Source organism: Zingiber officinale, chromosome 7B (genome assembly GCF_018446385.1).
Source record: "Zingiber officinale cultivar Zhangliang chromosome 7B, Zo_v1.1, whole genome shotgun sequence".
Taxonomy (NCBI): domain Eukaryota; kingdom Viridiplantae; phylum Streptophyta; class Magnoliopsida; order Zingiberales; family Zingiberaceae; genus Zingiber; species Zingiber officinale.
In genome coordinates this window covers 111,277,171-111,349,259 of record NC_055999.1, presented here as the reverse complement: position 1 = coordinate 111,349,259, position 72,089 = coordinate 111,277,171, and the positions used below count along the sequence as shown (strand labels likewise).

The window sequence follows — 72,089 nt, the reverse complement described above, 5'->3', positions numbered from 1 at the left end:
TGACGTGAGGCATAAGAAACTACCCGTCCATGCTGCATAAGTACTGCGCCTAACCCCTGCAATGATGCATCCGTATAAAGCACGAAACCATCATCTCCGGAAGGAAGCACTAGTATAGGCGCAGAAATGAGTCTTCGCTTAAGTTCCTGAAAACTCGTCTCGCAAGACCCTGTCCAGCAAAACTTCACCCCTTTCCTGGTCAACTGAGTCAACGGCAGCGCTATGCTAGAGAAACCCTCTACAAATCTGCGGTAATACCCTGCCAGACCAAGAAAGCTACGAACCTCCTGTACAGACTTTGGCTGCTCCCAACTGGTAACCGCCTCTATCTTTTGTGGGTCCACGGAAATACCACTGCTAGAAACAATATGTCCCAGAAAACCCACAGAAGATAACCAGAATGCACATTTGCTGAATTTTGCATAGAGACGTTCTCGCCGGAGCGTCTCCAATACTATACGAAGGTGTCGTCCATGCTCTTCTTCGGATCGAGAATATATCAAAATATCATCGATGAACACAATCACGAACTGATCCAGGAACTCCAGAAATACCCTGTTCATCAGGTCCATGAAAACTGCTGGAGCATTGGTAAGCCCAAATGGCATTACCAAGAACTCATAGTGTCCGTATCGAGTACGGAAGGCTGTCTTCTGTATATCTGAATCTCTCACACTGAGCTGATGATAGCCAGAGCGCAGATCAATCTTTGAATACACACAGGTATTCTTGAGCTGATCGAATAGATCCTCTATACGTGGCGGTGGATATTTATTCTTAACGGTCACTGCGTTCAGTTGTCGATAGTCGATGCATAATCTCATCGATCCGTCCTTTTTCTTCACAAAGAGTACTGGAGCTCCCCATGGAGACACACTAGGACGGATAAACCCTCTATCCAGCAGCTCCTGTAGCTGTACCTTTAGCTCCTCCAACTCCTTAGGCGCCATGCGATATGGGGCCTTGGACACCGGTGCTGTCCCCGGAATCAACTCAATCGTGAACTCCACCTGTCTTTTCGGGGGCAAGCCGGGTAATTCTTCTGGAAATACATCAGGGTACTCCTGTACTATAGGGATGTCAGATAACTGTGTGGTAGTATCCTGATCAATCTTAATCATAGATAACAAATACCCCCGACATCCTTGAGACAATAATCGCTGAGCTTGCATCGCTGAGATGATAGAAATCCCCTCATCCTTGGTACCCATGAATACCCAGGATGGTAGACCCGGAGGTCTAAATGTAACCACTCTAGCGCTGCAGTCAACGGTAGCATAATGTCTGGCCAACCAGTCCATACCCAAAATGATGTCAAATTCTAGCATATCCAGAACCTGCAAATCCACCGTAAGGGTCTGACTCTCGAAATCCAACGGACATTCTTTAATCTCTTGACTGATATCCAGTATCTCTCCCGAGGGTAAGGATACCGCCAATGAGTGAGTCCGACGAACAGGTAGTCTACAAATCTTACTCAGAAATGCCCGGGAAATAAAAGAGTGGGAACTACCAGTATCAATCAACAATTCAGCAGGAAATGAATAAACAGTAATCATACCCCGAAAGACCGATCCCTCGGCCCGCTGTGCCTCCTCGCGAGTAATAGCATACACTCGTCCCACATCAGGGCATGACGGCGATACTCCAGTAGCAGTCTGAAACGGTGCCGGTGGAGTAGTGGTGAACTGCTGAGGCTGATGAGTGGTAGTATACTGCTGAGGCTGATGAGTGGTAGTATACTGCTGAGGCTGATGAGTAGGAGCATACTGCTGAGGCTGTACCACTGGAAAAGAGCTAGGCGGCGTCATAAGAGTCTGCGGTGTGGGATATGTCGATGTGAAGAACCCGTAGAGGCATAATGTATAGCAACTGGTACCGCTGAGTGCTCGTGGCCCTGGATGTGATATACCTGTGCCTGAGGAGGTGGCACACGCTGCTGGTACGGAGCACTCTGTGTCCTCTGTGCGCTCTTCGACCGTCGCGTCTGAGTAGTACTGCTCCCCTGTGGAGTACTCTTAGCTGCCTCCATCTGTGCCTTCAGTGTGCAGTCTCGACTCACATGACCCGGAAGCTTACAATAGTAGCATACGTCCTGACCCATTGGACAATTAGGTTTAATATGCCCCTCAGTGCCACACCTGTAACATCTATACTCCCTGGAAGAATCCTTCTGAGAGGATTTAGATGAACCAGCTGATGACCGTCCTGTCTTCGCTGATCGATAAGACTCCCCCGGAGCAGTCTGGGATCCCTGCCATTTCTTCCGCTTTTTCTGACCCTTATTCTGTTGCCTTTGATTTGGAGTTGTATCCTGAGCCTTCTGTTTATCCTTTCCCCGCTCCTGAGAAACTTGCTGCTGTGTCATCTCGATCATCAATGCTCTGTCCAATGCCTCTCGGTAAGTGCTGGGAGTAAAACCCGACATCCTGATACGAATATACGCCGCAAGGCCCTGGGTAAACTGGTCTAACCGATCGCTGTCCTGAGCGACAAGCTGCGGGCAGTACTCAGCTAATCGGTTAAACTCTGCCTCATACTCCATCACCGATCTATCCCCTTGCTTAAGACTTAAGAATTCCTGTCGGCGGGCTATACGGTACGGAGCAGGAAAATACTGTCTCTCGAAGGCATCTCTGAATAAAGCCCAGGTAATACTCTGATCCCCGAAGAGTGACTTCTGCATCTTCCACCAAGTAACAGCCTGATCTCGGAGGTGATATGCAGCTAGTTCAGCTTTTTCTTCCTCTGTACACGATAAGTATCCGAAGGTATCCTCCACATTTCCCAACCAGTAACGAGCAACACTGGTGTCTGGAGCACCAGAGTATAGGGTAAAACGATCTTTCACCGATCGGGCCAGTAACGGAATCCGAGCCCTGTCCTTCGCCCAAGAAGTAGAAGTAGGAATAGGGGCTACCGGTGGTAAGGTGGGAGGAACCACCTGAGGCTGAAAACCCGGATCTCTCGTGGGAATCTGAGGAGTCTGTGCACGGCTGTCAATCTCAACCTCTGTAGGATCCCTAACAGAATCCTCCTCGTACTCCACTGGCTCAGCCTCTACCGACTCAATATGTGGTTTCCGGGGTCGACCCGGACCACGACGCGGACGAGGGGTCGTATCTCCGCGCTTCATCCCTGATATGAGCAACAAGGTAAGTCTACAAAAATTTAATACGACAGTAATTTAACTTACTTCCTATAACTTGGAGGTATCCTGCCGCTGCCTGGTCCCAATGTCCGAACAGTCACATCGGAAAAATACGAGTCTCGAGTGCAAACCATCGTAAACATCGCAATCCTCGCGAAACTCGTAAATCTCGGAATCCTCGGAAAATCCACGACCCGAGAAATAGACCTCGTAACCTCAAAACCCGAAACACGTAAAATAGACTTCACAAGCCTTAAAACCCGAAAACGCTTTTACGTCTCGTAACCCCCAAAATCCAAAACATGTTAAATAGGTCTCGTAAAGCCATGCTCTGATACCACTAAATTGTCACGCCCTGGGGAAGTACCTCCCGAAGAATTTCGGCAGCACCTCCCCTGTACCGGGGACAATCTGAAACTTTCATACATGCAAAAATACGTCAGCCACATGCGGCTGGGATATATATGCAGAAAATAACCACAACCACGCAGTTAAATATGTAGCCCATACGGCTATATCAAAAACTCAGCGGAAAACGAATATGAAACCCACATAATCGAAAGTCCACAAAAGACACACCACAGGTATAAGTCCACAATACACGTATCGAGTCATAGTATAAAATGACAACATCAAATCCATGAAACGTAGAATGCGAATAGTAAAAGACTAAAAACCGGTAAGAATCCTCGGATGTAACGCGGGAAGTGGGACCGGCTGGCAGCATACTCCAAGTAACTCCAAACAACTACCCACTACCTGAAAAACATATCAGTATAGAAGGGGTGGTGAGTACAAAGAACTCAGCGGTAAAGACAGAATAAAGCATGGCAAGTGCATAACATAAGAATCAAAGGATACAGTCTCCATAACAAGAATAGAATCATGCTATCGAACACAACGCCTCTAGACATATCTAATACAAGGACTGTACGTAAACATACCTGACTCAGTAGATACACATGCTCGACTAGTAGCAATACTATGATACCAAATCAGGGAACCCACCAGACTAGCAACAGATCAACTAGAGACACCTGTGCAAATATAGATACGACTGCATATACATGTAAAATAGATGACATGTATGCAGTATGACACCCAAATGCAACATACATAGCGCAAACAAATGCAACAGCACACAATCACATGCACTAATATCTACTAGGCATGTATGCAACAATATCTCCCCAGATGCACCGCGCATCATATGCAAAAGTGCATGCATGCCTCATGGTCACCCCCGCCACCTCTCTAGACACCACGACCCCTGTATGGCCGAGAGGCTTGGGTCTGTGACATACCGTACTAGCCTCCAGTACAAGCACCGCTATAGGCGGCCGAAGCGGACGGTCAGCTAAGTAGTTATATAACTACACAGCTAAGGGTCCCTGACCACTCACAACTCAAGCCCTCTGACTACTGTACCCTCAAGACCCACTACTCCAGAGTGGTCGAGGCTGACAGAGTATAATCACTGAACGGCTGAGCAAGCGCGACAGGACTAGCTCCACTCCTATCTACCACTCTCCAAAAGTGGCTGAACGGCAGCTATAGACAACTGACGACCGTCTCACCACAAGGAAGACATCGGTCGTCAGTATGCAATGAATGATGACATGATGTGAATAGTCACAATATAAATACCATCATCCATAGTGTATCCCAACACCCCCAATAACCACCACAAACGTATACACATACTCCAACACACAACGTGGTCAACCAGGTATACAACCCCCATACCACATACCCGTCCCATACACACTCGACATCAATATGCATGATAAACACGCTAATTGTACCAGTCAGACGACTCTATGATACTAACTCTATCAATACACATGCACAGAGTTCTGATACCAAGGGTGAGACTGTATCGAAGTAAAGATGATCATATCAAAGCTCAAATAGAAGGAGTCAAGCAGGAAATAAAACGAATATACAGATTTAAGGTAATGCAACCTAAGCATACAAAACAACCATGCTTTATAGTTCAAAGAACTAAGTAGGAGAAAAGGGAAGAAATACCCGCCTCGATATATCCCGTATCAACAGAACCACCCCCACGTCACGCTGCTCGTATCAATCAAGGTCCTGTGTTACAAATACAATTCATGTAATAGGCATATATACATATATGTGTATCAATACTACACATAACTGAATCCCCTTTACAAAAATAACCAACTCTATAGTATTAGCCAACCGTGGTTATCTAAAATAATTCAACCTTAGACATACCAAAATAAATCAAGCTAGGTGCAACCATATCTCGCTTTTCAATTATCCCCTAACCAAAGATTTTAATCCACCACATCCAATCCGATTTTAAATCCTAATAACCTATTGTCAACATGGATTTAAAATCACAGCCATTCTCTACTGCTAAGCTAAGCAAGAATAAAATTCCATCCCCATGAAACTAACCTAATTAACCACATACCAGAGAAATCCACAAAGCTACCTTCACTGGACTACATTTACCTTGCAAAGCAGTAGTGAATCCAAACTCCCAGCCCTCTCAAAATGCTGCCAACAGCTGCCAACTCCTTAACCTTCTTCCTTGCAATTCTACACAGAAGCTACATGTAGAATAACGAATTTGCCAAAAATTCTTATCACACAGAACCTTACTCACCCAATTTGAGTCCCAAATACCTCAGCCAAAACTCCCGATCAACTGCAAGGAGGAAGCAAGTCGATCCCTGTTCAGGCGAGATCCCTTCCCAGGTTGATTCCGACACCTTCCCTAAATCCACAACAGAAAGGCAATCCAGGTGAAACCCTAAAAACCACATTCTTGAATCCACAAGCCCTCTTCCGCCGACACTCACCTCAATGGTCGCCTACAGGCATCGCCGCTGGATCCGCTCCGACGAGTGATGACACAAGTCGCTCTCCCTCGAACAGATCTAGGAGGAAGAACCGAAGGACCAGACCGATCGGGAACAATGGGTGCCCAAACCTCTCGCCTGCACTAGACGCCGGATCGCCTTCGCGCGCTGAAGAAAGGGCTGGAGAGGTGGTCTCTCTCGGGGAAAGGCCGACACCGTCGAGATCCGCCGCCCTTCCTCCGGTGATTCGGCGAGAACAGCGTCGTCGGGGAAGAGTCCTCCGTCGGGATCAGTTCGCCCACGAGAGAGAGAGCACGAGGAAACAGGAGGGGAGAGGAAAGGATCGGGTCGGGCTTAGGGTTCGGGTGGGGAAATGAAACCTATTAATAGCACCCACTTAGGGTTAAGGAAATCAAACCCTAAGTAACTCCTCAATTAATCCCTCACACGTGTATACCTAACCGAACCTCCACTTCTATCCCCGCGAAACTAGTCATACGACCTCCGAAAAACTCTAGAAAAATTTCTATAATTTCCTAAAATTTTCACAAGGTTATTCCACGATAGCCCTAAATAAATTCGTATATATTACATGCTCAAAGTTGGTCAATACCACTTGGGCTCGTTTTTTTTTCTTTTTTCCTACCCGCACTACTAATCCAAGACTCAGTCTTGGAATAGATCTTGTTGTTTCTGTTTTTGTAGATCTAAATGGCCCAACAGGAAGTATATAGCACCGTTCGTCCCCCACTATTTTCCGGAGAAGACTTCGGATATTGGAAGGGGCGAATGGAGATATATCTAAAGATCCAGTTCGACACCTGGATGATCGTCAAAACAGGACTGCAACTACCAACTGATACAGACGGTAAGCCTACATCCTGTGAGAACTGGGAGCCAACATTTATCAAAAAGGTGGAAGCAGACGCCAAAGCCACCTGCACCATTCAGTGCGGTCTTACCAAAGAAGAGCTCAACAGAGTCGGTCCATTCTCCTCCGCAAAAGAGCTATGGGAGAAACTGATCGAACTTCACGAAGGCACCTCGGAAACCAAGGTAAGTAAGCGTGATTTGTTACTAAATAAACTATACAATTTGAAAATGTAGGAAGGCGAGACGACAAGCTCTTTGCACGCCCGAATTCAAGATATCCTGAATTCTCTACATGGAATCAGGGAAAACAGAGATATAATAAGGTATGCTCTTAACTCATTTCCTAGGAGCTCATTGTGGGCATCAATGGTAGATGCCTACAAAGTCTCTAAGGATTTGTCTTCCTTAAAATTAGACGAATTATTTAGTGAATTTGAACTCCATGAACAAACTAATGCACAGCCATCCGAGAAGGGCATTGCTTTGGTTACAGGTACAAGTCGAACAAGGGAATCAAGAGTACGGCGAAAGATTGAATCGGAATCAGAAGACGAACCTGACTCAGAAGATTCAGAGGATGAACTGACCAGCGAACTAGTGAATCTCGTGAAGAAGCTCTACAAAAAGAAGAAGGGATTCAACAAGAAAGATCTAAAGAAGGCAGTTCAATCCAAGGAGGCTCAACAGAACTCAAAGGCAAAGTTCGAAGTCACTTGCTACGGGTGCAACCAAAAGGGGCATATAAAAGCCAACTGCTCCAATCAAAAGGAAGCCAAGAAGCAAAGAAGAAAGAAGGCCCTAAAGGCAACCTGGGACGAATCTTCTTCGGAGGACGAAGACGACGAACTCGACCAAACGAGTTTACTCGCATTGATGGCTCGGGACCAGATCATCGAATCCGAGAGCGAATCAAAAGCCGACTCCGAGCAAAGCCACGGATCCGCATCCGTTTCCGAAGGGCCAGACTCCGCTGTAAGTATTCCTAGGCTTAATAATTTAGTCAATTATTTACTTCACAAATTAGCCAAGTCAAATTTGAAAATTAAGTCACTTTTAAAAGAAGTAACCATTCTTAAAGGAGTAACTAACTCAAAATCTTTAACTGAAGATTCAACTCAAGTACAACAACTTGAGAAAGAAAATTCAAATATGAAAAATCAGTTAAAAGATTTAAAAATTACTTTAGAAAAGTTCTCTCTGGGCTCCAAGAATTTGGATCTAATTCTTGGGACACAAAGAGCCGTCTATAATAGAACTGGGCTAGGATATAAAAGTAAAAAGAAATATAAATCTTATTTATCCTTAATAAACAAACAAAGTAGTAAATCAGTCCAAACATGGGTCCCCAAGTCCAAATTGATAAATCAAATTGGACTTGGCCAATACTGGGTTCCGAAGGATCAAATATACTACCTCGACAGACCATATCGAGGCCGTGATCCAGGGAAAGCTAAAATGAAAATGATCTTAATTCAAAATTCGAAATTAAATTAAAAATTCAAAATTAAATTACAAAATTAAAAATCAAATTCAAAATTCAAAATTAAAAATTAAATTTAAAATTCAAAATTAAATTAAAAATTCAAAATTAAATTACAAATTCAAAATTTAAAATTCGAAATTAAATTAAAAATTCAAAATTAAATTACAAATTCAAAATTCAAAATTCAAAATACAAATTCAAAATTAAAAATTCAAAATTAAATTCAAAATTCAAAATTAAAAATTAAAAATTCAAAATTCAAAATTCAAAATTTAATTACAAATTCAAAATTCGAAATTAAATTAAAAATTCAAAATTAAATTAAAAATTCAAAATTAAATTACAAATTCAAAATTCAACAAGTCGAAATTATGAAAATGAAAAGTAGATGGAGGATCCAAACTAGCTGGCACCTCCAACTGAACTACCCGATAGGGTAACTGAACCTAATTTACCCGGAATGAGTAAAACAAGAATAGATTACCCGGCAGGGTAATTAAGGTTAGATTAAAACGGGATAAGTTTAACTTGAACCACAGTACTAGTGAAGTTTTTGGATGATAGTACGTTAGGGAAGCTTGGGCATCGCATGTCTAGGAAGATATGGCTTCGACCTGGTGCATTTGGCAAAGTGGAACTGACCGAAGCTACCCTTAAATGGATCCTAACTAGTTAGACCAAGTTTTAGTATTAAGTTCAATGGGTAGGACTATTTGGAAAACCTCGAAGGCATGGTTACTTTAATGAGCTTCTTGTGACTCACCATAGCCCAGAAGTTTATCCAAAGAATGCTTACTTGTTGAACCCAAAGCTAAACCTGAACCTAACACAAGACTAAACCAAACCCTTAAATTGTACCTCAATTCATCTCACAAAAATTATAGGATTCCCTGATTGAGAATTTAGATCAGGTGAGATGACTAAGTAATTAAAACCAAACTGATAATTAATTTAAATTTCAAAAAAAAAAAAACTTAAATTTCAAAATTATTTTAAAAACTTAAATTTCAAAATTATTTTAAACTTGAATTTCAAAATTATTTTAAAAACTTAAATTTCAAAATTATTTTAAACTTGAATTTCAAAATTATTTTAAACTTGAATTTCAAAATTATTTTAAAACTTAAATTTCAAAATTATTTTAAACTTGAATTTCAAAATTATCTTAAACTTGAATTTCAAAATTATCTTAAACTTGAATTTCAAAATTATTTTAAAAACTTAAATTTCAAAATTATTTTAAAAACTTAAATTTCAAAATTATTTTAAAAATTTAAATTTCAAAATTATTTTAAAAATTTAAATTTCAAAATTATTTTAAACTTAAATTTCAAAATTATTTTAAACTTGAATTTCAAAATTATTTTAAAAACTTAAATTTCAAAATTATTTTAAAAATTTAAATTTCAAAATTATTTTAAACTTAAATTTCAAAATTATTTTAAACTTAAATTTCAAAATTATTTTAAACTTAAATTTCAAACTTAAATTTCAAAATTATTTTAAACTAAAATTTCAAAATTATTTTAAAAAACTTAAATTTCAAAATTATTTTAAAAAAAAAACTTAAATTTCAAAATTATTTTAAACTTAAATTTCAAAATTATTTTAAACTAAAACTTCAAAATTCAATAGACATAAGTGTTTATTAAATTATCTTAAATACAATAAGATAGAAAATTTAAGGAATCTGCTTCAATCACGCTATCTTTAATCCATTAATAAGAAACCAATTCAACTACTTCATGTGTAGGAATTGGATCAATGGATGTTGGATAGTGGATGCTCCAGACATATGACTGGAGATAAGTTGAAGTTTACCAAACTCAAGTACAAGAGTCTAGGATCAGTTGCATTCGGTAACAACGGTAAACTTAAAGTAATCGGAAAAGGTAATATTGAACTTAGTTCCGATTTCATTATTCGAAATGTTTTATTGGTTGAAAGTTTTAACTTTAATTTACTAAGTATAAGTTAATTGTGTGACAGCGGATACCTAGTTAATTTCGATAAATCTGGATGTCTAGTTAAAAATATTGAAAATCCAGAAATTAAACTTAAGGGACTTAGGAAAAATAACATCTACACAATTGATTTATCAATATCCTCAATAAAGTGTCTCCTGACACAACAAGAGGAAACCCAACTGTGGCACAGAAGGCTGGGTCACACACACACAAGATTTATTTCAAAAATAAGTCAAAATGGTCTAGTTAGAGGGTTGCTCAAATTAAAATTTATTGAAAATTCAATCTGTGATGCATGTCAAAAAGGAAAACAAACCAAGTCAACCCACAAGTCAACTAACCTAGAAAGATCCAACACCATACTTGAGCTCCTTCACCTTGATCTATTTGATTCACATGGAGCCAAATCACTAAACAAGAACCAATATTGCTTAGTAATAATTGATGACTACTCTAGGTACACTTGGGTAAAATTTCTAAAAACAAAAGATGAAATCTATGAAATATTTAGTAATTTTTGCAACTTAACGGAAAATGAAAAAGATACTAAAATTAAAAGAATAAGAAGTGATCACGGAGGGGAATTTGAAAATCATAAGTTCACCCAATTTTGTAAAATAAATGGATACCAACATGAATTTTCATGTCCTAGAACCCCCCAACAAAATGGACTAGTGGAACGTAAAAATAGAACATTACAAGAAGCAGCTAGAACTATGTTAAATGAATATCACTTAAATCATCAATTTTGGGCTGAAGCGATAAATACTGCAAATTACATTCAAAACAGAATTTTAATTAATAAATTTCAGAATAAAACAACATATGAACTCTACTATAATAAAATTCCCAATCTAAACTATCTAAAGGTATTTGGGTGTAAAGTTCACATTTTAAATACTAAAGATTACTTAGGAAAATTTACACCCAAATCTAACCAAGGAATATTCTTAGGATACTCCTCTACCAGTAGAGCCTTTAGAGTATATAATCAAAATACCTTGAAAGTTGAAGAAACAACTAATGTAATATTTGATGAAGAAAACAACTTACCTAATATAAATACAAATATTGACACTAATCCAAGAGCTGTAGATGATGATGAAATCCAACCTAATCTTAATGAGTCAGAAGAACCAGTTTCTGACTCACAGATAAGACCAACTAGAATTAGCACCTCTCACCCACCTGACCAAATTTTGGGTGACCCAAACCTAGGAGTCAGAACTAGATCATCCTATAGAAACCTTAGTCAGATTGCTCTAATTTCTAAAATTGAACCAAAAACTATAGAAGAAGCCCTGCCTGATCCAGACTGGATCATTGCAATGCAGGAAGAATTAGCCCAATTTGAGAGAAACCAAGTCTGGGATCTTGTACCTAAACCCATAGATAAATCAATAATAGATACTAAATGGGTTTTTAGGAACAAGTTGGATGATCACGGTAATATAGTAAGAAACAAGGCAAGGTTAGTAGCCAAAGGGTTTAGTCAAGTCGAAGGCTTAGACTATGATGAAACCTATGCTCCAGTAGCTAGACTCGAGTCCATTAGGATGTTATTAGCCTATGCAGCCAATAAAGGATTCAAATTGTACCAAATGGACGTTAAGTCAGCCTTTTTAAATGGTTTTATCAAAGAAGAAGTCTACGTAAGCCAACCTCCAGGTTTTGAAGACATAGACTACCTCAATCACGTATTTAACTTAAAAAAGGCACTATATGGACTAAAACAAGCCCCTAGAGCATGGTATGAAAGATTATCTAATTACTTAATATCCAAAGAATTTAACCAAGGACAAATCGATCCTACTTTGTTCGTGAAAATTATAGGAAAAGACATCTTTATAGCCCAAATCTATGTTGATGACATAATCTTTAGTTCAACTAATTCAAAATTTTTAAAAGAATTTGTTAAATTAATGGAAAGTGAATTTGAAATGAGCATGGTCGGAGAACTCAACTTTTTCTTAGGCTTACAAATAAAACAAACCAAAGATGGAATCTACATTTATCAAACTAAATATGCTAAGGAGTTAATCAAAAAATTCAGCATGGAAAATTCAAAAATTATAAATACTCCAATGGTAACCAACATAAACATTGACTCTGACCCTGAAGGAAAACCTGTAGACCCAAAATACTATAGAAGTGTCATAGGTAGTTTACTTTATCTAACTGCAAGTCGACCTGACATACTGTTTGCAGTAGGTATGTGTGCAAGATACCAATCATGTGCAAAAGAGTCACACCTAACATATGTTAAAAGAATACTTAGATATATTAAAGGAACTCTAAATGTAGGACTTTGGTATCCAAGAACTTGCACCTTTGACCTTTATGGATATTCTGATTCAGACTATGCTGGGTGCAAGTTAGATAGGAAAAGTACAAGTGGTAGTTGTCAAATTCTAGGTCAGTGCCTAGTAAGTTGGTCAAGCAGAAAGTAACATTGTGTTGCTTTATCCACTACAGAAGCTGAATAAATAGCTCTAGGAGAATGTGCATCTCAATTGTTATGGATGATGCATACACTAAAAGACTATCAACTAGACTATAAAAATACTAAAATCTTTATTGATAATATCAGCTCGATTAATCTGACCAAAAATCCTATTCACCATTCTAGAACCAAACATATAGAGGTAAAACACCACTTTGTAAGGGATCATGTAGCTAAAGGTGAAATTGCACTCAACCATGTTGAGTCCAAATCAAACCTAGCTGACATCTTTATAAAATCCTTACCTGAACTTGAGTTCAGTTGACTTAGAAGGCAAATAGGAATGTGTTGGGTAGAGTAGATGTCGTACCATTATTTCTATTATTTTTTCAAATTCTAGAAAAAACAGTTTTCAAAACTCCAATTTTTTCCTAGATTTTAAAATTCTGGAATTAACCTAGGTTTTCCCCCTAGATATCATGTTCCCCTAGAATTAAGCCAGAGCATCTCACAAGCACCTAGGTTTACCTTGATTGTGATTAACAAACATAGAACGACGTGAGATGCATAGGGTATAGCCTGGACTCAAGAATGCTTATATCTGTGCATCAATATGAGTTTGGGCATTAAATATGCAATAAACATTAATCAAGTTAAATTCTCTAGCTCTAGTCAAGTCTATCTGGACCAAAATAATTTAACTTGACTAACCTAGTGAAAGCTACTGTCCTGTAGACAATCAGCAAGTAACTAAAGGTTAGACAGTTGGTAAAGAACACTCATTTTTTAAGCATATTTTGTTCTTTATGGCTCTGATACCTAGTAAATCAATCTAGTAAACATGACTTATGCTTGGACCTAAGGACCAACTAAACTTAAATAAATAAATAACCTTATCCTAAAACTTAAACTAAGTTCCAATTGACCTTAACTTTCACACCCTATTGAACATAGCTAAACTGTTGACCTTAATTGTGTACAACTCAATCAAATATCTATAATTGCCCATTTTTGAGTTATGGCAAAGGGGGAGAGTAGCAAAAGTAAAAATGTGAACATAAATTCAAGTTAAAATTAAAAAATTAGGGAGGCAAAAGTTAAGGGGGAGCAAAAGTTAAGGGGGAGCATATAGGGCAAACTTGCTTCAGTTACCTTGTTCATCTATACTTAGCAGATTTGCCTGTGCTAAAAATGTCTATCTATTCGTTTATTTACTTAACTTTGAATTTGAGTTGCCATAATCAAAAGGGGGAGATTGTTGGTGCGGGAAGCATCCGACGATCGAACTCGTATTTTGATAATGGCAAAGAATTCAAAGTTAAGATGTTTTGTAGTCTAACAAGTCTACTTAAGAATTTCAGGAAAGTCCTAGCTGCGGTTAGGCAAAAGGTAAAACCCTAGGGAGTGGTAACCCTAGGTCATAGGGGGTGGTAACCCTATGCGGAAAGTCTTGGTAGGTCGATGTCTTCAGGCAAAAGTCCTAGGGGGCGGTAACCCTAGGTGGAAAGTCCTGGTGTCGCGAACTAGGTGAAAGACTGGACTAGCCGGGGAAGCGGATGTCCAGCAGAAAGTCCGGAAGCATCGAGTGCTGAGCAAAAGTCCAGTCGATCTGGAGGATTGACTGGCAACAGGTAAATCTCCTGAGTGGAGTAGGTGAGGACGCGCTCCCCGTAGAGGGAACAGTAGGCGTCGGGTCGACCTAGGGTTTCCGGTCGGAAACCCGAAGTCAGACTCGGATAGTCCGGAGACTGTCTATACTTCATTTATCATGTTTATTGTGCTAACTTTGTGTTGCAGGATATTGTTTGGGACTAACGTATCTTGCAGGTGCAAAGGAGCAACCTAAAGCCTCGGATGAACAGTGTCCGAGGCGCCTCCACGGAGCTTGGAGGCGCCTCGGGTGCAAATGCTGAGCTGGCTGCGAAAGTTCATCGAAGGTGCCTTGAAGGGAGTATAAGGCGCCTTGGAAGGCGCCTTGAGCAGGGTATAAGGCGCCTCCAAGGGATGAAGTTCGACCAGTTCAGATCTGATCCACGCGGAAGACTAGGCAGCATGGAGGCGCCTTGAACAGCCTTCAAGGCGCCTTGAGCACCCTTTATAAGGGGGTTTCGACCAGCATCTCAAGCAATCAAGTTCTGAGCTTTCCTTCTTCAACGTGCTGCTAACAAAGTCATTCCGAAGTGCTATTGCAACATTCCGACGACCCGGAGCTTCGTTTTTCTCTTCTTTAAGTTGTCGGTACAAAGTTATTCTAATTGCTGTTACATTTTGTAATCTGTAATTCTTATCGAGCTTATAGTTATTGCCCACCGGAAGCGATCAAGGATCGCGGACCTTCGAGTAGGAGTCGCCTTAGGCTCCGAACGAAGTAAAATCCCTTTGTGTCTTTGTGTTTATTTTATTCCGCTGCATTTTAATTACTCCGATAGTTTTCCGTTAATCGAACAAATAGCCACGAGCGTTATTCACCCCCCCCCCCTCTAGCGCGTCTCGATCCAACAGAAACTGCCACTGAAATTGAAATATTGCCTCATATTGATGAGCAAGTACCTCAACCACCTCAAATACAAGTACCTTTAAGACGATCCACAAGGGAACGGAGAACCATGAATTCTTATGATTATGGTTATCTCCAAGAGCATGATTTTGACATAGGGTTGGAGAGTGATCCTACATCTTTCGAAGAAGTCAAACAATGCTTTAACTCTGAAAGGTGGATTAACACCATGCAAGAAGAGTTGAAGTCTATGGCGGACAATGACGTTTGGGAACTTGTCGAATTGCCTGAAGGAAAGAAACCCGTTGGCTGGAAATGGATATTTAAAACCAAGCGGGATTCAAGGGGCAATACCAAAAAGTATAAGGCTCGTCTTGTTGTCAAGGGATTCACTCAGAAAGGTGACATTGATTATATGGAGACTTTCTTCCCTATGTCGACGAAAGACTATCTTAGGGTAATCATGACACTTGTAGCTCATTATGATTTAGAGCTATATCAAATGGACGTAAAGACTGCATTCCTCAATGGAGACATAGAGGAGTCTATATATATAGTGCAACTAGAGAACTTTGAGTCTAAGACTTAAAGCACCTAGTATGTAGATTAAAGAAGTCTATTTATGGTTTAAAACAGGTGTCCCGTCAGTGGTACCGGAAATTTGATCAAGTGGTTACTTCATTTGGATTTAAAGAGAACTCCGTTGATCAGTGCATATATGTCAAATTCAGTGGGAGCAAATTAATTATACTTGTTTTATATGTGGACGATATATTGCTTGCGAACAATAATAACGATATGTTGCTTCAAATTAAGTCATTTCTATCTGGTAATTTTGAAATGATAGATCTTGGTGAAACATCCTTTATTTTAGGCATATAGATCTATCATGATCGTTCAAGAGATATTCTTGGACTTTCATAACAGGCTTATATTGAAAAGGTGCTTATAAGGTATGATATGCAAAAATATGCACCCGATGACACACGTGTGTCAAGAGATGATAAGTTTAGCTTGCAGCAGTGTCCACGGCTTGAACTTGAAATAAAGGAGATGGAGCAATTCCCATATGTGGCAGCAGTGGAAAGTCTCATATATACACAAGTTTGTACTCGACCAGATATAACATTTATAGTGGGGATGTTAAGCAGATATATTAGTAACCTAGGACCGTCACACTGGAAAGCGGTAAAAAGAGTGATGTGGTATTTGCAAAGAACTAAAGGACATATGCTCACGTATCGGAGATTAGATCACTTAGAGGTGATTGGATATTCAAACTCTGATTTTGCTGGATGCTTGGATAGCAGGAGGTCTACTTCGGACTATATCTTCATGCTTGCTGGAGGGGCTATATCTTGAAAAAGCTTCAAGCATATGCTAGTAGCCACTTCTACTATGGAGGTAGAGTTAGTAGCATGCTACGAAGCATCCAATCACAGGATTTGGCCGTGGAACTTCATCACAACATTACAGATTGTTGATGACATTGACAGACCACTGAGGATCTACTATGATAATAAAACTGCAGAACTTTATGCCAAGAACAATCGCAATTCGTCGAAGTCTAAACACATCAACATCAAGTTTCTAGCGGTTAAAGAAAGAGTTCAGAGTTGTCAGATTATGATAGAGCACATCAGAACAGATTCCATGTTGGTCGTGTTAGAATGTATACTAAAAGCCTAGCTTTTGGTATAAAACATTTATCTAGAAATAAGAATCACATTGGTCAAATGTCTACATTTGTGATAAATGTAGTTGTTCAATTAATTTATATTGTAGATAACATGGTGTGTGGTGTCACACACAGAAGATCATGTTATCAGTACCTTATAAATTATAAACAGTAGCTCACGACCATGATGGAAAGGAACAAACCATTGGAAGGTCGTAGTGTAATTAGGTGTTAGTTTATCTTAACTATATAATTATACTAGTACACTAAGAGTGTATTGAGTAGGACCATTAGAGGTCGTTTCTTTTATACTGACTTTATAAAGGAACAAAGACCTCAGTTATTATAAAGTGTGTGCTCTTAATCCTAATATAATAACAAACACATATATTTGATATTTATTTCTTTAATTTATCAATGGGTGAGATTTAGTTCGATGAATCAATAAGCCCGATAAGTTGGGAAATGATATCACTTATAGTGTGTGTTGTTGATTATAGAAGGAAACTGTGTCCTAGTAATCTAGGTTGAGAATGTCCCCAAGAGGAGCTCATAAGGATTGTCATGTTAAACCCTGCAGGTGGACTTAGTCCGACATGATGATGAAGTTGAGTGGTACTACTCTTGGAGCTAGATATTAATTAAGTGAGTTGTCAGTAACTTACTTAATTAGTGGACATTTGTTATCTTAAACACAGGGAGACTAACACACTCATGATAAGAAGGAGCCCAAAATGTAATTTGGGATTGGTGCGGTAGTTCAATAATAGTTCTCTAGTGGAATGAATTATTATTGATAAAATTAAGTTGTGTGTTTGGGGCGAGCACGGGATGCTTAATTTTATCAGGAGACCAAAACCAATTCCTCCTCTCGGTCCCTATCGTAGCCTTTAGTATATAGAGATTTATACCCACCGCATACCCACCTTCTTACCCATCCAATGGGGCCGGCCAAGCTAGCTTGGAACCCAAGCTAGGGCCGGCCAAGACCAAGTGGATGAGCCATGTAGGTGGCCGGCCAAAGCTTGGGTCCCAAGCTTAGGTGGCCGACCACTAGAATATTAAAGATGATTTTTATTAAAATTATTTCTTATGTGAATATCATGATTTTAAAAGAGAGTTTAAAAATTAAAAATTTCCTTTTATAACTTTCTACAAAAGATTAAGAGAAGAGATTAATCTCTTTCCTTATTTGTAGTTTTAAAGGATGGTTTTAATTTTTGGTAAAAACTTTCCTTATTTGTAAATCATCTACATGTTTAAAAGAGAGTTTAAAATTTGAAATCTTTCCTTATTTGTTGATTAAAGGAGGATTTTAAATTTTAAGAAAATTTTCCTTTTTAATCATGTTCATGATTTAAAAGAGAGTTTAAAATTAAATATTCTCTTTTATAAGTTTCTACAAAAGATTAAGAAAAGATTTGATATCTTTCCTTATTTGTAGATTAAAAGATATTTTAATTTATAGAGATAACTTTCTTTTTTCCACATGTTTAAAAGAAAGATTTTAATTTATTAAATTTCCTTTTTATAAACCAATCATGAAGGGATAAAATTATTGGAGAAATTTTTATAAATTTCCGGAAGCAAATAAGGAAGTTTTAATTGGTGTTTAAAATTTTATTTGCTTGGAGATATTATTTGTTATGGCCGGCCATTGTAATTTGAAAAGAGAAAATTATTTTAATTAAATAAATTTTCCTTTTCAATGGCAAAAGAATTAAGGAAGTTTTTATTAAATTTTCCTTATTTGCCAAGACCAAGGATTATAAAAGAGGGGGTAGGGGAGGCTTCAAGGCCAAGGACTCTATTCTATTTTTCTCCCTCTTTTCCTTGGTGTGGTGGCCGGCCCTTCCCTTTCTCTTCTCTCCTCTTGTTGTGGCCGAAATCTATCATCTCTTGGAGCTTGGAGGATGTGGCCGGATCAAGGAAGGAGAAGAAGGAGAGAAAGCATGCATCCCTTGGAGCTTGGTTGGAGGAAAATTCTTCATCCTTTGGAAGTTCTTGTGCTTGGCCGAAACTTGAAGGAAGAAGGAAGAAGGTGCCTAGGTGGTTCTCACCTTGGAAGATCGTTGCCCACACAACGTCCAAGGTTAGAAGAGGAATACGGTAGAAGATCAAGAGGTCTTTCTAAAAGGTATAACTAGTAATTTTTCTTTCCGCATCATACTAGTTATTTTTGGAAATAATACTAAATACAAGAGGCATACGATTCTAGTGTTTCGAATTTGTTTTCGATATAGTGTTCTTTTGTTTTTCTTTTCCTTGTGATTTGATTGTTCTTTTTGGTTGACCTAAAGTTATTTTAGAAAATTAAATATTAGCTTTCCTTAAAAGGTTTTGTCTAGTCGGTGGTGGTTGCTCCCATATCCAAGAAGGCCATGTGCCTCGCCACGTCAGTATTGGGAACCAATTTTGGAAATTAATATTTAATGGAATTAATAACTTAGGTGATTTGGATCAAACGTGTTAAGTTCCACAGGAGATCCAAGTCAAAACCTAAAAGAACAAATATATTAAGTTTTGGATCAAACGTGTTAAGTTCCCCAGGCGATCCAAAATTTAATTTAAAAGAACACATGGTAGCTAGGAAAAGGTTCAGACCTTTGTACAAAATTTTTGTACAGTGGAACCTCTAGGTTTTTCGAGTAGCAACCAACAGGCCGATCCACTCACCAAAGGCTTGGTGCCTAAGGTGTTTCATGTGCATGTTGTAGATATGGGAGTTCTTCTTATGGAAGAAGAACTCATCTAGTAGGAGTCTATATTTATTTTATTACTCTATATTTGATAATAAAGAAAAATATTTTGTTTTGATTATTGTACGTACTTAAAGTTCAAAATATTAATAGGAATTTATATGTTTGTTTGACACTCTGACTGTGATATCATCATTTACTACTGCTGTTTAGCATTTAGTGTTTGTAAATATGATACAGATTCCTTTTGGAATCATAAAGTGGATCATGATTTGCTATTGCAGTTTAACATAAAGTATTTTACAAATATGATCTAACCTCTTTTGAGGTAATCTTAGGACCAATTGAAAATTGACATGTACTTATCATATTTCATGTAATTTTCATTCTACACATCTACATCTTGATCTATATCATGATATTGTGATTACTGTTGGGGCTTGTTACGATTATATACTGTAGGTATGACCTCTTTAATCCTATATCAATGAAGTTAATGGACCAGATTATTTACAGGGGTATTTTGTACCAATAAAGTTTGATATCAACTAAAGTTTTACTTGTATTTCACATACAACTCACATATAGCCCAAGTGGGAGATTGTTGGATATAATTATCCTTATTAGGTGGACTTATTTGTAAGTTGCACACGTGAATATGATCCGAACCATTTAAAGTGATCTAACTTATGTCTAGTGAGTTTCGGGTAATTGGATGTGAATCTCATATGTGTAGAATCTATAGTCCCGCATCTATTATCATCTATTTGCTGATAATAGATGTTTAGTATATATATGGACTTATAGGCTCACATTTATTATTATCGATCAGTTGATAATAGATGTTCACTATATATAGGGTTGGTCCCCAAGGACTTAGGAAAAAATCTTGACCTTCCTTTCTGCTGCATCTTCTTCCATAGAGATTAAACCGACGACACTAATGATAATGATATAATTCTTCAATCATGTTCCTTGTCTACTATGTTTATGTATTTATTTTCTTATGTCATGTTCTCAATGAAACGAAGATCCATACTCATATGTTCTTATGTTTCCTATTCGAATTTTTATTTTGATTATCTAGAATTCATACGGTTTAGATTTTTACAAGAACTATCAGATCCTTCATCCCATAGTGATAAGGTGAGAGGGAGAGGCGGGTTCGATGCCGAAGACATCTTCGGCACCCTTGCCTATGCTCTCCATGGTCACGCCTCTCTCGCAGTCCATACACATTCTTGCCCTCCAACGAGACATTGTCAGTGAAATCTTCGTGTCCAACGACCTCATCACCTCATATGCGCACACAAATAATTTAATCTCAGCTTGAAGGTCGTTCGACGAAATTCTCGCGAGGGACATCGTTTCTTGGTAGGCGAAGCTCTCTGCTACTCGCAGAGCGGCCACTATGAGGAATGCTTGCAATTGTATCGGGAAATGGAAGCAGGTCCTGACAGCATCCTTCCTAACGCCGCTGTGGAGCATGATGTCAAGATGGACCATGCTGGTTAGAATTTGATCATCGATTTCTACACGAAGTGTGGGTGCTTGGATTTTGCCCGCCAAATGTTCGATGAAATGAGCGACGGAGATGGTGTCACTTACAGCACGTTGATCACTGGGTACATGAGCTACAGGCTTGTCGCTTCGACTATTGAGCTCTTCCAGAAAGTGGATTCTTCAGTTCTTATTACGTGGAATGCTGTGATCGCTGGTCTAGCACATAATGACAACCATGGTCAAGTTCTGGTTTCTGTCCCAGTGCAGTAGCATTTTCTTCTGTTTTCCTAACACCTGCATTGTATTCGAACTTAACTGGCGCTAAACAAGTCCATGGTTTCGCAATCAGAAGTTACCACGAGCAAAACATCTACGTAGCAACTACTCTCATCGATACCTTCGCGAAAGCTGACTCACTTGAAGCCGTTCGACGACTGTTCGATGCAACGATGAGTCGAAGTCTCGTCATTGGGACTGCAATCTTATCAGCCTCCACTACTCATGGTGACATAGAAGTTGCCCTTCACTCACCGTGATTTACTCCCTCTCATACTCGTGGGGCAGGGGTGAGGGGGCCGCTGGGCGGCGGGACCCGCCTTTTGCAACATAGAAGTTGCCCTTCACTTGTTCAATGAAATGCTCAGAGCAGAAATCAAGCCCGACGATGTGACATTCATGATGATGTGACCTTCACGACGGTGATGTCGGCCTATGCTCATGCCGGGGCAGTAACCGAAGCTCGCAGCATCTTCGATGCCATGACTTCCTCTATGGCATTCCGCTGAAAATAGAGCACTATGCATGCATGGTCGAAGTCCTTAGTGTAGTGGAATATGCTTAAAGAGGTTGCTGAGTTTATCAAAAAGATGTAGTGTAGGACCGTTAGATTCGATAGAGGAGGGGGAGGGGGTGAATATCGATTTGAAAAAGACGAGTATAAACGCAGCGGAAAAATAAAGTAGATACAGATATTTTTACTTCGTTCGGAGCCTGTGACGACTCTTACTCGAAGGCCCGTGGTCCTTGACCACTTTCGTTGGGCAATCACTAACAAGTCGAAATATGACTACAGAATAAGTACAGGAAATGCTAGTAATAATAAAGCAATACCGACAAAGAAAAATTAAATAAACACCTGAGGAGCACTTTTGTCGGAGCGTTGTTGACGTCGCACTTGAACGTCGAGCAGCAAGACCAGCAGTAGAAGAGTTCTCAGTAAAAATTGATTTTTGAAGCTCCTGCCTGGGGCTTCTTTTATATCTTGTTAAGGCGCTGGATTCCTTCCGGCACCGAGTGACGAATCTGCTCAAACCAAGATGCTCCACGTGGCGACGACTTGGCTGGATAAAATTAGCCTTCGGGCGCGGATCCTTCAGCGGACCTCCGCCGGATCCTCCGGCGCCGGACCACCTTGTTCCAGAAAACTTCCTTTTCCTGCAAAACAAAGTTAGTTCGAGGCAAATGTATCTCCTGTAAAACAGATTGTCAGCACAGTTAAGGTTCAACAGATAATTAAAAAGAGTATGACTTAGATTCCGTCTTTCCGAGACCGGAATCTAGTCACGATCTCGACTTAGATATCCGAAATGGATCTAAGTCGGATCGACGCCTAATGTTCCCTTCCCGGGAACGCGTCCTCACAGTCACTCCCTTCCAGTGACTTACCTTGCTTACCTGCCAGACGTCCGGTCAGCCCGTCGACCCGTCTGGACTTCTCGCCAAGCGTTCGGTCAGCCCGTCGACCCGCTTGGACTTCTCGCCAGCTATCCGGTCAGCCCATCGACCTAGCTGGACTTCTCGCCAAGCGTCCGGTCAGCCCGTCGACCCGCTTGGACTTCTCGCCAGCTATCCGGTCAGCCTGTCGACCTAGCTGGACTTCGTGCCAGACATTCGGTCAGCCCATCGACCTGTCTAGACTTTTCCTGCACACTTGATCAAAGTGTCAGACAACAACACAACTAACTTAACCTATTTGTCATTCATCAAAACCTGGGTTAGACCGTTAGTGCTACCCGCACCAACAATCTCCCCCTTTTTGATGGAATGACAACTTGGTTAAGTTAGTGAAAACATATGTAAGAAAACAACATGCATTTATGTGGTTTTAAAGTTTGTTAGTTTGTATTTTCAAATTGGTTTAGCTAACTTAACCACCTAACCCTCCTCCCCCTTTGGCATTCATCAAAAAAAAATGAACAAAGGTAAATAATCATAGTGAAGAGTTACTGTAACAGGTAATCAAATTTTGAAAGATAGCTAAGTTTGGTTCAAAATTTGAAAGATAAAAGTGCAATTTTTAACACCAAGTTTAAAAAATAGTCAAGTTGACTTGGGGTAGACAAGTTGAGTTTTGAAAAGTTAAAGTTAATCAAGTTTAACTTTTCAAGCGTGTAGAAATTTTCAAGACAGGTTTTTCAAATTTACTTTTTATGTTTAAGTAACATTTAATTTTCAAAAAGGTAAATTTTTCAACTTCGATTTTTAAAACAAAGCAAAAATTAAACTTTTCAAGAAATAAAATTTTTGCCAAAATTAATTTTTAAGGCTAATTTTGGAAATAGTTAATTTTTCAAATCAGGTTTGAAAATTAGGTGGGATTAAACTTTCACATTTTTCAAATACTTAGTTAAATTTAACTTTTTGTAAATCAATGTTCAAACATAGGTTAGGTTTTAAAAGACATTTTTCAAACACACAAAATTTGAGTTTATTCTCCCCCTGAACTTGATACTTACTCTAACCAGCTGTCTAACCAATTAGGTACTAACTAACTATCAGAAGATAGTAGCTTTCACTTGGTTAGTCAGATTAAGTTAATTATAACCAGTCAGTGTTTAACTTGACTGATGAACTTTAATCTGATTAATATCTGAATTGTATTTAACGTCCAGACTTATGCTGATGCACTGGAATAAGCATCTTAAGTCTAGACAGTTGGCCTATGCATCTCACCCCTTTCTATGTTTATCAAACACAAGCAAGGTAAACCTAAGGTGTTGGTGAGATGCTCAAGAACTAAACCTATGGGTACATGCTTTCTAAGGATTCAAAACTAGTCTAAGGCCAAAACTGTTTTTGAAAGTCTAAAAATGGAAAGTTTGAAAACAAATAAATTTGACTTATAATTTGATAAAATCATTTTTGAAGGTATTTTTGAAAGATCCTAGTCTATTAAGCACATCCCTAATTTTCGTCGTAAGTTGCTAAATTCACTTTCAGGGAGAGGTTTTGTAAAAATGTCAGCTAAATTTGATTTGGACTCAATGTACTTGAGTTCAATATCGCCTTTGGTAACATGATCCCTGATGAAGTGGTGTCTAATTTCAATATGTTTGGTTCTTGAATGATGCACAGGATTTTTGGTTAAGTTAATTGAACTTATATTGTCAATTAATACTTTTACATTTGTGATATTTAAGTTGAAATCTTTTAGAGTATGCATCATCCATAATATTTGTGCAACACATTCGCCTATAGCTATGTATTCTGACTCAGTTGTAGACAGAGCAACACAATGTTGCTTTCTACTAAACCAGCTAACAAGTGATGCACCTAATAATTGGCATCCACCACTTGTGCTTTTGCGGTCTAATTTGCATCCAGCATAATCTGAGTCAGAATACCCTATTAGTTCAAAATTATTTGTCCTAGGATACCAGATTCCTACATTTGTTGTTCCTTTAAGATATCTAAAAATTCTTTTAACCTGTGTCAAATGGGATTCCTTAGCACAAGTTTGGTATCTAGCACACATACTAACTGCAAATAAAATATCAGGTCGGCTTGCAGTTAAGTACAGTAGGCTACCTATTGCACTTCTATAATATTTTAAATCAATTGGTTTTCCATTTGGGTCACTATCTAAGATTGTGTTTACAGCCATCGGTGTTTTTATTTCTTTTGTATTTTCCATTCCGAATTTTTTAAGTAATTCTTTGGTGTATTTATGTTGAGAAATATAGTTTCCTTCATTTGTTTGTTTGATTTGTAATCCTAAGAAATAGGTTAGTTTTCCCACTAAGCTTATTTCAAATTCTTTTTCCATTAGATTAATAAATTCTTCTAAAAATTCTGAATTTGTTGAGCCAAATATTATGTCATCCACGTATATTTGTGCAATAAAAATGTTTGTATTTAATGATTTAACAAACAAGGTTGGGTCAATTTGACCTTGTTTGAATCCTTTAGATGTTAGGTAAGATGTTAGCCTCTCATACCACGCCCTGGGTGCTTGTTTAAGTCCATATAGGGCTTTCTTTAATTTAAAAACATAATCAGGGTGTTCTAAGCTTTCAAAACCAGGAGGCTGACCTACATAAACTTCTTCTTTGATTAGTTCATTAAGAAAGGCAGACTTAACATCCATTTGGTATAGTTTAAATCCCTTATGGGCTGCATAACTTAGTAACATTCTAATGGATTCTAATCTGGCTACTGGGGCATATGTTTCGTCATAGTCAAGTCCTTCAACTTGACTAAATCCTTTGGCAACCAGCCTAGCCTTATTTCTAGTAATTTCCCCAGTTTCACTTAGTTTGTTTCTGAATACCCATTTTGTTTCTATTATTTTCTTATTCTTAGGTGGTGGGACTAGGTCCCAGACCTCATTACGCTCAAATTGGGCTAGTTCTTCTTGCATAGCTATAATCCAATCTGGGTCTAGTAGGGATTCATCCACAGTTTTGGGTTCAATTTTTGAAATTAATGAAATTTGACTTAGGTTTCTAAAAGATGATCTGGTTTGAACTCTTAAGTCTGGGTCACCAATTATTTGATCAGTTGGATGATTTGGGTTTACCCTTATTGTTTTAGGAGGTTGATTCTCTTGATGTTGTTCCTCTTCTTCATGACTTAGAGTTTGGTTGGTTTCTGGAACAAACTCCGGTGGTTGTGTAGGTTCTATGTCTTGTTTAGTTTCTTTAAATTTTACATTAGTAGTTTCTTCAATTTTTAAGGTAACCTTATTATAAATTCTGTAGCCTCTACTATTTAGGGAATATCCTACAAAAATTCCATTTTCAATTTTAGAGGTGAATTTTCCTAAGTGTTCTCTTGTATTTAAGATAAAAACTGGGCACCCAAATACCTTAAAATATTTTATGTTTGGTTGTTTATTATAAAATATTTCGAAGAAAGTTTTGTTATGAGTTTTATTTATTGTTGTTCTGTTCTGTACATAGCAGGCTGTACTAACAGCTTCGCCCAAAAGTATTTAGGTAGGTTATACTCATTTAACATTGTTCTAGAAGCTTCAAGTAAGGTTCTATTTTTGCTTTCTACAATTCCATTTTGTTGGGGGGTTTTAGGGCATGAGAACTCATGATGGTAACCATTTTCTAGACAAAAACTGTTAAAGTTGTGATTTTTAAATTCTCCCCCATTGTCACTCCTAATTCTTTTAATTTTAATATCTTTTTCGTTTTCAATCTGTTTGCAAAATTTGTAAGAATTTCAAAAGTTTCATCTTTATGTTTTAAGAATTTTACCCAAGTAAACCTAGAGTAATCGTCTATAATTACTAAACAATATAAGTTTCCATTAATGGATTTGACTCCATGGGAGTCAAAAAGATCTAAATGTAGAAGTTCTAAGATTGAGTTAGTTTGTGGTTGATTTGTTTGTTTGTGGGTTGATTTAGTTTGTTTTCCTTGTTGACAAGCATTACATATAGTTGAATCTAAGTTAGGTAACTTCGGTAAGCCTTTTACAAGTCCATTTAGTTTACTTATATTTCTAAGTTGGTGTGAGACATTCTCCTATGCCATAACCAAGTTTCTTCTTTTTGTGTTAAATAGCACTTAATGGAAGAAATGGTTAAGTTGATGACATAGATGTTGTCTTTTCTAAAACCTTTTAGGCTTATGGTAGGATTATCTAGATGTTTGATTGAGCATTCTGTAGATAGAAACTTGACCTTATACCTAGTATCACACAATTGACTTATACTTAGAAGATTATATTTAAAGTTTTCAACAAGTAAGACATTTGAAATTATAAAGTCTAATTTTAATCCAATATTACCTATACCAATTACCTTGAGTTTGCCGTTGTTTCCAAAGGCAACTGTTCCTAGGCTTTTGTAAGTGAGTTGAGTGAACTTGGTGTGATCTCCAGTCATATGTTTGGAGCAACCACTGTCCAAAATCCACTTGGTTTCCTACAGTAAGTAGGATTTTGAAGTTAGTCTTTTGAGCATGCATTAATTTAAGTTTAAAATTAAGATTTTGAAATTAAGTTTAAAATTGAAATTAAGTTTAAAATTAAAATTTTGAAAATAAATTTTTAAGTTTGAAATTTTAAAATTTTGAAAATAATTTTTAAGTTTAAAATTAAAATTTTGAAAATAATTTTTAAGTTTAAAATTAAAATTTTGAAAATAATTTTTAAGTTTAAAATTAAAATTTTGAAATTAATTTTTTAAGTTTAAAATTAAAATTTTGAAATTAATTTTTAAGTTTAAAATTAAAATTTTGAAATTGATTTTTTAAGTTAAAATTAAAATTTTGAAATTAATTTTTAAGTTAAAATTAAAAATTTTGAAATTAATTTTTAAGTTTAAAATTTTGAAAAAAAATTTTAAGTTAAAATTAAAAATTTTGAAATTAATTTTTAAGTTAAAATTAAAATTTTGAAATTAATTTTTAAATTAAAATTAAAAATTTTGAAATTAATTTTTAAGTTTAAAATTAAAATTTTGAAATTAATTTTTAAGTTAAAATTAAAATTTTGAAATTAATTTTTAAGTTAAAATTAAAATTTTGAAATTAATTTTTTTTAAAATTAAAATTAAAAATTTTGAAATTAATTTTTAAGTTTAAAATTAAAATTTTGAAATTAATTTTTAAGTTAAAATTAAAAATTTTGAAATTAAAATTTAAGCCTTATTCATCTCACCCGATCTATATTATCAATCAGGGAATCCTATGATTTTGTGAGATGAAATTGGTTTGATTACAGACTTTTGGTTTAACTTGTGTTAGATTCAGATTTAGCTTTGGTTTCCACAAATTGGCATTCTTCGGATAAACTTCTAAGCTTGGTGAGTCACAAGGACATCATTAGAAGTAACCAACCTTTCGAGGTTTTCCGAATAGTCCCATCCACGGAACTTAGTACTAAATCTTGGTCTAACTGGTTAGGATTCGTTTAAGGGTAGCTTCGGTCAGTTCCACTTGGCCAAATGCACCAGATCGAAACCATATCTTTCTAGACATGCGATGCCCAAGTTTCCCTAACGTACTATCATCCAAAAATTTCACCAATACCATGATTCAAGTTAAACTTGGTCTCTAATTCTAATTGCCCTGCCGGGTTTGTTAGTTTTGGGTTACCTTGTCGGGTAAGTTAGTTTTGGAGGTGCCAGCTATTCTGGAGTCTCCCCCTGAATTATTGGCCATTAATTTAAGTTTTGATTTTAGGCTTGTGTCGATTCTTTTTATAGTTATAGTTAACTTGGTGATAATTTTGTTGTTTTTTAAACTGTTTAGATTTTGAATTTGATTTAGGTTTGTATTTTGGATTTTGGTTTGGTTTATTTAATTTTATATAATGTATTTTTTCTTTAGGTATATAATATTGATTAAGTCCTACTTGCGTGGTCAAACACGCTTTCGGAACCCAAGCTAGATTGGTTGACTTGTATTGGGTTATTAATGATTTGAAGGTTTTATTTGAATTCGACTTATATCCTAGTCTGGTTTTATTATAACATGCTTTTTGATTATTTAGGATTAAGTCTAGATTTTTTGATCTTGTTGTAAATTTTTCTAGCATTTCTTTTAAATTTTTAACATCATTTTTTAACGATAGATTTTCCTCTTCAAGTATTAGATCTTGAGTTGGATTCGAATTTTTTAATTGTTCCTTGAGGTTTTGATTTTCCTCAAGAAGTGATTTGTTTTCATTTTCTAATTTAGTTAATTTACTATTTAAACAGGAAATAATTCTAAAAAATTTTTTGTTTAAATTAAAGTATACCTCATTCGGGCCTTCGGAAATGAGTACGGACTCGTGGCTTGTTTCGGGTTCAGACCCGTCTTCATCTTCCGACTCGTCTTCTGTTTCAGCTTCGCGGGCCATCAGTGCGAGGTGGCTCTGATGTTTCTGCTCTTCTTCCTCCGATTCGTCCGAGGAGTCGTCCCACGTTGCTTTGAGTGCCTTCTTTTTTGTTGGCTTTGGTTTGTCGAACTTTAGTTTTGGACATTCGTTCTTGTAATGTCCCTTTTTGTTGCAGCCGTAGCAAGTCACGTTCTTTTGTTCTGAGGGAGAGCTGATCTTTTGAAGATCCTTTTTGCTGAAGCTCCTCTTTCTCCTGGTGAACATTTTTCTTACCAAGTTCACCAGGTGTTCTTCGTCTTCAGAATCTTGATCGGAGTCTTCTTCAAGTTCAGGCTTGCTTTTCTTTTCTTTGGAGGAACCTGCAAATAGTGCTATACCTTTCTCGGCTCCAGCATTAGTTTGTTCGTGTAATTCTAATTCACAAAACAGCTCGTCTAATTTTAAGTTAGAAAGATTCTTAGAAATTTTGTAGGCATCCACTATTGATGCCCACAAACTATTACGTGGAAAAGCGTTTAAAGCGTACCTTATTAAGTCTCTGTTCTCCATTTGGTGGCCTATTGCATGAAGCTCGTTGAGGATGTCCTTGATCCTCGCGTGTAGTTGATTAGCTGTTTCTCCTTCCTGCATTTTTATATTAAAAATTTTATTTAGAAGCAAGTCTCGTTTTGTTACCTTAGCGTCGCTCGTTCCCTCATGCAGTTCGATCAGCTTGTCCCATAGCTCTTTAGCGTTTTGTATGACTCTGTTCAATTCTTCTCTTGTCAATCCGCGTAGAGTGTTGATCGCTTTATTTTCTTGATGCTTTTTCTTGAGATCTGCTGTCCAGTCTTCGGGATCCACTAGATTCCCGGCGTTGTCCACTGGAATTTTGTAGGGTTTCGTAATGCTCATCCACCGGTCGAAGTCTGTTTGAGGTAGACCTCCATGCGCTTCTTCGGAAAGTCGTCCCGTTGAAGAGTGGAGGTCGCCCTGTGTTGAATCCTTCTTGTTGGGACATTATGTGCAGTAAATAACCAAAAAATCCCAAGACTTGGTCTTGGATTAGTAATCTTGGGAAAGAGAAAATAAAAAAAATCTAGATTAGTGTTGCACTAATTTAAATTGATTAGTGAAATATTAAGTTAACGAAACACCGTTTAAAATTAATTATTAAAAAAATAATTCCCCTAGCTTGATTGGTGGTTGCACTAAATCGAAGCGCACTGATACCACTTGTAGGACCGTTAGATTCGATGAGGGGTGAATATCGATTCGAAAAGACTAGAACACCGCGGAAAAATAAAATAGACACAGATATTTTTACTTCGTTCAGAGATGACTCCTACTCGAAGGTCCGTGGTCCTTGACCAATTTCGTTGGGCAATCACTAACAAGTCGAAATATGACTACAGAATAAGTACAGAAATGCTAGTAATAATAAAGCAATACCGACAAAGAAAAATTAAATAAACACCGGAGGAGCACTTTTGTCGGAGCGTTGTTGACGTCGCACTTGAACGTCGGCAGCAAGACCAGAAGTCTCGGTAAAATTGATTTTGAAGCTCCTGCAGGGCTTCTTTTATATCTTGGCGCTGGATTCCTTAGGCGCACGGAGGTGTCTTGCTCAAACCAAGATGCTCCACGTGGCGGCGACTTGGCTGGATAAAATTCGCCTTGGGCGCCGGATCCTTCCGGCGCCGGATCCTTCCGGCGCCGGAGGTCAGGCGCCGGATCCTCAGGCGCGGACCACCTTGTTCGAAAACTCCTTTTCTGCAAAACAAAGTTAGTCAGGGCAAATATCTCCTGTAAAACAGATTGTCAGCACAGTTAAGGTTCAACAGATAATTAAAAAGAGTATGACTTAGATTCCGTCTTTCCGAGACCGGAATCTAGTCACGATCTCGACTTAGATATCCGAAATGGATCTAAGTCGGATCGACGCCTAATGTTCCCTTCCCGGGAACGCGTGCTCACAGTCACTCCCTTCCAGTGACTTACCTTGCTTACCTGCCAGACGTCCGGTCAGCCCGTCGACCCGTCTGGACTTCTCGCCAAGCGTCCGGTCAGCCCGTCGACCCGCTTGGACTTCTCGCCAGCTATCCGGTCAGCCCGTCGACCTAGCTGGACTTCTCGCCAAGCGTCCGGTCAGCCCGTCGACCCTCTTGGACTTCTCGCCAGCTATCCGGTCAGCCCGTCGACCTAGCTGGACTTCGTGCCAGACATCCGGTCAGCCCGTCGACCTGTCTGGACTTTTCCTGCACACTTGATCAAAGTGTCAGACAACAACACAACTAACTTAACCTATTTGTCATTCATCAAAACCTGGGTTAGACCGTTAGTGCTACCCGCACCAACATGTAGTTCACTCAAATCGTAGGTGTAAGTGTTGGATATTGGGGCCTTAAATGGACCAAAACGATTTAGAGGAAGGAAGCCATCAATTGTTGAAAGTCATAATTGACTTCAAAATTGAAATCTACGATTCGCGTAGATAGATTTAGACTATTAATTTGCTCAAAACCGATTAAGGGTGAATGAGAAATTAATGTTTAAAGTCAGCACAAAATAACATTTATTATTCATTAATAAAGTGCATGGGAGAATAGTCCCACATCGGAAATTCTCGATGTGTATTCTCTACTTATTAATGAAGATGTGTTAATGGAGTTAACACAAAAAAAATAAAAGGACGGGTGACCCCTTAGCCCAGGGCGAGCAGGTGCTCGCACCTGTGAGCCCGCCACCCGCCACGTGCATACAAGAGTCCAAGAAGTCTACTAAAAGGTTCGCTGGTCTCGAAAGTCGGAGTGCTACGATTCCGAGACGTTCGTCGTTGTATCTTGGGAACGAATTGCAACAATCCGTTAAGCACCGTAGCAGAGCAATATCGTTTACGGAGATAGTGTCGAACACTAGCCTCGACGATCAGTTTACATACTCCAGAAGCTACCCGGGGTTCAACAGTCGTAAACGATATTCCCTGCAAACTGATATGGCTACCAACGACATTCCGACGGCTGTTCCGACCGTCGTTCTGACCGTCATTCCGACCGTCGTTCCGACAACCATTCCGCACGGAGAAAAGCCGGAGAAATTCACCGGAACCGACTTCAAAAGATGGCAGCAGAAGATGTTGTTTTATCTAACAACGCTAAACCTTGTACGGTTTTTGCACGAAGACACGCCAGCCGCTACGGAAGGTAGTAAGGCTGCTAGCGATGCGTGATCTCATGGAGATTTTCTGTGCCGCAATTATATACTCAACGCCTTGGACAACACGTTATATAACGTATATTGTTCTCTGGATACGACAAAATCTTTGTGGGAATCCCTTGAGAAGAAATACAAGACCGAAAATGTTGGATTGAAGAAATTCATCGTCAGTCGGTTTCTGGATTTCAAGATGGTGGACTCAAAAAGCGTCTCATCTCAAGTCAAAGATATGCAATTAATACTGCATGATCTGGACGCCGAAGGCATGAAGCTGAACGAGACATTCGCAGTTGCTGCGGTAATTGAGAAGCTCCCTCCGTCATGGAAGGATTTCAAGAATTACCTAAAGCACAAGCAAAAGGAAATAGGGCTGCAAGACCTGATCCTGAGGCTACGAATAGAGGAGGATAATCGAAAGTTATCCGACTCCAGAGGAACCAAGCGGACTATAGACGAAATGTCCAACCTGGTCGAGCCGAACGCCAAAAAGCCGAAGCAGTTCAAAAAGAAGGCTCAAGCAAAGAAGTTCAAAGGCTCCTGCTACAACTGTGGAAAGGCAGGACACCTATCCAAGGACTGCAGACGCCCAAAGAAGCCAACCAAGGGGCCAAAGGATGTTGCGAATCATGTCGCAACCTCTCTTGAGGACTTGGATCTCATTGCGGTTGTATTTGAAGCCAACTTGGTGGATACCAACCCGAAGCAGTGGTTGATACTGGAGCAACTTGTCATATCTGTTCCGATAAAGCGATGTTCTCCAAGTATACTCCGATAAATGGCAGGAAGCTCTATATGGGTAATTCCACGACGTCGCCAATTGTTGGACTCGAAAAGGTTGTTCTGAAGATGACGTCCGGAAAGGAGCTAACACTCATTGATGTACTCCATGTTCCCGACATCAGTAAGAACCTAGTTTCTGGAGCGGCATTGGTCAAGGCCGGATTTAGGCTAGTGTTCCAGTCAGACAACTTTGTACTTACGAAGAATGGTGTCTTCGTAGGAAAGGGGTACCTAGAAAAGGGTCTATTCAAAATGGTTGTAATGCCTGTACTCCGAAATTTTGATGGTAATAAAATAAATACTTCCAGCTATGTTGTTGAGTGTTTTAATTTATAGCATGATCGACTCGGACATGTGAATAATAATACTCTCAAACGTCTCGTCAAATTAAATTTATTACCAAACGTCAATGTTGATGGAACACACAAATGTGAAGTGTGCGTGGAAGCGAAAATGACGAAACTACCTTTTCATTCGGTGGAAAGGACAACAACTCCTCTAGAGTTAATACATAGTGATCTATGTGACTTGAAATTTGTGCAAACTAGAGGAGGTAAAAAATATTTTATTACTTTTATTGATGACTGCACAAAGTTCTGTTATGTCTTTCTTTTAAGAAGTAAAGACAAAGCCCTAGAGGCGTTCAGAACCTATAAAACAGAAGTTGAAAACCAACTTGACAAACGAATTAAAATAATTCGAAGCGATAGAGGTGGAGAATATGGTGCACCGTTTGATGAATTTTGTACAGAATCTGGCATTATCCATCAAACAACGGTGCCTTACTCACCTCAATCAAACGGTGTTGCCGAACATAAAAATCGGACACTAAAAAAAATGATGAATGCCTTGTTGATAAATTCAGGCTTACCTCAAAACTTGTGGGGGGAAGTAATATTATCGGCAAATCACATTCTCAATAGAATCCCTCATAAGAAAAATGATAAAACTCCATATGAACTATGGAAAGGCCGCGAGCCATCGTACAAATACCTGAAAGTGTGGGGGTGCTTGGCAAAGGTCGAAGTACATAAACCAAAGCAAGTAAAGATCGGACCTAAAACGTTCGATGCGATATTTGTCGGATATGCCCATAATAGTAGTGCATATCGTTTCCTAGTTCACAAATCAGACATTCCTGATATACATGTGGGAACAACCATAGAATCTCGGAATGCGATATTCTTTGAAAACGTATTCCCAAATAAAAAGGGAAACGTTGAAAGTGATAACAACGGAAGTTCAAACAAAAATGACGTTATCGAACTTAGCTGTTATAAAAGGACTATTGACGATCAAAGTGAAGAACCACGTCGTAGCAAACGGGCTAGAGTTGAGAAATCGTTCGGGCCAGATTTCATGACTTTCATGTCAGAAATGGAACCAAGAACATTAAGTGAAGCTCTCTCTAGACCCGATGCTCCAATGTGGAAAGAAGCTGTCAATAGTGAAATTGAGTCTATCATGAATAATCATACTTGGGAATTAGTAGACCTTCCTTCTGGTAATAAACCATTAGGTTGTAAGTGGATACTAAAACGTAAGTATAAAGCTGATGGATCAATTGACAAGTATAAGGCCAGACTTGTAGCCAAGGGGTACAAGCAAGAGGAAGGCCTTAATTACTTCAATACATACTCACCGGTGACAAGGATTACGTCCATATGAGTGCTAATAACCATTGCAGCACTGTATGACGTTGAAATACATCAAATAGATGTTAAGACTGCGTTCTTAAATGGTGAGTTGGAAGAAGAAATTTATATGGAGCAACCCGAAGGGTTCATGGCTCCTGGAAATGAGAAAAATGTGTGTCGACTTGTTAAGTCGTTGTACGGACTTAAGCAAGCGCCTAAACAATGGCACGAAAAATTTGACAAAGTAATGCTGTCAAACGAATTCAGAATAAATGAATGTGACAAATGCATTTATGTCAAAAACACACCTGAAGGCTATGTAATTGTCTGTCTATACGTAGACGACATGCTAATAATGGGTAGTAATCATGATGTAATCATGACTACAAAGAAAATGTTGACCAGAAATTTTGATATGAAAGATATGGGTCAAGCAAATGTTATATTGGGAATTAAAATTCTCAGGACATCAGAAGGGATAGTTTTAACACAATCTCATTATGTAGAATCTGTATTGAAAAAATTCAATGCGTATGATCTCTCTTCAGTGAAAACACCTATGGATCTAAGTCAACACTTAGCGAAAAATCATGGTGAGACCATATCGCAGTTGGAATATTCTCGGATAATAGGCAGTTTGATGTATCTCACAAACTGCACACGTCCGGATATTGCCTGTACGGTCAACAAACTGAGTCATTTTACGAGTAATCCAAACGACACCCATTGGAAAGCATTGATGCGAGTTCTCAGATATTTGAAATATACTATGAACTATGGATTACATTATGGAAAATATCCCGCTGTGTTGGAAGGATATTGTGATGCTAATTGGATATCAGATACAAAAGACTCCAAATCCACTAGTGGATATGTATTCATGATCGGTGGGGGAGCAGTATCTTGGAAATCCACTAAGCAGACTTGCATTGCTCGGTCAACTATGGAATCCGAGTTTATAGCACTAGACAAAGCAGCTGAGGAAGCTGAATGGCTGCGGAATTTCTTGGAAGATATTCCTAGCTGGGTGAAACCTGTGCCTGCCGTACTAATCCACTGTGATAGTCAATCGGCGATTGGAAGGGCACAGAGTAATATGTATAATGGGAAGTCACGACATATACGTCGTAGACATAATACCATTAAGCAGTTGATCTCGAATGGAGTGATTGCAATCGACTATGTTAAGTCCAAAGATAATTTGGCAGATCCTCTAACGAAGGGGTTGAGTCGAGATCAAGTATACTGCTCATCAAGAGGAATGGGATTAAAAATCTACAACTAAAAACGACTGTAGCGGTAACCCAACCTTGTTGACTGGAGATCCCAAGATCTTGGTTCAATGGGACAACGAAGTTACAGAAGTTGTGGTCCAGCACATTAGATAGTTTATCTCTATCCCAATCCTAGGATGAATTTGTGCTATCCTACCTCATGTAGTGAGGTTAAGCTTATGCTTTTAGTGACTTCTATACTTGATAAGGTGGAGTATGGTAGGATACTCTTGATAGAAGTGTCACCTATGTGAGTGTGAAGACAGGCCGCTTCAATGAAACACTCATGAATCCAAGATGGTATCCATGGCCGAAACGGAACCAACCATGAGAACCTAAAGTAGGTGAGATAGATCTCTGTGTGGGTGTTATTGTCTAAGTATACACCAACAGCTGAGCAGTTCAAGACATCACGTTCACAGCCTAGTATACTCGATAGCATTTCACTACGGAAGGTTCAAAGCCACAAGCTACCTCTCCCGATGCAGTGACTTATCGATTGGACTCTTGTAAAATGTCAGCATGCATACACGCATTGCATTAATTCCCATTCATGTAGGGGATTGTTGGATATTGGGGCCTTAAATGGACCAAAACGATTTAGAGGAAGGAAGCCATCAATTGTTGAAAGTCGTAATTGACTTCAAAATTGAAATCTACGATTCGCGTAGATAGATTTAGACTATTAATTTGCTCAAAACCGATTAAGGGTGAATGAAAAATTAATGTTTAAAGTCAGCACAAAATAACATTTATTATTCATTAATAAAGTGCATGAGAGAATAGTCCCACATCGGAAATTCTCGATGTGTATTCTCTACTTATTAATGAAGATGTGTTAATGGAGTTAACACAAAAAAATAAAAGGACAGGTGACCCCTTAGCCCAGGGCGAGCAGGTGCTCGCACCTGTGAGCCCGCCACCCGCCACGTGCGCACGTGCGCATGTGCGCAATGGGCGCTTTGTAGGCGCACTTTGCACTTTGCACTTTGCACTTTGCACTTTGCACTTTGCACGTACGCATCGTCGCGAGGAGCATTGAGGAGCTTAAATTTATGCTCCAGGTGACATTGCAGTGCCTACGTGGCACTCGGGTGACGTGTCAGGCTCGTACCTGACGTGGCAGTACCTACGCGGCATCCTCGTGGGCAAAGGGAGATGACTGGACAGTTGACTTAGAGAATGGATGGCTACCGTTGATCAACGTTGATCAAATAGGTATGATGGATCGCTTGTGATGCGATCTAGAGCGTTAGATCGCAAAGAGTAACGATCTGACGGCCTGGGATGAGACTTGATCTGAAGCATCGAATCAATGGATCCAGATCCGATGGCCGATGACAATAGGCGGATCTGAGGGTCACAACTCCTCAGATCTGATGGATGATATTGAAGTGGGCTTGGTGAAGGGTTACAACCCTTCAGAATAGATGATCTAGATCAATCCAGCCCAAGGAACACATCCACTCACCCAAAGGACACTCAACCTCTTCTTTCAGTATAAATAGAACCCTCCAGATGATGGAATACTCACTCAATCCTCTCTTCTCTTCCTCAAGCATTCATCTCATCTTGTGCATACAAGAGTCCAAGAAGTCTACTAAAAGGTTCGCTGGTCTCGGAAGTCGGAGTGCTACGATTCCGAGACGTTCGTCGTTGTATCTTGGGAACGAATTGCAACAATCCGTTAAGCACCGTAGCGGAGCAATATCGTTTACGGAGATAGTGTCGAACACTAGCTAGCCTCGACGATCAGTTTGCATACTCCAGAAACTACCCGGGGTTCAACAGTAAGGATTTCGGATGAGTTTAGATATAATCAATCGGGTTAAATTAGATCTTGTTACATTTGATCTATCAGGGCCGACTATATATATATGATCCGGTGATAAGGTGGGGCCGGCTCGACAGGAGATCAAAATGGTCAACATTCGAGGTATGCGTCCAATAGGTCGAGCTACCTTCCCGATCAACAGGAAGAGTAGCTGGCCTGCCACTTCAACAATTCGGCCTGACGCCGAGCTTTCGACGTTCATAAGGCAAAGCGAGAATAGACAAAGGCTGAGCGGACATCCCGCTCGGCTAAGCAAGGGACACGGCTTCGACCCGGCAGTTAGGGCTCCCTCGCTCGACTGGGTGGAGCCGGATAGCAGCTCATGGGCCGAGTGGACGCTCGGCCCTGCCGTCGCATCACCTGAACGACGGACTGGCCGAGCGGCTCTCCCACTTGGCCTAATAGCAGACAAAGGGAGTAGTTGACAATATCTTCCTAGGGACCAATGTCATTGATAGCCGGAATGATTATACGGTGGAAGCTTCCACTGTCATGCCAGGAATATGCTCGGTCTATTCAAGTATAGTGACAGACACGTTTTTCTGACACAACCTTTCCAGGTATACTTTGGGAAGTGTGCACGTCTCGAGAAGCATGCACGCGCCTCCTGGGAGTTCTATATAAGAAGTCCCAAAGCTTCATCGGAGGTATGATTTGATCACTGTAGCTATAGTTATGCTGCTTCTTTCTACTTCATTCTTCATTCGCCTGCTAGTGATTGACTTGAGCGTCGGAGGGTCATCGCCGGGGAACCCCTCTCCGACTCGGCACTAACGACTTGTGGTTGCAGGCTTAGCCCGTCGGAGGATCACGTCATCTTCGGTCGATAGCCAGTCAACGTGAGCGTCGTCTACCCAACGTCTGTCTATTCGCTCTCGGACAGGATCAAATTTGGCGCCGTCTGTGGGAACGCACCTGAACCCGAGCGGAGGAGATGGAGGCAGCTAGACGTCTCCACACCGTGGCACTCACTCCGGAAGAGCTTGACGCGCTCATTCAAATATGAGCGACAAAATTAGTCGAACAGCAACAACAAAAGGCGCTGGTCGATCGGCTGGAACAGCAAGCAACATCGGCCTCGGAGGCTAAGCGGCGCACGAAAACCGGCCGGAACAACTCTCCATATGGGGACAAAACAAGATGTCGACTGGCACTCCTGGAGAAGTTCCGCCAGCGCCCATTCCATTTCATCGGGCGTTATTTCAGACACCCTCAGAGATTGCTTAGGCCAACCAGGATAGGGGTTCCTCAGATGAGGCCCCCGCTCGGGACGAAAGAAAAGGCAAAGCGCCCCGAGCTGATTCGTCACCCAAGCGGATCAACAGACAGTTCTCCGAAGCCATTTTGCAAGATCCACTGTCGAAGCACTACGCTCCCTTGGCGATCTGGGAGTATAACGGGTCGAATGATCCAAACGACCACCTCGGTAAGTTTGATAACGCCGCCACTCTTCATCAGTATACAGATGGAGTAAAGTGCCGAGTGTTTCTCACCACTCTCTCTGGCTCGGCTCAACGGTGGTTCCAAAGGTTGACGGACGGGTCTTTCCGAAGCTTCAAAGACTTCCGAACGACCTTCATCACTTTATGAGCAGCAGGCGCTATCAGAAAACAAGCGTCAACCTGTTTTCCATGAAGCAGGGCCAGAGGGAAACTCTACGAGCCTACATCCAGCGCTTCAACCAGGTGGCGATGGATATCCCCTCGGTCTCATCCGAGACCATGATGAACGCATTCACGCAAGGGCTCGTGGACAGGGACTTTTTCCGATCGCTCGTCAGGAAGCCGCCCCGAGACTACGACCACATGCTAAAGAAGGCCAATGAGTACATAAACGTGGAAGAAGCCCAGGCGACCCGGAGGAAGGAGGCTCCATCCAAACCATCAGCGCCGATCGAGCGACGTCCACCGTCCAGCCATCAACCTCCAAGAGGGCCCCGAGCTGAGGGAGTACGCTCACACCAGGAAGCAAGGCCACATGTCATCCAACATGTTGCCGCAGTACGGCCTAAGCCCAAGGGGAAGGTATGGATCCATTTGTTCTTCTCATTCTACCAGTCTGCATCTCACAACACTCGCGACTGTCACTACAAGAAAAACACTCATAGACATCGGTGGAACAACAACGGTTGTAAGTAAAAACCGATGTCTTTGAGTATTTTACACCGGTTTTTTCAAAAACCGGTGTCTATGAGCGCAGATTTTCGCTCATAGACATCGGTTGTTTAGCTGATGTCTATGAGCGCCTTTTTTTTGTTAATAGACACCGATTTTAACAGCGGTTTTTAAAATCTGGTGTTAATGAACCAAAAATAATAATTTAATTTTTCCACTAGCCCAAATTTAATTATAACACTTCACAAAGTTCTCCAAACCTAAACCAATATCGTAAGCAGTTTTATTAATGTGAAGTGGGCAGGCAGTGCCAGTCTGGCGTAACCGCGACTCGAACCGTCTGCCACACAACGCCTCTCCTCCTACCTTCCTCTCGCCCCAAACCTAAACCCATTCCCATCGATCTCTATCGCGATGGCATCCACAAAATCCTTTCGCCACCTGCTTCTGCTCCTCGTCGTCTCCCTCCTCTCCCTCTTCCGCCGAGTCGTCGTTGCCGCCGCCCGACGCCTGCTCTCCTTCGTCTCCCTGCGCGAGTTGTTGCTCCACCTCTCCTTCCTCCGCTGCAGTCTCCGACCCGTCACGCTCTACCTCGGCCACGCGTCGCTGCACATCTGGGGCCCCAACCCCCGCCGCGCCAGCCAGAAGCCTGCCCTCCTCCTCATTCACGGCTTCGGCGGCAACTCAAAGTGGCAATGGGAGTGCCAGATGGGGGCCCTATCCCACTCCTTCGATCTCTATATTGTTGGTGCAACATCCCTCAGGTCAAGGTTGACCTGGTTGACCAAGCTGAGTCTTGGTTTGAGTTTAGATGTTTGACAATAAGAAATTGATTGAAGATGAGTCAAGTAGGTCAAGGTTGACCGGATACTTGACTGGGAAGTCCTAACTGGGATGTTAGGTAGAATGGAAGTCCTGGTGAGTGAAGCCAGGCAGATGGAAAACCCTAGTGAGTGAAGCTAGGTGAAAGTCCTGGTGAGTGAAGCCAGGTGAAAGCCCTAGTGAGTGAAGCTAGGCAGATGGAAAACCCTAGTAAGTGAAGCTAGGTGAAAGTCCTAGTGAGTGAAGCTAGGCAGATGGAAAACCCTAGTGAGTAAAGCTAGGTGAAAGTCCTGGTGAGTGAAGCCAGGTGAAAGACCTAGTGAGTGAAGCTAGGCAGATGGAAAATCCTAGTGAGTGAAGCTAGGTGAAAGTCACGGTGAGTGAAGCCGAGGAAAATCCAGATGGATCAGGATGATCGGACATCCGGTGTTGGGAAGTCCAAGTAGGTCAAAGGATTGTTGGATGTACTCGAGAGAAATCTGAGATAGGTCAAGGTTGACCGGACATCGATGGAAGTCCAAGTAGGTCAAGGGTGACGGATACTTGGCATGAATAGAAAAGTCCAAGTGGGTCAAAGGTTGACCGGACACTTGGTGGGAAGTCCTAGCGGTCAAAGGGTGACGGATGCTAGGCATGATGTACCAACAGTCAAGGTTGACCAATGTTGGTTTGAGAGGCTTGGAACTTGGTTTTGGGCAAAACCAAGTGTTGGATCGATCGGTGGATCGATCCGGATCTGATCGATCGGTGGATCGATCCGCCTTTTCCAAGCGAGCCTGGATCGATCCGTGGATCGATCCATGTCTCAATCGATCGATGAATCGATCGGGACGATCTTTCGCTCGATAAGCGCCGGATCGATCCGTGGATCGATCGGCAGCTACACAGGCGCTCTGGATCGATCCGTGGATCGATCCAAAGCCTCCCCGATCGATTGGGAACATTCGAATCGATCGGGATCCGACCGTTGCGTCGGGTTTATAGCCGCAGGCGAACGTTGTCTTCGGCATCTCTTCTCCGATTCACTCCAGATCTCTCGCCAGCTCCTCCACAGCACTCACAAAGCTCAGATCGCCAGTTCTTGAAGGATCTTGGAAGCTTTCCAAGTCAAGAGGCGGATCAAAGGCAAGAAGAGAAGCTAGGGTTAGGGTTTTCTGTACTCATTGTAAGCTTTGCGCTTGTATTTTGTTTCCCTTTCCTTTCTTCTTGTACTGAGAGTCTTGTAGGGCTTCTCCACCCTCGGTAGTTACCGAAAAGGAGTGTTTTCATAGTGGAGGGTGCGTGCGTGGTGTGGATCCTTGGACTAGTCACCTCTTGTGAGGTGGATACCAAGTAAACCAACCGTGTTAGCGTTGTGTGATTGTTTTCTTTGTATTTCCGCTGCACATCTTTGAAGAAACAAGCAACCCCGAGAAACAAGCAACGCCGAGCAACAAGAGAACGCGACGAGCTATTCACCCCCCCCCCCCTCTAGCTACTTTTGGTCCTAACAAGTGGTATCAGAGCAAGGCCGCTCTTCACCGGAATCATCGCCGGAAGGGTCAAGCATAACAAGAAAAGCTAGAGGGTGAAGAAGTTGGAGCAAATTCTTCAAGTTCAAGACTTTATCAAGCTCAACTTCAAGATGCAATTCCAAGATGGGCTTGGATTTGACACAAGGGTGGCTCCACCATACACTTCCACGAGTTTCGATTCTTGGAAATCAAGAATCGAAAATTTCCTTATGATGGAGATAGAGCAATGGTTTGCTCTAATGGAAGGCTTTGAGGCTCCAAGAAATTCAAAGGGCAAAGTTCTCAAGAGGAGCAAGTGGAGCCAAGAGCAAGTCCAAAGGTGCGAGGCCAATGACAAAGTGACCAAGCTCTTGGTCAATTTATTGCCAAGCACCATCCTTTGCAAAATTGGAGAATTTGAAGATGCAAAGGAACTATGGAGCAAATTGGCCAAGCTTCATGAAGAGATCCCCTCCACTGTACAAGAGCAAGAAGAATCCAGAGAGGGTGACTCTTTGGAGCAAGACCAAGAGGAGGACTCCGAGGTTGAGAGATGCTCAACCTCCGAAGAAGAGGAAATCCAAGAAGCTTCATCCTCAAGGGAATGCACCGAAGGGAACAAGGAGGGAGCATACTCCTTGTTTCATATTCAAGATGATGAAGCCTCCACCTCTAGGATTGAGGGGGAGCAATCCTTGGTGACGCCGGATTAAGAAGAAGGAGAAGCTTCTACATCCAGGTCGAGAGAAGAAGAGGAGGAAGAAGAAACTACCTCTACAAGTCAAGAAAAATCAAATCGAGGAGAATCAAGGTCCGATCAAGAGGAAGCTTCTACCTCTGGATCCAAAGGAAAAGATGCCACCCCTACAAGCAAAGGTATAAATATTTCAATTAATAATAAAAATCATATTATATGCTTTGAGTGTAGGGAATATGGGCACTACAAGAGCAAGTGCCCTAAATTGGCCAAGAAGAAGGGCCAAGTGGCACAAAAAGGTAAGGTGAAGCCCAAGGAGATCATCCCCGGAACAAAGAAGAGCAAGGAGCACATTGTGTGTTTCTCTTGCAATCAAAAGGGGCATTATCGGAGTCAATGCCCTAAGGGGAAGAAGATGGTCAAGGCTCAAGGAGGAAGCTCAAGTCAAGGGGGAGCTTTTAAGGTAAAAAGGAAGGTAACTTTTATTGAGTCTACCCCGTTAAATTATGGTAAAAAGCATGATAGTTCTAACTTATATCATCTCAATGCTATTTACCATGAAAATAGAAAGCATGATAGTGTTAAGGAAAAACATATAGCTTTTCATGCTAAAACCACCACACCTAGGGTTAGGAATGTAGGTAAAAGTCTAGGCAAAAACTCTAAGGATTTTATCTACGAGCCTAAAAATAAAAATGCTCATAAAGTTAATGGAAAACCAAAGACTAAGGACTTAATGATAGAAAATCAAGTCTTGAGGTCAAGGCTTGATAAAATGGAAAAGACCCTAAAAAGGATGAAAAATATCCTATTAGGGCAAAATGAGCATAACTTAGGGTTAGGAAAATCAAAGCCATCCAATAACAATAGAGGTTTGGGATACAAACTAAAGGCTAAGAAGGATGTGCCTAGTTATCATAGGGTTCCATATAGTTATGGAACAAACCCTAAGTCTAGAAGTCAAGTCAAGGATACAAGGGAAGTCATCCCTAGAAGTATCTTTGCAACAACAAATGTGACTAAGACTTCTAAGAAGTCTAAGAAAGTCACTAACAAGGTCACAAGGGAGGCTATCCCTAGAGTTGACCTAGAAAATGTGACCAAGGCTTCTAAGAAGCCCAACAAGGTCACTAGGAAGGTATCTAGGGAAGTTATCCCTAGTGAGTACCTAGAGCATCCAAGGAGCACCAATAGGTGTTGGGTTCCTAGGAGCATTTTCTCTACCCCATAAATGGGTTAGAGAGTGTCAACTCCAATTAGAAGGGTAGTTAACCCAACTTTGAGGAAATTGACACTCAAGGAGCATTTTCAAGGTTTGGTTAATCTTTGAAAATGAAATGGAATTATTATTTACTCCTTGAAAGAGTAAAATGTGCCTAATGGTGGAAGAATTGATTTTAATCTTAAATGGCACATATTGGGAAATTCATAAGAACTACCAAGTTGGGATTTTGGTATGTTTTTAGGAAATTTAAGGCAATCCGGGCCTTAATTTAAAAGTGCTACTCTTGTGGAAAAATGAAATATGCCAACATTTGAGGATATGCTTATTTTCAATTGGCATACATTAATCAAGGGAATTAGAAATGCCAATTTAGGCTTTAGCATTTTCTTGAAGCACTTTAGGGCAATCTAGGTTTAAGTTATAAGTTTAGCTAAGATTTTAAGGATACTTAGATAGTTAATCTAGGTATACTTTATTTATGCTAAATCTTGCCATGATTGTTTGCCCATCATATGCCATGACATCATGTCTATTTTTGCATTTATGTTTTATTATGCAAAATCCAAAAATATCATGTCATGACATTCATACATCATGTAGTTATAGGAATCTTTCTTTTGAAAGTTATTTTATTTTGATGTATGCCATAACATTATCATGCATTAGTTTATTTCCTTGTAATTAAGGACAAATGGCGTTTAACAACACTTATTAACAAGTGACATCCTAGGTGGATGTCTAATATCTTTTAAATGCCTAGATAAACATGCATGATCCCCAGATTAGGGCAAAACCAAAATCTACATCTCACAAAGACTATAAGGTGACTTGTATGTGCTTTAGTGCACATTAGATACAAGTGAGATGTTAGGAAGATGAACAAAACTCAAGATGTTGATTTAGTGCATTCTTTTGAGTTTTAGATTCATCAAAACACATAGTTATGTGTTTTCCCATCATTGGGAAAGCTAATGTACAAGTCATGTGCATTATGCCCAAGGAACATGATGGGATATTGGTTTTGAAAATGTTTTTAAAATGTTTTTGGAAAACCTTGGTGAAGGCTATCTTTTGATAGTAATCACCATTGAATAGTTAGACACAAACTTGAAGAAAACGCTAAAGTTTTTGCAAGTTTTCAAGTTTGTGTCAATCTTTGAAAATATGAAGTATTTTCATAGAAAACTATTTTTCCATGATTAAGTATGCCCTAAATAATGTCTACACGAAATTTCATGATTTTTGGATTTTTGTAGAATTTTCTAGGGGTTTCTGAAGTTGGCTGAATTTGAAATTCAGCAACTATCAGAGGCTCCGATCGATCCGTGGATCGATTGGAGTGCCTGAATCGATCCGTGGATCGATTCAGAAGGCAACTCTTGCGAGCAGAAGCTCGCTGGATCGATCAGCCGATCGATCCACACATCCTGAATCGATCAGTGGATCGATTCAAATAGGTTGAATCGATTGGAACCCAACTCCAATCGATCCAGGACGCTGATTTTGGCTGGGAAGGTCTGATTTCAGCACTCTAAACCTATTTTAGTCTAGGTAACCATTCCAAACCCCTAAAAATACATTTGTATACATAAAACGGGTGTTTTCGTGTGGAAAACAAGGATGGATTGGTTAAGGAAGGCTAAGTTGAAGTTTATGTTGAGGTTTGTTTCAAATTTTGAATATTTGAACCTCAAAACTTCTAAATTTGGGTTTCCTAAAGGTTTAGGAATTCCAAGTCATTGTTGGTGCAATGACAGAAGTTACCACTATGTCTTTAGGGGGAGGGACTCTTTAAAAACATGAAAAATTATTTTTCATGAACCTTGAAAGGTGGTTAACCTTCTTTTAAGGAAAATGCTCATGTATGAGCTTTTGAACTTGAAATGGGGAGTGGATATCCTCATTAGTTCAAGTGGGAACTCACGTGGTTAGAAAATGCTCAGGGTTGAGTATTTGTCTACAATGAGGGAGAAGTTAAGGATAAATGAAGGGTATGGGACCTTCTTTATCGTGTTGATCACAACGAGTGATGTTGTGAACAACGATGAGCAACTCTTCAGGGGGAGAGTCGTCAACAAATGGATTTGTTGATGTGTATCCAAAATTGGGGCATGAGTTGATGTGTGCCCAAAGATGGGTTGATGTGTGCCAATAGGGGGAGAATGAAAGGACCTGTGAATGGGTGTAAGTTAGGCTTTCATTACCTAGAGGGAGTGTGCCCTCTTAGGGGGAGAATGAAGAGCTTAATTTATGTGTTCATTACCCAGTGGCATGAGGATTGAGGCTATAAGATTAGCCTAACTTACATGTGGTATTGTAAGTGTTATTGTGGTATTGTCAAACATCAAAAAGGGGGAGATTGTTGGTGCAACATCCCTCAGGTCAAGGTTGACCTGGTTGACCAAGCTGAGTCTTGGTTTGAGTTTAGATGTTTGACAATAAGAAATTGATTGAAGATGAGTCAAGTAGGTCAAGGTTGACCGGATACTTGACTGGGAAGTCCTAACTGGGATGTTAGGTAGAATGGAAGTCCTGGTGAGTGAAGCCAGGCAGATGGAAAACCCTAGTGAGTGAAGCTAGGTGAAAGTCCTGGTGAGTGAAGCCAGGTGAAAGCCCTAGTGAGTGAAGCTAGGCAGATGGAAAACCCTAGTAAGTGAAGCTAGGTGAAAGTCCTAGTGAGTGAAGCTAGGCAGATGGAAAACCCTAGTGAGTAAAGCTAGGTGAAAGTCCTGGTGAGTGAAGCCAGGTGAAAGACCTAGTGAGTGAAGCTAGGCAGATGGAAAATCCTAGTGAGTGAAGCTAGGTGAAAGTCCTGGTGAGTGAAGCCAGGCAAGGGAAAATCCAGATGGATCAAGGATGATCGGACATCTGGTGTTGGGAAGTCCAAGTAGGTCAAAGGATTGACTGGATACTTGGCACGAGAAAATACAGATAGGTCAAAGGGATTGACCAGACATCTGATGGAAGTCCAAGTAGGTCAAGGGAGTGACCAGATACTTGGCATGAATAGAAAAGTCCAAGTGGGTCAAAGGGATTGACCAGACACTTGGTGGGAAGTCCTAGCAGGTCAAAGGAGTGACCAGATGCTAGGCATGATGTACCAACAGGTCAAGGTTGACCGAATGTTGGTTTGAGAGGCTTGGAACTTGGTTTTGGGCAAAAACCAAGTGTTGGATCGATCAGTGGATCGATCCAGGATCTGGATCGATCAGTGGATCGATCCAGGCCTTTTCTAGCGAACAGAGAGCCTCTGGATCGATCCGTGGATCGATCCAGATGTCTCAATCGATCAGTGAATCGATCGGGACGATGCTGCTTTGCGCGATAAGCGCTGGATCGATCCGTGGATCGATCCAGGCGTTTTTCCCAGAGCACAGAGGCGCTCTAGATCGATCCGTGGATCGATCCAAAGCCTCCCCGATCGATTGGGAACATTCGAATCGATCGGGATTCGACCGTTGCATCGGGAATATAGCCGCAGGCGAACGTTGTCTTCGGCATCTCTTCACCGATTCACTCCAGATCTCTCGCCAACTCCTCCACAGCGCTCTCAAAGATCAGATCGCCAGTTCTTGAAGGATCTTGGAAGCTTTCCAAGTCAAGAGGCGGATCAAAGGCAAGAAGAGAAGCTAGGGTTAGGGTTTTCTGTACTCATTGTAAGCTTTGCGCTTGTATTTTGTTTCCCTTTCCTTTCTTCTTGTACTGAGAGTCTTGTAGGGCTTCTCCGCCCTCGGTAGTTACCGAAAAGGAGTGTTTTCATAGTGGAGGGTGCGTGCGTGGTGTGGATCCTTGGACTAGTCACCTCTTGTGAGGTGGATACCAAGTAAACCAACCGTGTTAGCGTTGTGTGATTGTTTTCTTTGTATTTCCGCTGCACATCTTTGAAGAAACAAGCAACGCCGAGAAACAAGCAACGCCGAGCAACAAGCGAACGCGACGAGCTATTCCCCCCCCCCCCCCCCCTCTAGCTACTTTTGGTCCTAACATATATCCCGGACCTCCTCTTCTTCGGCAGATCCCGTTCCTCCTGCGCCGACCATTTCGTGGGCTACCAGGTGCAGTACGTCGCGGAGGCGATGCGCCTCCTCGGGTTCGCCCGGTACTCCGTGATGGGGATCAGCTACGGCGGGTTCGTGGCGTTCCGCCTGGCGGAGATGGAGGCGGAGTCAGTGGAGCGCGTGGCGATTCTCACCGCTGGAATCTGCATGTCGCCGAAGTAGTTGAGGGTGATGTCTGCAAAAGAGAAGAAAGAAGTGTGCAAGCTGCTGTTGCCGCAGAAGGCGGACGATCTGAGGGCCCTCGTCAGCCGGTCCATGTACCGCCCCCCCCCCCCCCCCAAGTGCTTCACAAAGTTAAATCACTTCACATTTTCTAAGGCTCTCTTTTCTATAGGGTTATTTAATCTAGTTGTTCTTCCATAATTCATCAAACTAACAAGTTATATGATACACAGGATTCAATAACTGTTGTAGGATATCCACTTGGTGGAGATACAATCTCTGTGACAAAGGGTGTGGTATCACGAATTGAGGTTTGATTTCATGAAATTGTGATCATAAGCTTTTAGTATTTTTTTGGTGAATTTTATATTCTTGCTAAGATTGTTTTATAGATGATAAATTGCTTACTTAAGTGTTATCAATTTTAAGTTGGTTGAAAATTTTAGAACATGGTGTCCAAATGAGTTTTTTTAATATTAATCACTTTTTTTTTTTTGCTTCTGTTTCAGGTTAGTATGCTCTTGGATCCTCTGATCTGCTTGGTATTCAGATTGATGCTGCAATAAACCCTGGTTGGTAACTCAACCTAGTTTCCTTGCTAGAAAGATAGCATTTTATTTTTTAGATAGTTGGATGTTATTGCACCACTTTCTCTGGCAAGGTACAGATATATTCTTGTAAAAGCATATTAATGTTGTCAAAGAAACGTACTTGTTTTGCAGGAAACAGTGGTGGTCCTGCCTTCAATGATCGTGGTGAGTGTATTGGTGTGGCATTCCAGGTATTCCTTCTGCTAAATTTGCCTTTTATTTTCCCTACTTTATCTATTCCAAACTTTTCAAAAATCTTTTATAGATTAACTTTGTCCCAGAATAATGTTTAATGGAAATGCATCTAAGTACTGCTTTTGCACCTAAATTAGCATTCTACCTTCTTTCATATCTCACTAGATATTTCATTTAGGTTTTTAGATCCGAAGACACTGAAAATATTGGATATGTTATTCCAACCACTGTGGTTTCTCATTTTCTTGATGATTATGAAAGAAATGGGAAGTATACTGGTAAGCTGACATATGAAAGATTCTATTTTGATAGATCTAGTTCAGAATGATTGTTAGATATAATTATCTAATGTTTTCCACTAGTTTGATTGGAGTTCCTAGCTAATTGATATAGAGAATGCAATACCTCTGATACCTATGGCTATTCTGATTAAGCTGTAAGTATGCTAGTTAGACTACCTGGGTCCACTTCGTGTGATTATGACTTGTGTCTTCATAAAGATTTAAATTTATACCTTTGTCAGTTTGGTTGTTGAATTAATTCTTTGTATGTTATTTAAGGTAATATAGGTTTTTTTTTTCTTCTCACATCATATTGGAGTTATTAACTTTAATAAATGCATGTATAGATTGTTGGAACCCCAAGGTTGTTTTGGTGTGATCAACAAGTTAAGTTAGGTCCTGTGTATTTAACCTTGTGTCTAAGTGTGCAGGAGCTTAGGAACACAGGTACTCGAGTGGAAGATGCAGCTAGCGAGAAGGACGGCACGCTGTGCGTCCGAGGGACGAGGCGCTGCGGAAGAGTACATCGGCGGACGAGAAGGAAGCGCGCGGTGGTTCCGAGGGACGAAAGCCGGAGCGGAAGATTGCTCGGGGAGCAAGAGACGCAGCTAGCGAGAAGGTCGACAACCGAGGGACGAAGACTGCGGATGAGTACGCTGGCGGACGAGAAGGAAACACGCGGCAATTCCACGAGAAGCCGGGAGGAAGCACGCCGAGAAGACCGGAAGTTGGGTTCGGGTGAGCCCTTTTCCAAGGCGAGATCACCCAAACGAGCGGATCCGGAAGAACCGGACCGCGGGACTGAACCAGAAGCGGTCCGGATGAAAAGTCAATGTGTTGACTTTGGTCCGGGCGCCTGGACTGGAACAGTAATGTTGACCAGATCGAGCATTATCTCGATCAACGCGTTGGGGATAAAATTTATCCCCATGCCTGGAACCTTCAGGGCGCCACCAAGGCTATAAATATAGCCTTGGTCCGAAGCTTTACATCGGTTCGAAATTGTAAACAATACTTGTGTGCTTCCACCGCTTAGATTAGCTTCTTTCTTTCTGTGCTGTAAACGAGGCTTCTCCGCTGAAGGAGCTCTTAGTGCGATCTTCATCCTTGGATTAACAACCTCCCGGTTGTAACCAAGTCAAATTCGGTGCCTCGCTTTTATGCTTTATTTTCTGTTTAATTTTTATGTGTTAGTTTAATCGCACGAGAAAGGGTTGTGTTTGATTTTTCAGGCTATTCAACCCCCTTCTAGCCGCCGCATCGGTCCTACAAGTGGTATCGAGCCGAGGTCGGAGGACTAACCACCGAACGAAGCAACAAGATGGCGGATCCAACATCCACGCACCAAAATTCAAGGGGAGCTGGAAAAGCGAATGGAGGTCTTTCTTGAAACAGATTATGATTTATTACTAACAATGGAATTTGGCTATGAAGCACCAGAGGGCAAAGCAAGAAATCAATGGTCAAAGAAGGAGCAGGCTGACCACGTGGCAAACAAGAAAGCAGAATTTCATCTGCTAAGTGTACTTCCAACACAAGAAGTCAATCGAGTCGGTACCTACAACTCGGCAAAGGAGCTTTGGGATAAATTCCTTGAGTTACACGAAGGAACATCCAAAGCCAAACTTGCAAGACGGGAGTTACCAGCTATACAAACCTCCGATTTGAAGAAGGTGAAACAATTGCACATCTACACTCGAGGATTCAGGAACTCATCACCAGACTTACGAATCTCGGAGAAGAGGTAAGTAACCGAGATTCGCTAAGGTATGCCCTAAATTCCTTTCCTAGAAACTCAAAATGGGCATCACTAGTAGATGCCTTTTACATTTCAAAAAATCTAGAAAAAATTTCATTAGACGAATTCTTTTCAACTTTTGAAGTGCATGAGTCAAGATGTGCAGGTCCGAAGGAGCCCAAGAATAATGTCGCCCTTAAAGCTTCGAGAGACGAACCTGAGTCAGAATCTTCTCTCGACGACGAGGAAATGGTAATGATGGTAAGACGATTTAAAAATATTTGTAAATCTAGGAAATCTAACCATCCGCAGGGAAGAAAGAAAAGAACCATCCGCTGCTACCATTGCGATGAAGAAGGGCACGTCAAGGACAATTGCCCTAAACTGAAGAACAACGGGAAGGACAAGGGTAAGAAGCCTATCCAAAATCGCAAGGCCCTAAAAGCGACGTGGGACGATACGTCGTCGGAATAAGAAGTCAAGGAGTTCTCCGAGCTCGCATTAATGGTGAGTCATCAAGACGACGACTGCGAATCAAGCTCTTCCGAAATGAGCATCGAAAGCATCAATGAAGGGGGAGCCACGTCCGAAGAGAGCAGCAGTTCAGGGGGAGAAACCGACAACAAGATCGACAGGGTAAGTGAGGTACGATCTCTTCCTCCAAATAAAATGTTTAAATTCGTTAAAATTTTAACAAAAGATTGCTGCAAATTAGAAAATGAAAATAAAGATTTAAAAGCAATATTAGCTACATCTTGTCCGTTAGAAATGCTAGATAAATCAAATTTAGAAAATGAAAAATTAAAATTAGAAATTCAAAATTTAAAAATTCAAGTAGAAAACTTGAAAAACTCTGCTTGCTCATCTAATTTTAGAAGGTTCAATAATTTGAATTGGTATTATAGATATCACCAGGGACAAATCAAAAATATCTCTAGAAAATATGTCCCTAAAAACTTTTTAGTTAATCCAGTAGGTTGGAACCTATATTGGGTTCCTAAATCATGCTTAAATTAATTTTAAAAGTAAAATTAGCGCTTTAAGTGAGAAAATTAAATAAAGAATTTCTTTATGAGGCTTTGTCTAAGGAAGTGGTTGTTGCTCCAATAACCAAGAAGGCCTAGTGCCTCGCCACGACCTGGAAGCCAAAATATTGAAATAAATGTTTAATTAACTTACTAATGAAGCATTAATACAAGAATTAATTAGTGCTTGAAAAAGGTTATTCAAAACATTTTATTTCAATTTACCTACTTAGAATTCTTTTTATTTTTATACTTAGAAATATTCTCAAAAATTATTTTTTCCTAAGCTAAGAACTTTTTTTCTTGAAACTAGAAATCTAAGCTTTAATTACTTAGAAAAATTTTCTAAATTTCTTAAAAACTTAGATTTTTTTTAGAAATATTTTTTCTAAGTCTTTAACCCTTAGATTATTTTTCTTGGAACCCCATTTTTTTTGTGATCAAAGGGGGAGAAGGGAAAGTATAAGTCTAGGGGGAGGTAGATAGAATTTAATTTTTTTTTTCTCTATCTTTTTGCACTTAAATTGCAATTTAAGTTAATTTACTTAATTCAATTTTATGTCTATTTTAACCCTAGCTTAACTTGGGTTGATCACACCAAAAAGGGGGAGATTGTTGGAACCCCAAGGTTGTTTTGGTGTGATCAACAAGTTAAGTTAGGTCCTGTGTATTTAACCTTGTATCTAAGTGTGCAGGAGCTTAGGAACACAGGTACTCGAGTGGAAGACGCAGCTAGCGAGAAGGACGGCACGCTGTGCGTCCGAGCAGGAGCTGAAGAGTACAGGAAGTCGAGCAAAAGATGCAGCTAGCAAAAATGATTGCATGGGAGAGAGACGACAGACTAGGTGCATCAGAGGGATGAGGTGCTGCGGATGAGTATGCTGGCGGACGAGAAGGAAACACATGGCGATTCCGAGGGACGAGAAGCCGGAGAAGGGCTCGAGAAGGCCGAAGTTGGGTTCGGTTGAGCCCTTTTCCGGAAGACCAAGATCACCCAAGCGAGCGAAGCCGGAGAGGAAGACCCAGATGAAAAATCAACAGGATGTTGACTTTGGTCCGGGCGCTGGACCTATTCCGAGCGCTCGGACTCCCGGCGCTCAGACCGCCTGAACCCAGGGCGCCCCAGGCTTGCGCCCTGATCGAGCTGGATAAATTTATCCCCTAGGTGCCCGGAACCTTCCAGCGCCTCGACCAAGGCTATAAATATAGCCTTGGTCCGAAGCTTTACATCAGTTCAGAAATTGTAAACAATACTTGTGTGCTTTCTACTGATTAGCTTCTGTTTTTCTGTGCTTACACTGCTTCTCCGCCTGAAGGAGCTCTTAGTGCGATCTTCATCCTTGGATTAACAACCTCCCCGGTTGTAACCAAGTCAAATTCGGTGCCTCGTTTTTATGCTTTATTTTCTGTTTAATCTATTTTTTATGTGTTAGTTTAATCGTACGAGAAAGGGTTGTGTTTGATTTTTCAGGGCTATTCAACCCCCCCTTCTAGCCGGTCGCATCGGTCCTACATAGATTAGGGGCGCAAATGAATCAAATCGAGCCGAATAATATGAAAATATTGATATTTGAGTTCAAACTCAAAAAATATATATGATATTCGAAGCTTGAAAATACAAATAATTTTGTCTCGAGCTCGATTCAAAATAAAATTCGAGCTCGAGTTCGATTTGAATTGATCGAACCTTGATTTGAGCATATTCGAACTATAATTCGAAATGACTTAAATTCGAATTTTGTTCCAATTATTCAAATCTTAATTTGAATATATTTAAGTTAAAATAATTAGAATTCAATTCGAGTTCGGCTCGCGAGCAGCTCGTGAACAATCTAACAAAATATTATGGGTTCGAATTTGGCTCGAAAAATTATTGAACATGTTTGAGTTCTGCTCGAATTCAATAATTTCGAATATGAATCAAATATTTTTTGAATTAGCTTGAAAAACTCGCGAATTGGCTTGATTCGTTTGCACCTCTAGTATTGATGTGCGTGTGTGTATCATATTTTTTTTATAAATGACAGTTAGATTTTTTTATTTTTTTTTGGCAAAATTAGGATTTCCTTCTCTTGGGGTATTACTTCAGAAATTGGAGAATCCAGCATTGCGGGCATGCTTAAAAGTACCTTCTAATGAGGTATTTATGTTGATTTTCTAGAAGTCTGGGTTCTTAAATTTTTTTTTCCCCATGTTCTGTAATATATTAAGATCTGATATTACATAGTTTTGGTATATTTTCTACTTTAAACTGAGAGTATCTTGCTTGTAAAATCAAACAATTTGATATACTTGTGTGAAAGATCCGTAAACATGATTCTTTTGGCCTTCGGATGTGTCAAAAGAGTGTTCATGTAATGTTCCTTATGATATTATTATCCTGCTAATGATAATTTGATTCCCACATGTTGAATTTATCGGGTTTGGTTGTCATTTCAAAGCCTCATAGTTAAACACTATCCTATTGCTTAAAAAAAAAATTATATTTGATTACACTTGTTCTTTTGGTCCATTTAATTCCTTTATACATCATCAGTATATCAAAATAGTATTTTCTAAAAGCACATTATGCCAATTATTCGTATCTACATCATAATAATATTTTTAAAAAAACACATTACATTAATATCTATTTTCATAAATGAGCCATAGTTAGAAGTTAGAACAATAAGTGATTCAGCTAGAGTCTAGAATAGGTAAATCCTATTTCATTTCTTATAATGTCATATGGTTCCCATTGTCTTTATCAACCAGTATCTTATAAGCGTGTAAATAAAATTGACTAAACCTGAGTGTCTAAGCGTGCAACTAATGTACATATTTCATCAGGAGCCTTCTCTGCATGCAGCTGTGATGCTTGAACAAGCATCCTACTGCTATTTGCTTTCCATTCCACCAATGTTACGCAAGTATAGTTTTCATCTTGTTTTGTCTGGAAATCGTTACTACATTTCTGATCAAGTACTCGATTGCATGTCAAATTCATCTTCATATTGAAACTTGTCTCAGATATTTAAAGCATGTTCAAAGTTTTATGTGCTAATTGTAAAACATTCATTCTGTAAAATGTAGAGACAACATGCGATTCGAGCTTACAGGAATGCACTCTTCGTTTATAGAGAAAATGGTTGGAGTTATATATCTGATCATGTTCACTACAATGTTGGAAGGTTTTCTATTCTTTGATTCGAACCATGACGTGTTCGCCTGGTCTACCCATGAGCTGCCCGACATTTCCCCGAACGTCGCACAGCATGAGCTCCAAGTCCGACCGGACGCTCGGCCGGTGAAGCAGAGGAAGAGGGACTTCAGCGCCAAGCAAAACCTGATTATCCGAGCGGAGATTGAGAAACTGTTGGAGGTCGGCCACAAACGCGAGGTTCAGTTTCTGAGCTGGCTCGCCAATGTGGTGCTAGTCTCCAAGCCGGGCAACAAGTGGAGGGTCTGCATCGACTTTCGGGATCTTAACAAGACATGCCCGAAGGACTTTTATCCCTTACCCAGGATCGATCAGATGGTAGACTCCACGGTCGGATGTGAGCTGATATGCATGCTAGACGCCTATCAGGGGTATCATCAAGTGTCGCTCGCCCGTGAAGACCAAGAGAAAGTCAGCTTCATCACCGCTGACGACACGTACTGCTACAACGTAATGTCGTTCGGCTTGAAGAATACGGGAGCCACCTACCAGCGGTTGATGAACAAAGTCTTCCGACGGCAGACCGACCGCAACATAGAGGTATATGTCAACGACATATTAATTAAATCTCTCCGAGTCGTCGATCTCTGTGCAGACATCAAGGAGACTTGCCAAACCCTTCGAACGTACGGAATAAAGCTAAATCCTCAAAAGTGTATATTCGGCGCTAAAAGCGGGCGCTTCCTAGGGTATATCATCACCGAACGGGGCATCGAGGCAAACCCCAGCAAGGTAAAAGCACTCCAAGATATGCCACCACCAAGAAATTTGAAGGAAGTGCAACGACTTACCGGGCGGATAATAACATTGTCACGATTCATCTCCAAGTCGTCCGGCCGGAGCCTTCCCTTCTTCAAAATCTTGCGCCAAGCCACCAAGTTTCAGTGGGACGAGGAGTGTGACCGGGCTTTCGAGGAACTTAAAGTATATCTGAATTCACTACCTATACTAGCTAAGCCTACTGCCGGTGAGCCACTTCAGATTTATTTGTCTTCAACCGAACACGTTGTCGGCTCGGCGTTGGTTCGGCAGAACGACGAAGAACAACCAGTGTACTTCTTAAGTCATATATTAAAGGATGCTGAATCTCGCAACACCGGTCTTGAGAAACTAGCATTTGCATTGGTACTCACCGCTCAGAGGCTTAGTCCTTATTTCCTCGCTCACACTATCGTAGTGATGACTAACAGCCTTCTAGGAAGAGTCCTTCTTAACCCAGAGGCATCCGGTCGGCTGATCAAATGGACAACGGAGCTCAGCGAGTTTGATATCAAATATCATCCCCGAATGACCATCAAATCGCATGCCTTAGCCGACTTTGTCACGGAGGTGCAAAACCCTGAGCCCGACTCAGTATGGAAAATATATGTGGATGGGTCGTCCACACAGCAACTTAGTGAGATCGGCATACTGCTTATTTCCCCACAAGAAGAGTGGGTGCAGTTGTCCGTTTGGCTAGAGTACCGGGCAACTAACAATGAAGTCGAGTACGAGGCCCTCATAGCCAGCTTGCAAGCCGCTCGGTATGTCGACGCCGACAGGGTTCTTATCCACTCGGATTCTCAATTAGCCGCTCAACAGCTGACTGGAGCCTTTGAGATCAGTAATATGCAGCTCAAGTCATACGCCAAAGCCTTCGAAAAGCTGAAGGCAAGCTTTCAGGAGGTAATCATCCAAAAGATTCCCCGAGCGGAGAATCAAGCAGCGGACGAGCTGGCCAAATTAGTGAGCTCACTCTCGTCGATCGTCATTACTCAACCGATTGAGCAAGTATCATTGGTGGCGCACGTCGATCGGATGGAGGGGCTCACTTTCCCCGGTGATTGGAGAACGACCATAATAGAGTTCCTACGATCGGGAGCTATGCCTTCCGATCGGGAGAAAGCTCACTTATTGAGAAGAAGGGCAGGTCACTTCACCTTAGTCGGGGACCAACTCTACAAGAAGGCCTTCTCCAGGCCATTTCTTAAATGCATCGAATCAGAAGATGCTGATTATATACAACAGGAAGTACACCAAGGCTCCTGTGGAGGGCATCCGGGCGGTCGGTCGCTAGCAAGGAAGATTCTGCTGGCCGGGTACTTCTGGTCGACTCTACAGGAAGATGCCGCTCGGACAGCAGTCAACTATCTATCGTGCTAAGTATCACCCCCTTTCCCACCGGCCGACCGAGGAGATGAAGGCCTCCACTGTGTCGTGCCCGTTCGACTAATGGGGCATGGATATTGTGGGACTCTTCCCCATGGCGACCGGACAGTGAAAGTTCTTGCTCATCACGGTGGACTATTTCTCCAAGTGGGTCGAAGCTGAGGCGTTGGCCAAAATAACCGAGCAGATGGTCCAAAAGTTCATCTGGTAGCATATCATCTGTCGGTTTGGCATTTCGCGTCGACTCGTCTCAGATAATGGTAGACAGTTCATCGGACGGAAAACTCAGAGAGTGGTGTGAGGAGTATGGCATCCAGCAGGCCTTCACCTATGTAGCATACCCTCAGAGCAATGGGCAAGCTGAAGTCACCAATCGGGAGATCTTGTGAATTTTACGAGTTCAGCTCAACCACATCGGAGGGAGCTGGGTGGACGAGCTCCCTGGCGTGTTATGGGCAATCCGAATGACCCCTAAGGAAGGACGGGTGTAACCCCGTTCCACCTCGTATACGGCGGTGAGGCGGTCGTCCCGGTCGAGGTGGGAGTTGAGTCCAATCGAATACAGCACTATGATGAAGACAACGTCGAGCAGAGGCTTATGGAGCTGGACTTCATGGACAAAACGCGTGACAAAGCAGTCGTTCGGCTGATGGCTTATAGGCAGAGGATGAGGCAGAACTACAATCGACGAGTGAACCCGAGGTCATTCCAGGTCAGCGACCTTGTGTGGAAGAAGGTGAAGCAGGTCAGCAATGTTACTAAATTAGAGGCTCCGAGGGTCGAACCATTCAAAGTCATGGAGAAGCTTCGCTCGGACGCTTATGACCTGGAAATGAAGACTGACGACAACTAGAACGTCCTTGGAGCGCGAACCACCTCCAGCCATACAAAGCTGGATGAAAGGTGCGCCAATGTAATTGAGATGTACTTTCTGTTCTTCCTGTGCCCTTTGATTGCAGGATTGAAATGAAAAATGAAAGGTTACCCAAATAATCATCGAGCGGCGACGTTAAACTCATGTCTCCATCAACGGTCGAGCGGCGACCTTAAACCCCGGTCTTCACCAAATCATTGAGCGACGACGTTAAACCCATGTCTCCATCGACGGTCGAGCGACAACCTTAAACCCTGATCTTCACCAAATCATCGAGCGGCGATGTTAAACCCATGTCTTCATCGACGGTCGAGCGACGACCTTAAATCCCGGTCTTCACCAAATCGTCGAGCGGCGACATTAAACTCATGTCTCCATCGACGGCCGAGCGGTGACCTTAAACCCCGATCTTCACCAAATCGTTGAGCGATGACGTTAAACCCATGTCTCCATCGACGGTCGAGCGACGACCTTAAACTCCTGCCTTGTAAGATCGTCTAGTGGAGACGTTAAAACCCAGAGTCGAGCGATGACTATAAATCCCGAAGGTACAAACCTATCGAATATTTCAATAATGAAAGTACGGTCATAATAGCCGATTGGAACCATACAGCCAAATACTTAAGCGAATAGATGACATGTGAACAAAGAGCCCAAAAAGATTTCATTGATAATTGGTTACTGCCGAACGACATGAGTACATTCAAAACATTCTCCACCGACCCCTCGCTCACTGGATATACTTGAATGCCTCGTCAGGAATGGACTCAAGGAGTTGGACGCAGTTCACGTCTTTATCAGACAGGGCCTCGGAGATATGACTGTTCGCCTTCAGTTGGCCGAGCGTCGCATCGATCGCCAGCTCAAACGATCGGATGATCCGATCAGTCGCCTTCTACAGAAATTGGTCCGAGCGAAGGTATTGTTACTTTAGGACCACGAAGCAACTCAGCTCGGCCTCTTGGTAGGTAGTCAGAGTAGCACGGGATGCCAGCAGCTCTTCTTTGAGGTGCTTCACTTGGTCTTTAAGTTTAGCCTCTTTAGCAGAGCGGCTCTCCTGCTCGACCACCAGAAAGTCCTCCGCCTTCTTCAGCTTCTCGACCAACTGCCGAGCATCCTGATTTTTCTGCTCCAGGTTGGCGATGGCTCGCTGTTTCCTTTTGCTAGCCAGCTCGAGTTTATGATCGTAGGTCTTCAATTGAGCCTCGATCTGGCCCATCCTACTGCCATGTTCGGCCGACTTCTGCTGCTCTTCCGCGAGGAGCTGTTGGGCCTTCTTCAGGTCGGCTTGTAGACGGGCGGTCGTCGGCCCTTGGGAGGAGGCTTCTCCAGAAATTTTGAGCCTCTTCAGCTCGTCCTCCACTTGTTCTAGTCACTGACACATGGCAATATTCTCCACCCAGTATTGCAAGAAAATATTAGTGCCGAGCGAAGGTAACTTATGAATTGATTGTTGAAAATATTAACCTTGGTTGACATCTCCAAATGGCTATCAGCAAGCACGCCCGGGGGTTTCATGGCCATTCGGGCTCTCGCTTCTTCCCAGATATGAGCGAGCCAACCACGAAAGTAGACGTGATGCCGGGGAGAGCTGGGTTGGTCGTCGGGCGCAAGAAAGTTCTCCGTCGACAGGCGAAGAGTGGCAGTGACGGATCGTCGCCCGCTCGGCGCAAAGTGAGAAGAAGTGCTCAGGCCCGAAGTGTGGGCAGGGGGAACGAGAAGGACAATGGAGTGGGTTATCTTCCGCCTAGCAGGTGGCAAGGAAGCAATCGGTTGCACGACGAGCGGCTCTGGTAACTCAGCCACAGACGGCGTCCGATAGGAAGAGGTAGCCTCCACTGTTGCAGGAGCCGGGGAGGGGGTGCCTCCCCCTGCAGAGGCTTGGACGACCGAGGTAGCGGAATGGGAAGGTGCGCCCTTTCGACGTCTCTTGCGGGAGAGCGACGCTTCATCGCCTGAGGACCCCGAACCCTCAGCAAGGATGACGGGTGGCGCTGCTCGGACCGATCCTGGGTCGATCGTCCCTCCCGCGTTGGGCGTTCGCTCGGCGATCCCGTCGTCCGTAGTTGTTGTTTCCTCAGTTGTGCCCTCTTGTGAGTCGACCAGAGGCAGGCCGAGCCGTTCCATCTCCTTGGTCGCGACTGCTTTAATCTCGGCCTGCTTGGCCTTCATAATGGTGGCTGCTCGGGCGTGCATCATGATGTCGGCTGCAAAAGAAAAACAGAATCGGTTAGACTCAAAGGAAGAAGGTTGAGAAATGTCATACCTAGGCTGCTCGGGAGCTTCGTTCGGATCGGACTTAGCCTGAACGCGTACATTACTCCCTCTGGCAATAGCTTATGAATGTCGAACTTCAGGCCGACCAACATATTAGCAGCGTGCTTCAGATCTGGCTGAGTAGGAAGCCCGACCTGCCACTTGGTCTGGAAGCAAGGCCGCTTGGGGGGTCTCAGGAAGAAGTACTCCTTCCAGTGTTTGTTGAAGGTAGGCATTTTATCGAAGAAGACAAGACCGATCCGAGATTGGAAAAGGTATGTGCCCAGCTCGGACTACTTGGGATAGTAGAAGTAATGGAAGACCTGAGGGGTCAGTGGAATGTTGTGCACTCGGAACAACACTACCACGTCGCACAACAGGCGAAAAGAGTTGGGGACGAGCTGGGCGAGCGGGACGCGAAAGTAATTGGAGACCTCGGTTATGAAGGGGTGGATGGGAAACTGAAGACTGACCACGAACTGATCCCAAAAGAAACAAACTGTGCCGACCGGCAGATCATTGGGCCGATTGGACGAGGAGGCTAATATTATTTCATGGTCAGAGGGGATGTCGTAGACATTTATGAGACTCGCGGCATCGCCGGCGTCGAACCGAGTCTCCATGGTAGTGTACCAGAGACCGGGAGCGGGGTCGGACGGCTGCGAGGAGCTTGCCATTGATGTAAAACAAAAAGGCAGAGGATACGAAAGGAAAGATGGCCGGAAAACACAAGACTGAAAAGTACGGCGACTGAAAAGGAGCAACGGGAAAACAACAATGGAGATGGAAAGGGAAAGCTTACAAGAGGGAGGAGATCACCGAAGCACTGAACATGGAAGAACTGTCGGAGCACTGGACGCAGAAGAATCGCCGAAACAGAACTATCGGGGGACACGAAGAAGACGCAAAGGAGGAAAGGGCGACACTGAGGCTTTATAAAGATAGACGCGATCGACCGGAGCGGTCCGATCTAGGGCACAGGAATCGGAGTGCACATCCAACTGTCGAATTCGAACCGCTAAACGTCACACCAGCAGCTGTCACCTCGGACGTGTGGTGGCTACGCCTGCGACACGTGGCATCCTCCCACAGGACAGCATTTAAGGGGCGCGTGCTAGACCTTAATGAGGGTGATTTATACGTATCACGAGGAGATTCGAACGGCGTCTACATTGACTGTCCGGCTCGCGCCCTCCGAAAGCGATGAGGAAAAATATCCAAGTACAAAGGCTCGAGGCACCGACCAGGAGAGAAAGATCAGTCCTACAGAGACCGAGCGGGATCCAACTCACCTATTAGCTGACCGGCCAACCGTTCACCAGGCTACTTGTCCAGTCAGTCAAACTTGTAGTCTCCTTCGACTAGACTTGGGGGGAGGCACGTGATCCGGTCGTAAGGTGGGGCCCTCTCGGTAGGAGGTCAAACTAGTCAACATTCGAGGTATGCGTTCGATCGGTCGAGCTACCTTCCCGATCAACAGGAAGAGTAGCCAACCCGACACTTCAACAACTCAGCCTGACGTCGAGCTTCCGACGTTCATAAGGCAAAGCGGGAAGAGACGAAGACTGAGCGGGCATCCCGCTCGGCTAAGCAAGGGACACGGCTTCGACCCGACAGTTAGGGCTCCCTCGCTCGACTGGGTGGAGCCGGACAACAGCTCATGGGCCGAGCGGACGCTCGGCCCTGCCGTCGCATCACCTGAACGACGGACTGGCCGAGCGGCTCTCCCACTCGGCCTAATAGCAGACAAAGGGAGCAGTTGACAATATCTTCCTAGGGACCAGTGTCATCAACAGCTGACATGATTAGCGGCATGGCCAGGCAGAAGATAGTACGGTAGAAGCTTCCACTGTCATACCAAAGATATACTCGGTCTATTCAGGTATGACGTCAAACACGCTTTTTTGACACGACCTTTCCAGGTATACTTTGGGAAGGGTGCACATCTCGAGAAGCATGTGCGCGCCTCCTGGGAGCTCTATACAAAAAGTCCCAAAGCTTCATTAGAGGTATGATTTGATCACTGTAGCTACAGTTACGCTGCTCCTTTCTACTTCATTCTTCATTCGCCTGCTAGTGATTGACTTGAGCATCGGAGGGTCATCGCCAGGGAACCCCTCTCCGGCTCGACACTAACGACCTGTGGTTGCAGGCTTAGCTCGTCGGAGGATCACGTCATCTTCGGTCGACAGTCAGTTAACGTGAGCGCCGTCTACCCAGCGTTCGTCTACTCGCTTATATATATATATATTTAAAATATATCAGCTTGGATATTAAATATTTAAATTCATGATTAAAATAAATTTTATTCAAGATTTATTTTCAACATTAATTTTAATTTTTTTTACTATTCAAATTATATTTGTTCAATAATTTTTAATTTTTTAATTAATAATTTTAATTTTTTACTGTTAAAGTTAGATTTGGTTGATAATTTATTTTTATTTTTTATTAAATTTACTTCATAATTTTTATTTTTTTTATGAAAATTGAATTTACTAATCGAAATTAAGTTTGATTTATAAATTTAAAATATTTATTGGTTATATTTAATTGATATTTTTTATAGGGTTTAGAGTTTAGGGTTTTTTTTAATAATTCATCGTTGATATTTACTAGCTAAATATTTTTGGCTAAATAAATTTAATTGATAAAAAGGTAACTTGGTTCACGAAGCTCCCGCTAATGAGGGTTCCTGGGGAAGAGCCTACTGTATGTAGTGATTATATCTACCACTTGAACATATTACCTCTAGGTCATATAATAATAATTTTACCACTGCATTAAGATTTTCCTTTATCAAAATTAAAATTGATTGATATTTTTTTTAAAAAAAATAGCAATTAAAATATATATATTAATAATATTATAGTAATTTATTATTTGTTGCCAAATTAATTAACATAAAATATTTTTTATTTTTTGCAATTGGACTAATAAAGAAGTGAGGTTGAGGTTTGAATAAGATAAAGTTATTCTTACATGGTCTAATTGGTCACTCCTTCCAATTGTGTAAATAATCATTGATAATGCATGAAACTACATTTTTAAATTTTACTAATAAAATTAAATATCTCTAATAATATTTTTAATATTTATTTTTTAAAAAAATATTAAGACCTTATTTTTTTTTCTGCCTAGGGTCTCAAGAATAGTTGATATGGCTTTGTGATCTATGCGTATGTGGCAAGAACTTAGGAATATAAAAAGTCGAGTGGAAAATTCAACTAGCGAGAAGTAGGGATGATAATTTTCCCCGCGAGTTTGGGGCCCCGCGGGGAAAACCCCGAAATGGGGATGTCGATCCCCGATTTTTCGGGGATGGGGTGGGTTCGGGGCGGGTATGGGAATATTATCCCCATCCCCGAACCCGCCCCGAATATTATTATTATTAATATTAATAAATAATAATATGATTTTTTAAAAAAAGTATTAATAATAGTGTTAATATTAATATTAAAATTTTTGAAAATATTATTATTAATATTGATATTAATATTATCATTAATAATAATTATTAAATAATAATAATAATATAAATTAAATTTAGGAATGAGGCGGTGATGGGGATTTGATCCCCGTGGGTTCGGGTTCGGGGATTAACCCGAAAAAATGAGAACGAGGTGGGGATGAGAATGACAAACCCGCCCCGCCCCATTGCCATCCCTAGCGAGAAGGATGACACGGGAAGCGAGCAGATGTGTTCAGTGCATCCGAGGGATGAGGTGCTGCAAAAGAGTACACCGGCGAATGAGAAGGACGCGCGCGACGCTTCCGAGGGACGAGAAACTAAAGCGAAAGACTACTCGAGTAGAAGGTCAGAGTTGGGTTCGAATGAGCACAACTCTGGATGGTCAGAGAATTACCCAACCTACCGGAGCATAAGCCGGACAAGTCAACATAGAGTTGACTTATCCAATCGCTTGGACTAGTTTGGTGCAACGTAGGCACCCTTCGGAGACGTTGTAATGGGGATAGAGTTTGGGTCCACGTCAGTAACACTCTAGGTGCTCAGACCGGTTCAAGTGCTCGGGCAAGGATAAACTTTTATCATCGAGTCATTGAAGAACTATTGCGAAGCAAATAAGGTGCATCGTTGGCGGCGCCCGGGCCCACTCCAAGCATCCGGAGATGCCATGTCAACCAACGGATGAATTTGACTAGTAGGCTCTAAATAGAGCCCTAATCCTCTTTATTTATGATAACACTCAAAAATGAAACACTTGCTTCTATTGTTTCTGTACTTAATTGTTGTAAGAGGTTACTCCGCTAATAGGAGATTTTTAGTGGAACTTTCAAAGTCTTGGATTAACAACATCCCTGATTGTAACCAAGTAAATCGTTCTTGTCTCTTACTATTATTTTATGCATTTGTTTTGTTTAAAATGGTCTAGCATTGTTAAGTTCAAAAGTAAGAGATTTTTTTAACTCTTATTTCAGGACAATTCTCTCTCTCTTACCAGCCACATCGGGACCAACAATTAGTATCAGTGCGAGGACGCCTCATAGGGATTAATCGTCGTCTAAAGAACAAATGGTCGAAGCAAGCATTCATCCACCAAAGTTCAAAGGAGACTTCTCCATCTAGAAGAAGAAAATGGAGGTATTCTTCAAGACCGATTTTGATATATTATTAATTATTAAATATGATTTTGAAGCACCTAAAGACGTGAACGGAGAAAAAAAAACTTGTGGACAAAGAAGCAGTAGACCAAGTTCATGGCACATGAATGAGCTGAATTCTATCTCCTGAGCATACTACCGCCTCAGGAACTTAACTGCATTAGCGTATACAACTCCGCAAAAGAACTCCTGGAGAAATTCCTAGAACTACATGAAGACACATCTAAAATAAAGCTAGCTAAATGAGATCTGCTTAGAAATCAACTAAGCAACCTAAAATTAGAGAAAGGTGAGTCAGTTGCCCATCTTTAGGCAAGGATCAAGGAGCTCATTACCAGACTCGCAAACATTGGAGAAACGGTAATTAATTGAGACTCTACGGCTTACTCTAAATGCATTTCCAAGAAACTCGATATGGTCATCAGTAATTGATTCCTATTATATTTCTAAGGATCTAGAGGTAAGTACGTTAGATAATTTGTTTTCAATCTTGTAGCATCACAAGTCTAGATGTGCAGGCTTAAAAGAGGACACATTAAACCTAAACATAGCACTGAAATCAAATAAGATTAAGCCAGATTCAGATTCCTCACTCAACATAGATCAAGAAGCGTTTATGGTAAGGAAGTTTAAAAAGTTTTTTAGATCTAACAAGTTTAATGAGTTGCAGACCAAAAAAAATCTAAGAGGCAAAAGAAAGATTAGATACTACAACTGTGATGAAGAAGGATACATCAAAGATGACTGATCAAAGCTGAAAAAGAAGGAGAAAAACAAAGAGTTAAGCAAATCGAAGCATAAGAATCTGAAGGCAACATGAGACGAGTCATCATCAGAGTTTGATTAGAGGAGTATGTCGGACTAGCACTAATGATGAGTCACGAAGAGGAGAGCATCGATGAACAAGCAGCTACGTCAGAAGATAGCAGCAATGAAGAAGGAGAATCCAGCTTCAGATTAGATATGGTAAGTAAGGTATGTGATCCTGTCCGAAAATCTTGGAGATGGAAAGCTGGGGATGTGGCTGCTGCGTTGAATGGATGCAGACTCTGTTCCGCTCTGCAACACAAGAAACGTCAGTGCCGAGCCAAGGAAGGGGTCCTCGGCGTTGGCTCTTCGGCGCTCAAGTCAGTCACTGGAAAAAGAAAAAAAGATGGAGCAATAGTAGACACAAGCATGAATAATGAATAATGCATACCTTCGTCAGTGTGTGGGCCCCCCTTTATATAGTGCCTTGGTGGACGACGTGCATGCTCCTCAAGGCGTGGGTACAATTGGTTGTGAGCACATTCTCCAATTTGTCGTAGGCATGCTCTCTAATTTATCATATGAAAGGACATGTCAGGAAAGTGTCTTTGACACGTTCTAAATTTCTGGATAACTGTGTAAATCTTCGATCATTATGATCGAGCACACGGTCATGTCTTTTAATTATCATTAATGCTCTCCCGTGGCTGACTGTCACGTGTCCTACCTTCTGCCGCCGCACGTTTGACTTGACAGGCGGATATCTGTTGGTGATGTGACAGACGCCTTTTTAAATTCTACGGCCAGATTTCATCTTAGTTTTGCACAACCCTTGATCAGATGACTTTGGGTGATCGACCGCGAGGTTTATAAACCTTCATTTGCTAGTCGTCGTCTTCGCCTTGCACTTTCGTCTTCGAGCACTCTCTGCGACACTTCTCCTCCTCATCTTCGTCGGCGATCTTTCTCAATAAGGTCCTCTTTCTTTTCTTTGTTTAATCCTTGCTTTGGTTCTTCTCGATTTCTTTGTTTTCGATGGCTAGTTTTTCACAACCTCCTATGTCCATCCCTGGACTCTGGTATACTTCCACCGAGTCCAGATTTAATGGGGATGAGATAGACCAGATGAAATCCACATGCCATTTTCCATCTGATTATCAAATTATCATTCCCTCCGCTTACGACCGGCCACACGAACCACTAGCCGACTTCCTATCCTTCTTTAAGGACCGGTTTTGTGTAGGCCTTTGATTTCTCGTTCATTCCTTCTTTTACATCGTCTATAAATATTTCTATATCTCCCTACATCAATTAGTGTCGAACTTCTTTAGGTTGTTGTACGGGGAAATGATTTTGTTCCACCTGCACGACATTCCCTTGACGTCTTTGGCATTTCATTACTTCTATTACCCTAAACTATCCGATCCAAAGACCTTCTTGCTTCAAGCCCGAGTGGGCTCAGTATTTTTTGACAATATGTCATCCTCTAATAAGCATTGATTCTTTGTTCATTTACTCGAGCGGCCTGATTTTCTGACCGACTGGCATATAAAAGTATTTATTTGTGTTTCTTATAAGAGAATATGTTTGTAAAAGGTTTCTCTATATTTAGGTGTCTGACAAGGGAAAAACTATAGTAGTGATACTGCTAGAATTCTAGGTTATGAAGTAGGAATTGTAACTTTTTCCCCTACGTATTAACCTTTTATAGATGATCACACATCGATGAACGAAATTGAACGATTGAAGCAAATTGCTGTCTACCTCCCCTCTAACAATGTCATCAGTTCCAACATAAATGACTTACACGATAATGCGGAATCAAAATGAGTCGATTAAAGGAGTCATTGTTAGGATGGGCAAGCGACTGGAACTAGGTTGGGTTAATTGAGAGATTCATTATCAAGCAAAAAGTTAAGTTGAAGTGATTGTGAAAACGTTCGACTGAAAATGATCAAGTTCACTACCTTACTATAAAATAGAAAAGTGAAGTTTGTTTGAAGATGACTTTGTGGTTATAAAGGATCAAAGAGTTTGCAAAGGCTAGCAAAAACGAGTTATTAAATTCCAACGTCCTTGTTCAAGTTTCCGAGTTGGCACCGATTATTCTAAATTAATCGATAAAAATTAGATATTTATTAATGTGAATTAAGATAAATAAATATTTAAAAATTAATTTTATATTGCACTCATGCAAAAATGATTTATATTTTTATAAAATATTTAATATAATAAAAAATAACTTAGAACCATGCATTTCGTCACGAGTTTCCTCACCGTGGACTGGATAGTCAAAGTGGGCGGGGGGCTCTACAGCTGGCAACACGTGCGGCGAGGTTCAGACACGTGCAAGAGCGGCCGAGCGCGCGCTACGAGATAGTCGTTGGCGTGTCGACCGGAGCCACTTCCCGGTTCAGGGGACCTGGTGGTCACCTTCCTCCGCACGCGCGCGCGAGCGTTGCGCGACACGTTGCACTTCGTTATTCCTCCTCCGCCAGAAGCAACGCGCTCGACGTCGCATCTCACCAACGACCAATCTCATCGGTGGGAGACCCTGTTCGCTGTTTGGTGATCCATCGCACCGGAGCGGTTCGGTCCCAGCTGTTCACTTCCGAAATATTTGACCGCCGACGTTGCCGTTTGACCCACCCACTGACCTCCCGCCGAGGCCGCCCAATCCATTTATAGCACGCTTTCCCTTTGTCCGTGATGGACGGCCTTTCAAATCGCAGCGACGGACGGACGGCGAAATTGAGAAGGGCGATGCCGGGGAGCGTGGCGGCGTTGGATGTGGCGGCAGTGACCGTACCGCACTACTTCCGGTGCCCGATCTCGCTGGAGCTGATGCGGGACCCGGTGACGGTGTGCACGGGGCAGACTTACGACCGGCCGAGCATCGAGTCGTGGGTGGCGACGGGGAATACGACGTGCCCGGTCACCCGCGTGCCGCTCGCCGACTTTACGCTCATTCCCAATCACACCCTCCGCCGCCTCATCCAGGAGTGGTGCGTCGCTCACCGTTCCCTCGGGGTGGAACGCATCCCCACCCCCAAGCAGCCGGCCGACCCTCTCCTCGTCCGATCGCTCGTCGCCTCCGCCAGCGCCGGATCTGTCACTTCGCGCGTCGCAGCGCTCTGCCGCCTCCGTGCGCTGGCAAGGGAGTCGGAGAAGAACCGTGCGGTGATTTCTACCCACGAGACGCGATCGGTTCTCGTTGAGATTGCGTTTGAGGGAAAGGAGGAACTTGCCGACCAGCCGGCCTTGGAGGCCATGGCCGTGCTCTCTATTCTACCTCTGTCCGAGGCAGAGAGCACGGCAGTGGCGACGCGGCCAGAGCGACTTCGCCGGTTAGGGGAGATGGTACGGGAGCACCCGTCGATGGAGGCACGGATCAACGCGGCGGCTGTGATCGAAGTCGTCGCGGCAGGAGCACGATCGGCGGAGATCAGAACTGCGGTTGGGGAGACGGAAGGGGTAATGGAGGGATTGGTGGCGCTGGTGGAGCAGCAGGGGAACCCGCGCGCAGTGCGGGTGGGGATCCGTGGTCTCTTTGCCCTGTGCCTTGCAAAGGAAAATAGATTCCGGGCGGTGGCTGCAGGCGCTGCTGCGGCAGTGGTGGGAAGGGTGGGTGAACTTGCATCCAGTGATGCAGAACGGGCATTGGCCACGGTGGAGCTTCTTTGCCGGTGGGAGGGCGGCAGGGAAGCGGTAGTGGCGGGATGGGGAGGAGGGGCAGCTGCTGTCGAGGCGCTGGTGAGGGCGATGGCCGGGAAGGCATCTGGGAGGACGGTGGAGCACGCCGCGGGAGCTCTTGTAGCGGTGCTGGGGAATTCGGAGACGCTTCAATGGGAGGCGGTGGCCGCCGGCGTGGTTAGCCACCTTCTACTCTTGGTGCAAGGTGGGTGCTCGGAGAGGGCCAAAAGGAAAGCCCAGCTTCTGCTAAAGCTCCTCCGCTCTGCTTTGCCATTCCACAACTCCCTCCCCAACTCCGACGACTACCTCCAGCCATTCTGAAAGAGCAATTCAAAACAACTATTCTCTAACCTTGCAATTCCTCCTCTTCCATTGTGCAATACTTACAAAAAATAATCATATATGATTATTATCTTCTTCTCTTCGCTTTTTTTCCTATGAAAAAAAAGGAACCATCTTTGTTCAGAAATTTCACCTAGTTAGAGTTCGAGAAAGGAATAATCTCAAGATAGAATTGCTGGGAAGTGAAATCAATGTAGAGATAAATTTTGGTCCTTCTGTTTTGATGTTTGGATTGTTCTTTGTAGTAGGCAATGGTGACTGGATGTAAGTATGAATTTCCGGTTGAAATTTATGGACAGACAAATTGACAAAGTTTTCTTTTCTTATAATCTTATTGCCTTAGCTGTTCTTCATGCATTTTCTTGCATTCTGGACTTTATTATTGATAAACAAAGCTGTTATAATTATTCATGGGAGGTAGGAGCTCATCATTGAGTGCATAACCTTTTTTGACTATGACTGGTTGAGCATCTAACAGGTCATGATAATGTTTGGTAAACTGAAATGAAACCCTGATGTTGTGCCTTTAAGTTAGGATGATGGTGAATGAACTCTGCTGGATTTCAGGAACTTTTGTATAAAATATGTGTTTAACTATTCTTTTCTCTTTGCCTTTTTTTTGCAGGATTTCAAGTCACTATCTCAGAAAATTGTAAAAGCTGTCCACTACATCAGTGAAGCTACTTACGTTCAAGTTCTGAGCTCTGCTGGTGATGATGCCATACATTTCTTAGGATTGGACTCGTTTTCATGCATGTCAACTTCTGAGTAATCAAGATTAGCTTGCTGCTTCTATCTTGGAACACAAGGAATTTGGCAGTGCCAGAAGGGTCCTTATTCCTCCTGCAACTTGCCTGCTGATGCTGAGCAAAGACAAGCTTTTGGAAAGGATGGACTAGAGTTCAATGGTGCGTGGAATGAAATTCTCAAGTGGAACAGACCAACAGTGGATGCTTCCTTGCCTTGTCTTTCCTTCTCACCTTTACCTCGTGGTCCTTGAATGCAAAATTGTCCCCGGCGTGAATCCAACATGTCAAAAGCAGGAGAAAAGGAATGGAAGAGACAGGCTTATTCATAAAGAAAGAATTGTGGTGGGCATCACATGAGCAAAAGGATTGACCCATTGGTGTCATCATCACATGGTTGGACTAGGCCACTGATTAATGCATTAAATTAGTTTTGCTCAAATGGCTGCCACATGAACTGAAGGGAGCTTTGTCTTTGTCCATCTATCCTGCTAAACAAAGGTGATAACCTAATGTGCAGGTCAAAAAATGCATTTCTTTCATGGTCCCAGTGGGTCACACAGGCAAGCCATTTCATTCCAGGTCATGTTTCAATTTGTCTGTGGTCCTAAAGACAAAGGACGACTCAATTTTTCAACAGAAATTTGAGATGCCACTTACTGAAATTGTCAATGAATAAGGGAAAAATCCTTTTTTCGGAGTATGTAAAGCATGTTGTTGTGTAGAAACAGTTCAATTGATCTTTGAGTCAATGTCACCTATTGCTTGTGCTAGTTTTCCTTTATGGTCAGACATGATGGAATGTTTTGTAGCCCAATACATTTAATACTGAATGTACTACAATGTCTTAAAGTAATTATAAAAAGATAGCTATAGTCTGCTCAAGTTGATCTAATCTCTTCTTAAGATCCTTTCAAATTAATGGAAGTCACAAGTTTATGCCAAATCAAAAGAGGTAGAAGTAGGCTTTTTCAAATGCTATGAGGCTTCTAAGTTAGGAGTTCGACCCAAAATCTCCAAATCTAATGAAGAAAGCAGCACAGTTCAAAGAAGAAGAAAAAAATGGAAAATGGTGAGTAGAATAGTAAAAGGAAGTGGAGAATATGAGATCACCATATTCTGATTTTGGTTGTCTCTTATCTCCAAATCAAG

General features: G+C 41.6%; 2 protein-coding genes and 1 long non-coding RNA gene across 3 annotated transcripts; all 3 read left to right on the top strand.

Annotated features, from left to right (window-relative positions):
• The first annotated feature begins 40,437 nt into the window (after positions 1-40,437).
• LOC122004674 lies at positions 40,438-48,480 on the top strand. The gene is made up of 2 exons (XM_042559525.1): positions 40,438-40,767; positions 48,316-48,480. The coding sequence occupies exons 1-2, from the start codon at positions 40,438-40,440 to the stop codon at positions 48,478-48,480; spliced, it is 495 nt and encodes a 164-aa protein (XP_042415459.1).
• Positions 48,481-48,999: 519 nt separating this feature from the next.
• LOC122004061 lies at positions 49,000-54,469 on the top strand. Its single transcript, XR_006118198.1, has 4 exons — positions 49,000-49,052; positions 49,203-49,261; positions 49,452-49,543; positions 54,370-54,469. It is a non-coding gene; the product is annotated as an uncharacterized LOC122004061 (long non-coding RNA).
• Positions 54,470-68,828: 14,359 nt separating this feature from the next.
• Positions 68,829-70,520, top strand: LOC122006921 (U-box domain-containing protein 26-like). Its single transcript, XM_042562618.1, has one exon. It carries the CDS (start codon positions 68,866-68,868, stop codon positions 70,168-70,170), a length of 1,305 nt encoding a protein of 434 aa, XP_042418552.1. The 5' UTR covers positions 68,829-68,865; the 3' UTR covers positions 70,171-70,520.
• The last annotated feature ends 1,569 nt before the right edge of the window (positions 70,521-72,089 follow it).

Coding starts and splice junctions, on each gene's coding strand:
- LOC122004674 (XM_042559525.1), top strand. CDS start 40,438: ATGGCATCCACAAAATCCTTTCGCCACCTGCTTCTGCTCCTCGTCGTC. Junction 40,768..48,315: donor ACTCCTTCGATCTCTATATT/GTTGGTGCAACA, acceptor GTGGGCTACCAG/GTGCAGTACGTCGCGGAGGC.
- LOC122006921 (XM_042562618.1), top strand. CDS start 68,866: ATGGACGGCCTTTCAAATCGCAGCGACGGACGGACGGCGAAATTGAGA.